Genomic DNA, 72,089 nt, shown 5'->3' on the forward strand with positions numbered 1-72,089 from the left:
GAGCGCCCAGCTCCTCCCTGCAGATCCTGGCACTGCACAGCGAAAGGCAGCCAGCTGCGGGAGGCGTCACCCAGCTGTGGGCAGGCCACGCTGACTGGTCCCACCAGGCTCCCTCTCGCAGGAGACCAGTGTGAGGCATCACGAGCGGGGACGAGACACACGGCCAGGGGTGCAGGTCACAGGGGTCCAAGCTGGAGCAACACAGGAAGGTAGAAGATGGAAACAAAAAACGGTATTTTCTCTCCTGATGCTGTGTGCCTGTGGGGGCGCCCGCTGTCACATCACCCATGGTGACACCAGCCAGCCATGGGCAGTGACCTCAAAACCCTCACATCCTCACTTATCTTCGGGCACCGGCAGAGCCTGGGCCAGTCTGGCTCGTGCCTGGCCTCCTGCCGAGCGTGCCTGCGAGGTCTGAAGGAGGAGTGAGGCTTCTCCTGGTGCTGGGTGGTGCTTCGGGGGTTGCCGCCGGCAGCTCTCGGTGTCCATCCCAGAGCCATCGCCTGTGTTTCCCCGGCCCTGCCTGGATCAGGCAGCCGGGCACCGCGGGCTGTGCTTGCAGCAGCGCAGGTGAGCCGTGCGGGGAACCGTCCCGCGGGGTGGCCGTGGGGCAGGTGACAGGACTTGGGGACTTGGGGAGCCGGGAGGGTGTCCTCCTTGAGGGGCCTGGCCATTTCCTTCACACCTCCCTTCCCTGAGGCAGCAGCTGAGCGTGGACTCTCTCCATTCTGCAGCTGTGACACCAGTGAGGGGGAGCAGCTCCTCACCCCCGGCTCTCCCCAGCCTGCTGCAACAAGCAGACATGGCCAAGGAGACAGAGTGGAGCTGCCCCATCTGCCAGGAGGCTGAAAAGGAGGTCGCTTATGCGATGCCCTGTAACCACCGGTTCTGCCTGGGCTGCATCGTGCGCTGGGGAAAGCGGAACACGTCGTGCCCCCTTTGCAGAAGGCTGATTAAGATTGTCAAGTTTTCTGTGCGGGCAGAAGACGACTACATACAGTCTGTCATCCAAGCCCGCCACGAGTCACAAGATGCCGGCAGCCAGGCAGGTGGACTTCCTGAACGCCTGGCCGAAAACAGCCCCCCTCGCCCCGTGGCGTCCCCTCCACCCTCTCCGCAGGGGATGCCGTCCCCAGCTGAGCAGGGAGCTGCGGGGACAGAGGCTGTGGGTGGCCTCCTGCCCCAGGTCTGGGCAGAACTTTTCCAAAGGCAAGAGCACCTCCTGGATCCCGTGCTGCCCTGGCTGCGCCACGAGCTGGCAGCAATATTTGGAGCCCAGTGGTGGCTGGCAAAGAGAGCAGAGGGAAACATCCTGCACTGCCTCTGCATCTGCGGTCTGGATCGGGAGCTCGTGGTCCACAGACTGCAGGACTGCCTTCAGGGACATACAGCACAGCTGGTCCACGGCATCATCCATAGCATTGTGGAGCGGTGCAGCGAGCAGGCCCAGAGGCTGCTGCACTCCCATGCTGTGGCGGATGAGGATGGCGGCACTGTGCCAATCTCCGGCTCCACCAGCTCCAGCCGCATCGCCTCCCACGAGGGGACTCCCAGCTCCAGCCTGGCCTCCTCCAGCAGCCCTGCACGCTCCCCCAGCCAGGAGGAAGCCGGCACGTCAGAGGCCGCCCTCCACAGGGGTCTCGGCCACCGCTCACCTGCGCCCGTCCCTGCAGAGCAGGAGCAGCCCCAGGAGGAGCCGGGGCAGGCACAGGTGGTGGCTGGTCCCTCTGCCCAGGGCAGCCGCCGCAGCCCCTCGGATCCTGTCCGGGACAGGGAGGACCACTTGCCCAGGGGACCCCGGCGCCCCCCAAAGAGGAGGGCCACTGACGCCCTGGACTCTCCCCAGCCCTGCAAGAAGTGACCCCGCCGGTGGCGCTAGAAGCACCCCAGCACCTCCATGTTCAAGGGCAAGGATATAAATTCCTGTTTCCCTGACACAGGCCCTCTGTGCTTCTTCCTCTCTCTTCTGGTGCCTGTTCCTGATTCCTGTGCCCCACCGTGGGTGGCACCTGCCTGGGGGGGGGGCTACCAGGAGGGTGGCAAACGTGGGAAGCAGAGAGGGACCCGGCACTGTGGGCGAGTGCCAGCGGGAGTGGATGGGGCTGGAGCAAAGTGCCCCTTTAGGCTTCTCCCTGTGGGTCGGGGCACAACCCAGCAGGCTGGGAGACTTTGGCCCAGGGCTGCCCACCGAGCGCCCAGCTCCTCCCTGCAGATCCTGGCACTGCACAGCGAAAGGCAGCCAGCTGCGGGAGGCGTCACCCAGCTGTGGGCAGGCCACGCTGACTGGTCCCACCAGGCTCCCTCTCGCAGGAGACCAGTGTGAGGCATCACGAGTGGGGACGAGACACACGGCCAGGGGTGCAGGTCACAGGGGTCCAAGCTGGAGCAACACAGGAAGGTAGAAGATGGAAACAAAAAACGGTATTTTCTCTCCTGATGCTGTGTGCCTGTGGGGGCGGAAGGCCCGCTGTCACATCACAGTGTACTGGAAGCTGACGTCACCCAGTGTCACCCATTGTGACATCAGCCAGCCATGGGCAGTGACCTCAAAACCCTCACCGCTTATCTTCGGGCACCGGCAGAGCCTGGGCCAGTCTGGCTCGTGCCTGGCCTCCTGCCGAGCGTGCCTGCGAGGTCTGAAGGAGGAGTGAGGCTTCTCCTGGTGCTGGGTGGTGCTTCGGGGGTTGCCGCCAGCAGCTCTCGGTGTCCATCCCAGAGCCATCGCCTGTGTTTCCCCGGCCCTGCCTGGATCAGGCAGCCGGGCACCGCGGGCTGTGCTTGCAGCAGCACAGGTGAGCCCTGTGGGGAACCGTCCCCCGGGGTGGCCGTGGGGCAGGTGACAGGACTTGGGGACTTGGGGAGCCGGGAGGGTGTCCTCCTTGAGGAGCCTGGCCATTTCCTTCACACCTCCCTTCCCTGAGGCAGCAGCTGAGCGTGGACTCTCTCCATTCTGCAGCTGTGACACCAGTGAGGGGGAGCAGCTCCTCACCCCCGGCTCTCCCCAGCCTGCTGCAACAAGCAGACATGGCCAAGGAGACAGAGTGGAGCTGCCCCATCTGCCAGGAGGCTGAAAAGGAGGTCGCTTATGCGATGCCCTGTAACCACCGGTTCTGCCTGGGCTGCATCGTGCGCTGGGGAAAGCGGAACACGTCGTGCCCCCTTTGCAGAAGGCTGATTAAGATTGTCAAGTTTTCTGTGCGGGCAGAAGACGACTACATACAGTCTGTCATCCAAGCCCGCCACGAGTCACAAGATGCCGGCAGCCAGGCAGGTGGACTTCCTGAACGCCTGGCCGAAAACAGCCCCCCTCGCCCCGTGGCGTCCCCTCCACCCTCTCCGCAGGGGATGCCGTCCCCAGCTGAGCAGGGAGCTGCGGGGACAGAGGCTGTGGGTGGCCTCCTGCCCCAGGTCTGGGCAGAACTTTTCCAAAGGCAAGAGCACCTCCTGGATCCCGTGCTGCCCTGGCTGCGCCACGAGCTGGCAGCAATATTTGGAGCCCAGTGGTGGCTGGCAAAGAGAGCAGAGGGAAACATCCTGCACTGCCTCTGCATCTGCGGTCTGGATCGGGAGCTCGTGGTCCACAGACTGCAGGACTGCCTTCAGGGACATACAGCACAGCTGGTCCACGGCATCATCCATAGCATTGTGGAGCGGTGCAGCGAGCAGGCCCAGAGGCTGCTGCACTCCCATGCTGTGGCGGATGAGGATGGCGGCACTGTGCCAATCTCTGGCTCCACCAGCTCCAGCCGCATCGCCTCCCACGAGGGGACTCCCAGCTCCAGCCTGGCCTCCTCCAGCAGCCCTGCACGCTCCCCCAGCCAGGAGGAAGCCGGCACGTCAGAGGCCGCCCTCCACAGGGGTCTCGGCCACCGCTCACCTGCGCCCGTCCCTGCAGAGCAGGAGCAGCCCCAGGAGGAGCCGGGGCAGGCACAGGTGGTGGCTGGTCCCTCTGCCCAGGGCAGCCGCCGCAGCCCCTCGGATCCTGTCCGGGACAGGGAGGACCACTTGCCCAGGGGACCCCGGCGCCCCCCAAAGAGGAGGGCCACTGACGCCCTGGACTCTCCCCAGCCCTGCAAGAAGTGACCCCGCCGGTGGCGCTAGAAGCACCCCAGCACCTCCATGTTCAAGGGCAAGGATATAAATTCCTGTTTCCCTGACACAGGCCCTCTGTGCTTCTTTCTCTCTCTTCTGGTGCCTGTCCCTGATTCCTGTGCCCCACCGTGGGTGGCACCTGCCTGGGGGGGGGGCTACCAGGAGGGTGGCAAACGTGGGAAGCAGAGAGGGACCCGGCACTGTGGGCGAGTGCCAGCGGGAGTGGATGGGGCTGGAGCAAAGTGCCCCTTTAGGCTTCTCCCTGTGGGTCGGGGCACAACCCAGCAGGCTGGGAGACTTTGGCCCAGGGCTGCCCACCGAGCGCCCAGCTCCTCCCTGCAGATCCTGGCACTGCACAGCGAAAGGCAGCCAGCTGCGGGAGGCGTCACCCAGCTGTGGGCAGGCCACGCTGACTGGTCCCACCAGGCTCCCTCTCGCAGGAGACCAGTGTGAGGCATCACGAGCGGGGACGAGACACACGGCCAGGGGTGCAGGTCACAGGGGTCCAAGCTGGAGCAACACAGGAAGGTAGAAGATGGAAACAAAAAACGGTATTTTCTCTCCTGATGCTGTGTGCCTGTGGGGGCGGAAGGCCCGCTGTCACATCACCGTGTACTGGAAGCTGACGTCACCCAGTGTCACCCATTGTGACATCAGCCAGCCATGGGCTGTGACTTCACATCCCTCACCGCTTATCTTCGGGCACCGGCAGAGCCTGGGCCAGTCTGGCTCGTGCCTGGCCTCCTGCCGAGCGTGCCTGCGAGGTCTGAAGGAGGAGTGAGGCTTCTCCTGGTGCTGGGTGGTGCTTCGGGGGTTGCCGCCGGCAGCTCTCGGTGTCCATCCCAGAGCCATCGCCTGTGTTTCCCCGGCCCTGCCTGGATCAGGCAGCCGGGCACCGCGGGCTGTGCTTGCAGCAGCGCAGGTGAGCCGTGCGGGGAACCGTCCCCCGGGGTGGCCGTGGGGCAGGTGACAGGACTTGGGGACTTGGGGAGCCGGGAGGGTGTCCTCCTTGAGGGGCCTGGCCATTTCCTTCACACCTCCCTTCCCTGAGGCAGCAGCTGAGCGTGGACTCTCTCCATTCTGCAGCTGTGACACCAGTGAGGGGGAGCAGCTCCTCACCCCCGGCACTCCCCAGCCTGCTGCAACAAGCAGACATGGCCAAGGAGACAGAGTGGAGCTGCCCCATCTGCCAGGAGGCTGAAAAGGAGGTCGCTTATGCGATGCCCTGTAACCACCGGTTCTGCCTGGGCTGCATCGTGCGCTGGGGAAAGCGGAACACGTCGTGCCCCCTTTGCAGAAGGCTGATTAAGATTGTCAAGTTTTCTGTGCGGGCAGAAGACGACTACATACAGTCTGTCATCCAAGCCCGCCACGAGTCACAAGATGCCGGCAGCCAGGCAGGTGGACTTCCTGAACGCCTGGCCGAAAACAGCCCCCCTCGCCCCGTGGCGTCCCCTCCACCCTCTCCGCAGGGGATGCCGTCCCCAGCTGAGCAGGGAGCTGCGGGGACAGAGGCTGTGGGTGGCCTCCTGCCCCAGGTCTGGGCAGAACTTTTCCAAAGGCAAGAGCACCTCCTGGATCCCGTGCTGCCCTGGCTGCGCCACGAGCTGGCAGCAATATTTGGAGCCCAGTGGTGGCTGGCAAAGAGAGCAGAGGGAAACATCCTGCACTGCCTCTGCATCTGCGGTCTGGATCGGGAGCTCGTGGTCCACAGACTGCAGGACTGCCTTCAGGGACATACAGCACAGCTGGTCCACGGCATCATCCATAGCATTGTGGAGCGGTGCAGCGAGCAGGCCCAGAGGCTGCTGCACTCCCATGCTGTGGCGGATGAGGATGGCGGCACTGTGCCAATCTCCGGCTCCACCAGCTCCAGCCGCATCGCCTCCCACGAGGGGACTCCCAGCTCCAGCCTGGCCTCCTCCAGCAGCCCTGCACGCTCCCCCAGCCAGGAGGAAGCCGGCACGTCAGAGGCCGCCCTCCACAGGGGTCTCGGCCACCGCTCACCTGCGCCCGTCCCTGCAGAGCAGGAGCAGCCCCAGGAGGAGCCGCGGCAGGCACAGGTGGTGGCTGGTCCCTCTGCCCAGGGCAGCCGCCGCAGCCCCTCGGATCCTGTCCGGGACAGGGAGGACCACTTGCCCAGGGGACCCCGGCGCCCCCCAAAGAGGAGGGCCACTGACGCCCTGGACTCTCCCCAGCCCTGCAAGAAGTGACCCCGCCGGTGGCGCTAGAAGCACCCCAGCACCTCCATGTTCAAGGGCAAGGATATAAATTCCTGTTTCCCTGACACAGGCCCTCTGTGCTTCTTCCTCTCTCTTCTGGTGCCTGTCCCTGATTCCTGTGCCCCACCGTGGGTGGCACCTGCCTGGGGGGGGGGCTACCAGGAGGGTGGCAAACGTGGGAAGCAGAGAGGGACCCGGCACTGTGGGGCGAGTGCCAGCGGGAGTGGATGGGGCTGGAGCAAAGTGCCCCTTTAGGCTTCTCCCTGTGGGTCGGGGCACAACCCAGCAGGCTGGGAGACTTTGGCCCAGGGCTGCCCACCGAGCGCCCAGCTCCTGCCTGCAGATCCTGGCACTGCACAGCGAAAGGCAGCCAGCTGCGGGAGGCGTCACCCAGCTGTGGGCAGGCCACGCTGACTGGTCCCACCAGGCTCCCTCTCGCAGGAGACCAGTGTGAGGCATCACGAGTGGGGACGAGACACACGGCCAGGGGTGCAGGTCACAGGGGTCCAAGCTGGAGCAACACAGGAAGGTAGAAGATGGAAACAAAAAACGGTATTTTCTCTCCTGATGCTGTGTGCCTGTGGGGGCGGAAGGCCCGCTGTCACATCACAGTGTACTGGAAGCTGACGTCACCCAGTGTCACCCATTGTGACATCAGCCAGCCATGGGCAGTGACCTCAAAACCCTCACCGCTTATCTTCGGGCACCGGCAGAGCCTGGGCCAGTCTGGCTCGTGCCTGGCCTCCTGCCGAGCGTGCCTGCGAGGTCTGAAGGAGGAGTGAGGCTTCTCCTGGTGCTGGGTGGTGCTTCGGGGGTTGCCGCCAGCAGCTCTCGGTGTCCATCCCAGAGCCATCGCCTGTGTTTCCCCGGCCCTGCCTGGATCAGGCAGCCGGGCACCGCGGGCTGTGCTTGCAGCAGCACAGGTGAGCCCTGTGGGGAACCGTCCCCCGGGGTGGCCGTGGGGCAGGTGACAGGACTTGGGGACTTGGGGAGCCGGGAGGGTGTCCTCCTTGAGGAGCCTGGCCATTTCCTTCACACCTCCCTTCCCTGAGGCAGCAGCTGAGCGTGGACTCTCTCCATTCTGCAGCTGTGACACCAGTGAGGGGGAGCAGCTCCTCACCCCCGGCTCTCCCCAGCCTGCTGCAACAAGCAGACATGGCCAAGGAGACAGAGTGGAGCTGCCCCATCTGCCAGGAGGCTGAAAAGGAGGTCGCTTATGCGATGCCCTGTAACCACCGGTTCTGCCTGGGCTGCATCGTGCGCTGGGGAAAGCGGAACACGTCGTGCCCCCTTTGCAGAAGGCTGATTAAGATTGTCAAGTTTTCTGTGCGGGCAGAAGACGACTACATACAGTCTGTCATCCAAGCCCGCCACGAGTCACAAGATGCCGGCAGCCAGGCAGGTGGACTTCCTGAACGCCTGGCCGAAAACAGCCCCCCTCGCCCCGTGGCGTCCCCTCCACCCTCTCCGCAGGGGATGCCGTCCCCAGCTGAGCAGGGAGCTGCGGGGACAGAGGCTGTGGGTGGCCTCCTGCCCCAGGTCTGGGCAGAACTTTTCCAAAGGCAAGAGCACCTCCTGGATCCCGTGCTGCCCTGGCTGCGCCACGAGCTGGCAGCAATATTTGGAGCCCAGTGGTGGCTGGCAAAGAGAGCAGAGGGAAACATCCTGCACTGCCTCTGCATCTGCGGTCTGGATCGGGAGCTCGTGGTCCACAGACTGCAGGACTGCCTTCAGGGACATACAGCACAGCTGGTCCACGGCATCATCCATAGCATTGTGGAGCGGTGCAGCGAGCAGGCCCAGAGGCTGCTGCACTCCCATGCTGTGGCAGATGAGGATGGCGGCACTGTGCCAATCTCTGGCTCCACCAGCTCCAGCCGCATCGCCTCCCACGAGGGGACTCCCAGCTCCAGCCTGGCCTCCTCCAGCAGCCCTGCACGCTCCCCCAGCCAGGAGGAAGCCGGCACGTCAGAGGCCGCCCTCCACAGGGGTCTCGGCCACCGCTCACCTGCGCCCGTCCCTGCAGAGCAGGAGCAGCCCAAGGAGGAGCCGGGGCAGGCACAGGTGGTGGCTGGTCCCTCTGCCCAGGGCAGCCGCCGCAGCCCCTCGGATCCTGTCCGGGACAGGGAGGACCACTTGCCCAGGGGACCCCGGCGCCCCCCAAAGAGGAGGGCCACTGACGCCCTGGACTCTCCCCAGCCCTGCAAGAGGCGGCCCCGCCGGTGGCGCTAGAAGCACCCCAGCACCTCCATGTTCAAGGGCAAGGATATAAATTCCTGTTTCCCTGACACAGGCCCTCTGTGCTTCTTTCTCCCTCTTCTCCTGGTGTCTGTTCCCACTGTCCGTGCCCCACAGTTGATGGCACCCGCCTGGGGGGAGCTCCACCATGTGTCCCCAGAGCCCTATCTGTGCCCGTCCCTGCAGAGCAGGAGCAGCCCCAGGAGGAGCCGGGGCAGGCCGCGGTGGTGGCTGCTCCTTCTCCCCGGGGCAGGCCGCGGTGGTGGCTGCTCCTTCTCCCCGGGGCAGCCGCCGCAGGCCTTCCTATGCTCCCGACCGCGATAGGGGTCACTCGCCTGGGGTGCCCCAGCACCCCTCATAGAGCAGGGTCGCCAGCCCCCAGGACCCTCCCCAGCCCTGCAAGAGACCATGGCCACAGCGGCACTAACGGGGCTCCAGCCCCTCCTGATTCAAGGAAACGGAAATGTATGTGTTTCCCTGGCACAGCCTCGGTGTGCTCATTTCTCCCCTTTCTGCTGGTGCCTTTTCCCTTTCACCTCACACCCCACACCCCACCGTGGGCGTACCCGGGGGTCTCAGCTGCCAGCCCCGGGCGACCCCACACAGGCCCAGTGCTGCGGGGCCATCCCGAACGCTGCCTCGCCACAAGGAGCACCCTGGAGCCCTGGACCCTGCTGTGGAGTGTTGCCGCGGGGACAGACGGAGGGGGCCCCGCAGCCCAGGGGTGCATGACCGGCCTGTCAGGGGCCTCCTCCCCGAGCGGGGCACCGCCGGCTGCATGCCTACGGCCGCAGCACTCCCAGCGCTTGAAGGGGGGTGCGGGAGCCAACGGAGGCCGCAGGGGGGGCGGCGGCGGCGGCAGGGGGGCGCAGCCCCCGGCTCCGCGTCCCGGGCGAGCGGGGAGCCGGCCCCGCGGGGCGGCAGGGACCTGCCGGGCCGCCCGCCCTCCGCGCCGGCGCTCCTCGACATGCCTGGCGCCGGGCCCACCCCGCTCGGCCGCCGCTCCTTCACCCGGCGGGAGGAGGCCGGCGCCGGGCGGAGGAACGGGGCGCTGCCGCCGCAGAGCCGGCCCGGCCCGAGAGCAGCCCGCGCTCCGCTGCGCGCCCGGCCCCGCTCGCCGCTCGGCCGCCCTCGGCACGGGCACCTGCGCCGCCCCGCCCAGGCGGCCTCACCCGCGGCTGCCGAGCGGCTTTCGCCCGCGGCGGCGGGACCTTCCGGCCGGCGAGCCCCGGCGGGGCGGGCGGGCCTGCCCGAGCCGGGCGCGGCGAGCCGGCGGGCGGGGCCGGCCGCTGTCCCGGCCGCTGCTGCGGGGCGGCGGCGGAGCGGCGCCGGGGAGCGCAGTGCCTCGTGGCCGCGGGCGGCGTGGAGCCGTCCCGGGCACGGCGAGACCCCGCGGGGCGGAGCGGGCGGCTCAGGCGAGCCCACCCGCCGCCCTCGTGCGGTCCGTGCCGCCGGGGCGAGTCTGCGGCCCCCAGCGCAGGCGGTGCGAGGGGAGAGCGGCACCGGCGTGGCTGCCGCAGGGCGGGGCGGGGGGCGTCTGCCCGACGCTGCCCTTCCCGACACGGGAGGGGGGCGGTGGCAAAAAAAGGAGCCCGCACAAGCCTCTTGTGCAGCCTGTGTCCCCCTGGCACATCTTGTTAGTGTCTTCTCGGCTGTAAGAAGATAGCTTATTTTTTGTGTGTTTTAGGTTCACATCAGCTGGCCGTGGCAGAGGACGCGCAGCGTTCACGCGGGAGGAGTTTTACTCGCATCGTTTGCGTGGGATGTCAGTTTCTTTACTCGCTGCTCCCAGAAGGTTCACACTTCCAAACAGCCATTTTTGGGAAAGTATGGCTTCGCCTAACACCACCTAATGCTGACAGCTTAGCAAACGTGGACTCTGGACATGTGCTGTGCAAATGCAAAGGAAATAAAAAGGTCTTCAAAAGAAAGAGTGGCATTACCTATCTACAGTCTCTTTCTAACTCTGTTAGCCTTCATTTCTTGTTGCCTCCTTTCCTAAACATGGCTAGCTTTTACGGCTCAGAACAGGCAGGGAATGGCTTGTGACCTAGTACTCAGCTCAGGTCTGATCAGGCAAAGTTAAGGGGAAGCTGAGGAAACTTGATGCTGACTTGGCCTGCTAGCCCACCGCTCCCTTGACCAAAAGTCATTCTCCAATGAGCAGTCTATCAAGAAAAGCAACAAGCCAATTAGGACAAAGAACTTTTTTTTTTCTTTTGACATTCTCTATTTATTGCATTGCTACTGATTATGTTCTAAATTGAAACAAACAAAAAAAAAATAAGAACTCTAATGAACAGAAATGATTCTACAAACAGGGACACTAAGAGAAAATTTGTTTATTAGGAAGGCAACCCAGTCACCTAAACTAGCATGCTACATTCCACTTTTGCACCTTAAGCCAAAGCTAGGGTGCTGACTCTTCTTTCAATAGTAAATAGTTGTTCCAAAAGAGAAGCTGGCATTCTTGCTTACTCGTTCTAGCTCTGCTCTGTGTACCACTTGCCCTGCTTATAAATGTCTTCTTGATAAATAAAGCACAAGTGCAAATATATAGAAATCATATTTCAGTTACATTGTGTTCAATTATGAATTTTGCATCTCTTTGCATGACCGGTATAATGTCCTCACTGAAGTAAGTATAAGGGGGCAAAGAAAACCTTTCATTTAGGTGGTTGTTCCCGCAACCTACTATTTCCACGATGATCTGAGCTACAGGGCTGTCGCGTGCCGGTCCGAGACCGGAGCGTGGTTCGGTTTGTATTCTCGGGAACAGAACGAAGACTCAAAACGGAGTCAAGAGCCAAGGAACTTCATTTGCCCAACAAGAAATGTGCGGATGCAAAGGGAGGGAGAGCGAGAGATAAAGAGAGAAAGGAAAGAAGGAAAGAGTTCACAGCAATAGCTGCCACCCTGGAGCTGCGGTGTCCCGACGGCCGGATTCGTTTCCGGATTCGGTGAGGGAACGTTCTATCTGATGTTGGTTGGTTCTCTTCTTTTAGAAGATTGTTACAAGCTGTTCTGCTTAACCACACCTTCCACCCGACAATGGTGTACGTGCCTAACACCATCAGGTGGTCCTCAGAGGCCCCCAGGCACCTTGTTCCCCCTGACCCCAGGGCTGTGCACATGCACAGGGGTTTGGTTGAGTTTTGCAGGATCAGCCTCCCCCATTGCTCCATGGCGTCAGTCGGTTTGCTCCTTTAACAATGTAGACATAAATCTCTGCTGTGGCAGTGGTGTTACCTTCCTGCCTTAACAACGTATAGATAAATAAATCATTTGCTGTGGTGATGGCGTGAGTTTCCTGCCATAGCAATGCTGATGTGGCGATGGTGGGTCTCACGGACCCAGTCTCTTACATTATTATTTTTCAAGGGCTCTTCTCTTCTGAGCTCTGATAACCGTGATATCAGCAGGGGTTACCAGCAGCTTGTTATTACCTTCTCCAACTGTTCTATTCTTCAGTGGCTTTGAAGTATTTCACTTCTTTCACAATGAAATTATGTCAGGCAAAGACTGCTGCCACTATGAATATTCTCTCGTGTACAATGTAAATAAACACCTTTCTTCCTGGCATAAGCTCTTTTCATGAAGGTGCACAGTACCATGTGATGAGTGCTGTACTAGCGTTGGGACAATGGGAAAACAGATGGCCATTAGAAGAATTTCTTCAGTTTGAGAAAAAGTGCACAAAACGACTTTAAAAATGGATGATTGTTGATGCCAGTGATTTTATACTTCCTGACTATAAAGTACACTCAAGAAAAGAATCTGCAGGTGTAAGGTATAGGTAGAATTGATGAGGAAACTCCATCGTTTAGTCAGGCCCTTGACAAAGCCCACTGTAGTCTTTGGAAATGCTCTCATTTACACTGTAGTGAATCAAATAGGCCAGGAATGCTATTGCTATCGCTATGTCTTTTACAGGCACCCGTTGCTCTGGATGGCTCAAGAGGACCAGTGTCTTAAGAAGTGTGAAGGGTGAGGCCTAGCAAGCTGCATGTAACCCTGTTCAAATGTTTTTCTGTTAAGCAGGATTTTAACAGAAAAAACCTTTTTTATTAGAGTCTTTGTTTTCTTTTTAGTAAGTAAAGAGGCCAAAAGCCAGCCAGCACCGGTTTAAAGTCCTGCATGGTCCTTCCAACCTGAATTATTCTATAATTCCACACCCAGAGGCTGTGTCATGAGAAAACTCACACCAAACCCAGAGAGAAAATACGGCAAAACAGATGTGAGGGTACTTGGGGAACGTGATTAGATACCCTAATTCACCACTGTCTTAGTACATCTAGAGCGAAAACAATTGGTTACAAATCCAACACTGCCCACGAAAGATAGATTATTCTTCACTTTCTTCCTTCATCCAACCTTGCTGTTTAAATGGAGGGAGACGTCCTTATAACTGAGAATTTTTGCCCTTCGGTACCTCCCTTTTCCACTCTAAATTAAAGATTATGCACCACTACCTTTTACCGTAAATGAAAACAAAACTGCCTTTGTGAACTCACTGTCGGCAAAGTCTTCCCTCCTCCTGTCTCCCACATCCCATAAGCTGTCTGAACCATTCCCTTTCTGTCCAAAGGCGGTCTGAGATGAATAAGGGTTTCAGGAATACAGGAGAGGGTGCAAACTGAGCATACCACCATAGAAGATAGTGTTTCCTAAGGGCTGTTAAACTCTGGTTTTGCCAGCCTTCCTCTGGGATTATCCACATTCCATTCTTGCAGGTCTATCTTTGGATCTCTTTCAAAGGACCTATTTCCCCCCAGATGATTCCAGGGTATGTTAACAGGAAGGAGTATTCCCAGTACCGGGACCCCCTTATCTGAGTGTTCTGGGAAGTGTGTACATACCCAACAACTGGTCCTATTGGCTATCTGTATGGTTTTCTGGATCATCATCAAGTGTCTGCTTTGAGTCCGTGGGTTCTCCCAGTTCTACTGAATTTAAGAATTTATCATACCACATAACAGGCAAAATCCTATACAACTGTAACAAACACATGGCTAGAGAAGTATCTACAAAGAACTCATGCTGGTATGAAAGAGACAGTTCACAAACTCAACATGCCCTCACCGCCCCATCCGCCCCCCCCCCCCCCCCCCCCCCCCAATCCATTTCTATATAGGGTATTATTTCAGTCCAACAGCAGTTCATTAAAATCTGTGGACTTCTAGTTTCAGAGGAGCCACTTCTTCTGATCCCCACTTCACGTCAGAACTCCTCTTAGTCCTATTGGAATGGATCCAAGAACAAATTCCTTCAATACTTTTATCGCCATATTAGTTATCAGTAATACCAAACATGGCCCTTTCCACTGCTCCTTCAAAGGCTCGTCCTTCCAAGTTTGAAGTTATACTTGATCTCTGGGTCGGAAAAGAGGCACCAGCACGTCCAATGGTACAGGTGTTCTCTGTTGAATGTACCTGTACAATGAGGAAAGAGTCTTTCCCAAAGACAAGATATATTCAGTTAACACTTGATCACCAGAAACAGGTATTTGATCTTCCTTTCCTGTTAAATTTGCAGCATAAGGTCTTCCATATGATACGTCAACTGGGCTCACTTTTTCCCTAACTTTTTGTGTGATTCTGATTCTCATTAAAGTGACAGGTAAAACATCTATCCATTTTAACTTAGTTCCTTGACATAGTTTAGCCAATTGTTTCTTTAAATATCTGCTCATCCTTTCTACCTTCTCAGCGGACTGGCGTCTCCAAGGTGTACGTAAACCCCATTCTACTCCTAAAAGGGCAGGAATTGTCTGTATTACTTCTGCTGTGCAGTGTGGGCCTCTGCCTGATGAGATCCAGCAGCCCTGCATGCTCCCCCAGCCAGGAGGAAGCCGGCACGTCAGAGGCCGCCCTCCACAGGGGTCTCGGCCACCGCTCACCTGCGCCCGTCCCTGCAGAGCAGGAGCAGCCCCAGGAGGAGCCGGGGCAGGCACAGGTGGTGGCTGGTCCCTCTGCCCAGGGCAGCTGCCGCAGCCCCTCGGCTCCCATCCAGGGCAGTAACTGCTCACCCAGGGGACCCTGGCGCCCCCCAAGAGGAGGGTCGTTGACCCCCAGGACTCTCCCCAGCCCTGCAAGAAGTGGCCCCACTGGCGGCGCTAGCCAGTCTCCAGCAAGCCTTGTATTGTGAAAAAGAAAATAAATAACTATTTCTGTGACACAGGCTCTGAGCACTGCTTTCTCCTTCTTTTCATGCCTTTCCCAGACCCCATGTCCCACCATCGGTCAAGGCCCCCTGCAGCCCCTGGGCCATGCTGGCAGCACCTCCTCCCACAGGAAACCCTGCTGCAGCAATGACAGTGGAAGAGGTGCTGAAAAAGCACCAGGGTGATGCTTGTAGAAGAGGAACAACAGAAACCAGTTTTTTTTTCCAGTGAGAAGAGGAAAAATTTATGTGGAAATATCCTGGAATTTCTGAAAATAAAATTTGCTTTCAAATTATGCTGTGTTTGTTTTCAAGATTCAATTTTGAAATGCTGATACCCTTAATATGGATTTATTATTGGATTGTCCCAATATAATTTTCAAATTATTCTGGGTCTGACAGTGCTGCTATAGTGTTATGCCTTGTGGAATGTTCGTGAGGGAGAACTAACACTCTACAAACGCTGTAATCAGTCTGACAGGTGTAGTCACTCATGTCATCCCCTGGTTAAGTATTTAAGCAGTTTCCAAACAAATTCAATTAGAAATTTTAATTTTGAGAGGAACATGCAGTATTGATGCTGATCAGATGTTAAAATCCTATAGAAATGATGTATAAACCATTCCAAATTTCTTCCTATTGTGGAAGTTCAACATAATCTATCCCTTGCACTGGTTTTTTTTTTGGTTTTTTGTCTTACGCCCCATTAATCAGTTTGTGATGTAAAACAGTTTTCTTTGTCTCAGAAATATTTTTTAAAAATCCCAAAACAAGAAAAATAAATAATTTAACTGATTCACTGTTCTACATCTGTGATCCAAAATTAAGCAGGAAATACACTCGGCTTAAAAGTTTGATCAAGATAATTGAAATGTGCTGTTGTTTTGCTCACATGCACAGGTTACTCTGTTGACAAGGAAGGTTTTAGTGCCCTCATTCACAAGCAGGGGAAAAAACTAACGTAAATATTTCTGCTAATTCAGATGCTTTAGATGAATATTGCAGTGCAAAGGTAAATTGTGCTAATAGTATAACTGTTGCAATAAGTGGTAATGTCAGCTTAATGGAAGTGGTGTAGGAAGGCATTAAGGACTAATTCATGTGCAGCACATCTCTTCCTGCCCATGGGACTAGAGCAGAGGTAGCTTTGGACTAAAGCGAACAAGGAACTGTGCTCAAAAAGAAAGCCTTAGGGCGAGGTTTAGCTCACTTTGCTGGGATTCCTCTGGGACAGGAATTCAGGGACTCATCTGCTCAGTGCTGGAATGTTAGCACATACACTTTATTTTCCATGATTTAGCCTCACTCTGCCCACACCAAGAGGGAAATCCATCCTGTGGCCCACTTCAAACATTCTACAAACAAAGGCAACAGTTGCTGAAACCTGTATTACTCATCAGCACAAGAGATGCTGAGCTTTCCCAGTAGGGATTAATCTTGAGAAAATCTAACTGTAAGGAAAGATACTTAGTTTGTGAATTTATTCATGCTCTATCTATTCTTCTGTGACTAGCTCGTTTTTACTTATGACACTCAGATGTTCATCTGAATCAGATATTCTGTTTTTAACTAAGGACGTTCCATATTACTCAGAGAGAGAATTTATTGTGACATTTCCAGGTTTATCCAGTCAGTCTTCTGCACCCTCACACTGAGGCAGAATTCCTCATTCGAGACTCTGTGAAAACTTTTTTAAAAGATTCTCTCAGAACATTTCAAATAACAGAAGCTGTCTCTTCATTTTATCTGATGTAGGTAAATCAGTCAAGTTGAGATGATTTGGAAAACACTAAAGAGCGAAAAACATTACTATTTATTTATTTGATGCATAATTAATTAATTAATTTGTCTTTCAGTAAAAGAATAGATGAGTTTGGGTTTGTCCTGGTTTTGACTGAGACAGAGTTAATTTTCTTCCTAGTAGCTGGTGCTGTGTTCTGGTTTTGATTTAATATGAGAATAACGTTGATAACACACTGATGTTTTAGTTGCTGCTAAGTAGTGGTTATCCTGTGTCAAGGACTTTTCAGTTTCTCATGCTTTGCCACTGAGCAGGTGTGCAAGAAGTTGGGAAGGGACACAGCCAGGACAGCTGACCCAAACTAGCCAAAGGCATATTCCATACCACAGAATGTCACGCTTTGTATATAAACTGGGAGTTTGCTGGGGGCCACCAATTGCTGCTGGGGGACTGGCTGGGCATCGGGCAGTGGGTGGTGAGCAGCTGTGCTGTGCAACACTTGGGTTTCTTCCCTTAGCTTTTACTCCCCTCTCGCCATCTCTGCTCCGTTACAAATATTGTTGTTGTTGTTCTTATTACTATAATCATCATAATGATCATCATCATAACAAATTACTATTATAATTCTTATTCTTGTATTATTATTATTATTATTATTATTATTATTATTATTATTATTATTATTATTATTATTATTATTATTATTATTTTATTATTAAACTGTTTTTATCTCAGCCCACCAGTTTTACATTATTCCAGGTCACCTTTCCATCCCGCCAGGAGTGGGGAAGGGGTGGAGTGAGCAAGCAGCTGCACGGTGCTTAGCTTCTGGCAGGGGTTAAACCACCACAGGGTTAAAACAATAGACTAGGGCTTCAGAGAACGAGATTTTAGTACTGTCTTTGGTGTAGAAGTCGAGTTCTGACCTTGGGTTTTCAGTCTTTTCATCCGTGCATTTCAGTTCCCATCTGTTTACCTTTGGAAAAGCAAAGAATGAGGTCATGACTGCATGAGACGTTCTGTTACTATGGTAATGGATGCCATAAAAGAACCTATTAATAAATATTTGAAAAATCTGCAGCCATCTCCTTACCATTGCCTCAATAAATCCTACCCCTCCCACTCCATATTATTTTGCATTAGTATTTTAAGGAAATGTATACACATTTCAAATGTTGGGCTTTATATAAGGCAACCGCATTGTCCATATACCCTAGCTCATGGGAGGAAAATGAAGGTTTTGTGGATTTTATTGAATATTATAGGCATGCCTTACTTGGACAGCAATATACAAACATAGCAATTACATATACTTGCCTTGTTTTTGTTTTGTTTTGTTTTTTAAGGAAGAAAAGGAAACCCTTATTTCCAAAATCTAACCCAATTTTTTGCTAACTCTATTGCATTCAAAAGGATTATTCAAGCTAAGCAACATTTGCAGAAGCTGTATAACGAAGAAAAAGAGCATTGAAGCATGTGAGATACAAATTTCCTGATTTTCTTGGATTATTTCACACGGCTTTGTGCACTGAGGTTTGCATTGGATAGACAGTGATGAAACATCCGCAAGTCACTTTCAATGTCTATCTGGTAACAGTGCCCAGTGGTTGCAGTAAGCTGTGTCTGAAATAGTGGCATTTATTTGGTATTACCAAGCAACTATCCCCACTGCTAAGTTTGTTCAATAAATCTGTAGAACTCTGGCCATGTCACACTAACTTATATGGGCAGTTCAATGAAACCTGTCCTTTAGAGATTAATACAAAACAAATACTGCTGTGTGCTTCAGTGAAGATACTGGCTAAATGATGTGTGTTGCTATTGGTATAAATCTGGCCATTCAGGCAATGAGAAATTATGTTAAAGCCACCTCAGGTAACATTGCAACTAGCACAGTGGGTGTTCACAGCACCTCAGCTTGGCTTTTCAAAGTGTAACAGCTGCAAAATATTCAATTTATCTCAAAATAGCCTGGTATTAAAATTATATCTTGATGTCAGAGCTATAGAATGGGATCTAGTTGAGTATCATTATTGTTTAAGGACATTCAGTGTTCCCAGTACTATGCAACCAAACATACATTTACATAAGCATAAGACAATAAATCAGTTGATCAATGACAACTCCTTTAGGGTTGCTTGGAGAAGAATTGCTAGCGTTCTAAAATACCTTCACTAAAAACTTCATAACTGTGAACAATAACATGGGCTGGTTTGATTATAGAAAAAAGCTAACAAATACTTTAATTTCCCACTAGAACCTGTAATCTTCAAAAGCAATTAAAAATAATGAAGAATTTATTATTATTATTTTCAATTATGGACATTGCTTTATCATGTCTTTTCTGTTACATCCAGATTTGGCAAAAGCTGGGGAAAAAATTGAAAGTGTACCTACAACTTTGCAGGTTTTAGGTCTGTGCATCTCATTTGGAGATCTGCGCTTCTCATTTGGAGATCTGCAGTCCTCTTAACAGATTTGCATAAAAAAAAACTGGACATGTTTAGATCACTAGTCAACATATGTTTTATTTGATAATGAAAAAATAAGAAACAAATATTTTCAGTTCTGAATTTCCACATTAGGAAGGAAAAGTCACCAAACCGGTTTTTTTCCCTATAAGATTTCTGGTCAAACAACATCAAATACTTCAGATAGAGATCAAGTTCCTTCTCATTTCAGTGAAGTTTGATACTGTCTCATGTTAGGTCTGAAATCTCTGGAGGCGAACCTCTTCACTGACATCAGTTGTGTTTCTTTTCTAAGACACAGAAGTGCTGTGGTCAGTGGGTAATCTCTTGGATGACAGAGTTAAAAAGCATAGCCAACCTGAAAACCCAGAGTCCACTTCCACTACTAGTTGATGACGAGTAGCAGACAGAAACCCAGGACTTTCCCAATAAAAATGGAAAATATTTAAATATACTTTGCAATTTGGTCATCATCTTACTTTTCAGAAGTTTATTTATCCACCACCTAGAGGTAAAAGTGTCATAGATCTAGATTCAACAGCTCCTCTTCTCAAAGGAGAACAAACTCCCATGTTAACACCAAGAATTTCTGTGCCAGGCAGATACAGAAATGCCTGTTCCTACAGCTTTGGCTGTTTTACCCGTTCATTTTACATTTTGTTAGCACAGTAATGACTCCTAATGGTTGTAATAAGCTGAAGCAAAGGAGAGTCTTCATGTTGGTGGCTAGACCCACATATCTTCATGGACAATATAAAAGTCTCCTTTAAGTATGAGGAGTCTGTTAAGTATTAAAAAAAAAAAAAAAGTGAAAAAAAAAAAAGCACTGCACAATTCACTGACAACTACACAATCAAAACTATGAAAACTTAATGGGTTGAGGTAGAAGTCTTTCAATGGTTGGGTTTTTTTTCAAGCCTTTTGGTGATGGGGGAGAATCTCATCAGTATCTTTACCTTCTCACATAATTTTTTTCCCACAGGCATGCTTCCTCCAGAACTTCAAGCCAGAAATAACTGTGGCCATGTAAGAGGGCTGAACTGTTCAAATACTCTTTGTAAGACAAAGCAGAAATGAAATTGAGTCTGGATCAGCAAATCCATCAGCATAAAATCCACTAAATATAAGTAATATGAATTCATATAAAATAATCACATGGATTTCTACAGAAGCAAAGGCAAAAAAAAAGATACAGGAACATAACTTGTGTCTTCCAGGGATATTTCAGAACTAACTAGTTTTTAGAATATCCCTGAAACTGGCTACTCAATATTACATCTACATAGGAAAAATATCTTTGCCTGAATATTTCTCAAATGCTGGAGATATGCCAGTGGATGCAAGGCTGGAATACATTAGAAATTTGATAAGGCTGAGCTAAAAATCTTCCATATGACTGCCAGGAAAAAGCAGTAAGAAGAGTGTGAGGCTTTTGTGCAATGTCACTATTACAAGAACAGAGTGTAATTCAGCCAGATATAATCCTAGTAACAGACATCTCAGGATATTGCAAGAAAACAAGTATCTGGAAAAACACAAATAATAATGATGTGCACACGTTTCTTACCATAACTTGCAAGGTTATAGTGATAACATGAGTTCATGGTGAGGGAATGAAATGAACAAACAAATCTCCCCATAAAAGATAAGAGAAGAGAATGCTGTTGACTACAAAGACTGCAAGTTGCTTTGCAAAGGGAAAATGACAGTGGAAGATGCTGATAAGATATTTTTCCTAATTTGGTTAGGAAATAACAGCAAAATCCCTGAAAAATGCCACAATCTAAAAAAACATCATATACGTTCAGGCATTGTTCACAACAGATTTTAAAATAATGGCTGAAAGAGATGCATAAAAAATGACTTATAAACAAACAATTGCCTTGGTGATGGTAACATTCTGCTGAGGCCTCGTAGGTGTCATAGTTTGGACTAGTTAGCAGTCCAAATTACTGCTACAAATTACTGCATATTACTGACCATAGCACATCTGTGTCTTAGAAAAGAAACACAACTGATGTCAGTGAAGAGGTTCGCCTCCAGAGATTTCAGACCTAACATGAGACAGTATCAAACTTCACTGAAATGAGAAGGAACTTGATCTCTATCTGAAGTATTTGATGTTGTTTGACCAGAAATCTTATAGGGAAAAAAAACCGGTTTGGTGACTTTTCCTTCCTAATGTGGAAATTCAGAACTGAAAATATTTGTTTCTTATTTTTTCATTATCAAATAAAGTGTTACAAAGGAAAAAAATTAAAGCTGTCGGTTGTAATGTTTGCAAAGCAGAAAACGGGAAAGCGGTAAACTGAGAGAAGCCATTCTCTTGATGAATTTCATTCATGTAATGTAGGACAAGGCCTCAAGGACAAGAGTCCAAGTACTGATAGCCTGATGAATACAGACTTGTTAGAACTCGTAGGGCACAAGCCCTGGGAACAAAGGAACAAGCTAACTGCAGACCCCTGAGCCGTCACAGTTGAGGAGGCAACCAGACGGACAGAGAAACGAGTAGCCAGATAAGGGAACGGATGGCGCCGATATGTAATCCAGAAAGCCGCGTAGAAAGAAACTCCCTAACCTTGGAATAGAAATTATTGCTATGTCAAGATAAACTAGTAAGTTCCTATTATTCTAATGGTGTGCCTTAAATATCAACCAATCAGTGTTTTTTACACTTAAGATTTAACCAATCAGTGTGTAATACGTAGAAGGTAGAAACGTATATAATTGTAAGAAAATCACTAATAAATGGACAACTTGCTTGCATCAAGCTGCGTCCCGTCTCTTCATTCGCCGCAAATTGGTGACCCCGACGTGATCCGGTGAAGGATCTGACGTGGAGGGACTCTCGAATCGCCTAACTGAGCGACATGCAGCGAATCCCACAGAACTTTGAATGATCCTCTGAAAGGAAGCGGGAGCCGGCCTGAAACCCCTCCGGAGCTGAGGTGAGCTGTGGGAAATCCGTAACGGGGAATCAGGCTTCGTCCCCAGAAGAGACGTATATGAGCTTATGAAAGGTCTCCTTAACAAACATAAGAATAGCATTTCTGGGCATGACCTTAAAGCAATGCTTCAGTGGGTGCAAGTAAATATGCCTGCAGTGACTGCAACTACACTTTTCACGCAGGAACGTTGGGACGATACAGGGGTGAAATTGTGGGATTCTGCGACAAAAGGCAATACTGAGTCCCACCGTCTGCTCTCTTCATGGAGAGTTATTTTTGAGATCTGAAAGCAGAAAAAGAAAAGGCAGAGGAAGGAGAGGAGGAGGAGTCGCAAGCTCCGATAGCCCTGTCCTTATCAGCCTCTAAATCACAGTGCTCTAAACGCCTGGGTGTTAATGCAGTGGAGTATCCGCCAGAAGACGACCCCTTTGACCCGGGACCAGTAGACCCTGAACAAGGACCTGATTTATACCCTCCTAATCTATGTGATGTGTGGGCAAAAATAAAGAAACAAGCCTTAAAGGAGGGGGATTTAGAAATGGCTAAAACTATAGTTGCTCCGGTCTTGTATTCTCAGGGTCGGGCAGGGGGAGCACGATGGGAGGCTCTTTCTTTTTCGGTTGTTAAAGAACTGCGCTGCACGGTTACGGAACATGGTATTTCTTCTCCCTATTTTATAAGTCTGTTACCTTCTGTGTTTGGTACTTATGTCATGACTCCTCATGATCTGAAATCTTTAGCACGATTGCTACTAACCCCGACTCAGTACACGTTATGGGAGTCGCATTGGAGAGGGGGACCGCAAGCACTCCTGCTCACGTATGTTAATCATAATGATGCTGCATTAGCTGCACTGACAATAGAACATCTTAGGGGCACCGGTGCACATGCTGGTCCTGTAGCGCAGGCTCAAAACTGCCCCCGTGCGGCTCTCGAGGCAATTAGAGAAGAGGCGAAAAAGGCTTTTTTCCAGGTTCCTGACGTACAAAAGCCGCAAAAAGCTTTTACTAACATCACTCAGGAGTCTCGAGAACCTTATATGCAGTTTATTGATAGACTAAAACAGGCTTTGGAACGTCAAGTAGATAATGCGGAAGCTCGGGATATATTGTTAACAAAACTAGCTGTTGAAAATGCTAATGTTGATTGTAAAAGGCTACTGAAGTCTCTTCCCAACCCGAACCCCACTTTGGTGGAAATGGTGGAAGCATGTAACCGAATCGGTACGGTTGACCATAAGTTTGAAGCTATGGCTGCTGCTTTTGCAGCGATGCGTGGTGTGGGGAATTGCTATGCTTGTGGTAAGCCTGGTCATTTAAAGAGAAATTGTCTTGCTCGGGCTGCCGGGAATAGACAACAACCTCCTGGTCCTGGAGTTTGTCCGACATGTCGGAAAGGGCGTCATTATGCTAATCAATGTCAATCTAAGTATGACTTCCAGGGACAACCGATACAGGGAAACCGACCGTGGAGCGCGGGGCAGCGACGCGTGCAGACACAAGTGCCACAGCTGACATTTCAACAGCCTCAGAGAGAAGCACCGACACCGCAAGCCCCTGTCCAGCAACCTCAGGCAGCACCTGATTGGACCTGGCAACCTCACACACAGTAACACTGCTCGATTCCTCGGTTCATTTATTATCAACAAACGTCAAAGGACCATTACCCCCCGATACACAAGCTCTGTTAATTGGTAGATCTTCCACAACATTGTCTGGTCTCTTTGTTTTACCAGGTGTTATTGACTCTGACAGGGTGGACGAAATCAAAATCATGGCATGGACTCCATTTCCACCCTGTACGATACCTCAGGGTAGTCGAATAGTGCAATTGATTCTGATTCCGGCAAGGGTAAGCTCTCTTATCACTGATCATCCTCCGCAGAGGAGAGGAGGTTTTGGATCCACAGGGTTACCTCGTATTTTGTGGGTACAATCTATTTCTCCACAGCGACCTATGTATCGGTGTACCCTTATTTACAATGACCACCAAATAGCACTAAATGGAATCATTGACACTGGAGCTGATGTCACAGTAATTTCTCAAGCCAAATGGCCTCCGCAATGGCCACTGACTAATGTCTCTCAGACACTGGCTGGGATAGGGGGGACCGGTAACAGTCATCAGAGTCTGGAACTAATTCGAATTCAAGGACCAGAGGCACATGTGGCTTCTGTTAAACCTTTTGTGCTGCCTGTCCCTATGGTTTTGTGGGGACGTGATGTATTGTCACAATGGGGAATGTCTATCCGTACACATTTTTAGATAGGGCCATTGAAGTGCGCGACACCCTAAAAATAACCTGGAAATCTGATGTTCCTATTTGGGTGGATCAATGGCCCCTTCCTTTGGAAAAACTTTGCGCACTTCAAAACTTAGTCTCAGAACAACTGTCCAAGGGACACATTGTACCTTCTACTAGCCCATGGAATTCACCAGTTTTTGTTATTAAAAAACAAACTGGCAAGTGGCACTTGCTCCATGATCTCAGAAAAATTAATGATGCTATGGAAGATATGGGAGCCCTCCAACCCCGACTACGATCCCTCGACACTGGCATCTAGCTGTCATAGATCTTAAAGATTGTTTTTTCAGTATCCCGTTACATCCAGATGATGCCCCGAAATTGGCCTTTTCAATTCCAAGCATCAACACGCAAGCTCCGTTGCAGAGATATCAGTGGGTTGTACTGCCACAAGGTATGAAAAATAGCCCTACAATGTGTCAATGGTATGTTGCGAAAATACTCAGTCCTGTCCGAAATGCTATGCCTACTGTGTTATTGTATCATTATATGGATGACCTTTTAGTGGCAGCACAACATCACGAAGTCATGGAGAAAGCTGTAGCCCTTGTCACAGATGCCGTGAATTCGGCAGGTCTCTGTATAGCAACAGAAAAGGTCCAGAAGTTTCCCCCTTGGAAAAATCTGGGCTGGCGAATAAGAGCACAAACTATTGTTCCTCAACCATTGCAGATCAATACCAATGTAAGAAACCTGCATGATGCACAAAAATTACTGGGAACAATAAATTGGGTTCGACCACTATTGGGAATTTCTAATACAGACTTGGGTCCTCTGTTTGAACTACTAAAAGGGGACACTAATCTTTGTTCTCCACGTAATCTTAACTCTGAAGCAGATACATCTTTACAAAACGTTGCCTCAGCTATTGCTTCTCGACAGGCCCACCGATGGGCTCCTGAACTACCTTTTTACTTGATTTTTTTAAACCCTGCTCGACAGCCTCATGCCCTGATATTTCAATGGGACCTTCAGAACTCAGACCCCTTGTTAATTATTGAATGGATCTTTTTACCTGACCAGTCTACAAAAACTATTTTGACACAACCTGAAATGTTTGCCTCTCTGATTGTTAAAGCTAGATCACGCCTGTTAACCTTATCAGGGAAGGATTTTGTCTGTATTTGTCTACCAATAACAACGGTATACTTACAATGGCTTTATCAGCAATCAGACACCTTTGTTATGGCACTTGCTGACTATACAGGTCAAATAACTTCTCATCCACCTTCACACAAACTGTTTAACATTGACTTTCGTCTGATGTTAAAACCCAAAAGAAGCGAACAACCCTTACAGGCACTTACTGTGTTTACAGATGGATCAGGCAAATCACATAAATCTGTTCTCCTATGGTGGGATGATCAACGGAGACGATGGGACTCGGACATAGAGACAGTCTCCGGTTCACCTCAAATAGTAGAACTGAATGCAGTTGTTCGCGTTTTCCGAAAACGGAACGTACCACTCAACCTTGTTACTGATTCAGCTTATGTTGCAGGTATTGTTTCACGAGCCGAAGCTTCTGTGCTGCGGAATGTTTCACATTCACAACTCTTTACCCTGTTACAGGAACTTGTTTTCCTTTTGGACTCTCGATCTGCGCCTTATTTTGTTATGCATATTGGATCTCACACCTCACTACCTGGTTTTCTTGCAGAAGGCAATCGACGAGCTGATCTATTGACGCTACCAGTTCAAGTACTGCCAGACCGTATTGCACAAGCTAAACTAAGTCACTCTTTTTTCCATCAAAATGCTGGAGCTCTTAAACGACAGTTTGACCTTACTTCTCAACAAGCGTCAAATATTATTGCTTCAAATATTGCTGTCTGTCCTGATTGTCAAAAACATTCTTTCCCATCAATTGCTGCAGGAGTTAACCCTAGAGGATTACAAAGCCTACAATTATGGCAAACAGTTGTCACACATTATTCTGAATTTGGTAACCTTAAATATATCCACTCCTCCATTGATACATTTTCAGGTGCCTTGTTTGCCTCTTGTCACACAGGAGAAAAGGCACGAGATGTTCGTAGACATTTAATGCGTGCTTTTGCTGCTTTGGGTATTCCCTCAAAGATAAAGACAGATAATGGTCCAGCTTATGTTTCAACAACTATAAAAACCTTTTTTGCCCTATGGGGTATAACTCATATTACTGGCATTCCTCACTGCCCCACTGGTCAATCTCTCATTGAACGGTCTCATCAGTCTCTAAAACGTCTATTACAACAACAAAAAGGGGGAATGGGAAGGCTATTCCAGAGGAACGGTTACAGAAAGCATTGTATGTTTTTAATTTTTTAAATTGTTCTTTAATAGATAACAACCCATCGATAGTTCGACATTTTACTGCAAATACCTCTTTCGAGGCACGGGTTAAAGCCCCAGTATTGGTTCGAGATCCAGAAACAGGTAAAATTATGGGACCATATCCTCTTGTTACATGGGGAATAGGTTCTGCTTGTGTCTCCACAGAAAAAGGACCCAGATGGATCCCAGCAAAGAATGTACAACCTTTCTGTGAACCTTTACCGCAGACAACTGATACCGACACCAACCCTACAGAATGAAATAAAAACTGCGTGATGATTTCTGTTTTGCATTAATGTCAGGTAACCAAATTCAGGATATAGCATCTAGATTTTGCTTTTTACAGCGCTTGGAACGGACAATATCGCCCTGGATTAAACCACTTAACAAAGGTAATACGTGTGGACCAGACCAGATCCCCAACGCACTGACGGCACCACTAGCAGATATTATCTTCCATTACATCGACTTTCAACGACACTGTCATGAACCAGATTGGACAGCGTCTCGATTTCTACAGTTATGTTGCTATGAACACGGACCATCTTGTCGACCGTGGATCAAGATTCATTGTGAACTCTGTGATCACGATCGCTGGCGAGTTGTAAGACTAAGGGACAGATGGGGTCATTGGATGTGTTCTGAGTGTAATAATCAAATATTAAGGTTTAATCATATGCAGTGGGCTGAATGTTTTATGGGGAAACCTCTTTTGGAATTAGAGGGAGTTATAGGGTTAGGTTCTGAGATTTTGCCAAACTTAGTTTTTGCAAATTTTTTATCATTGATTGAAAGCCTAGAAGTACGGGCTATTGCACGGTTGCCGTTTCAATATATTGTATTAGCAAGCAGAATTTATATTATTAACAAGAGCATTATTGTAGGATTAGAGTGTGGACAATCAATTGCAGTGCCTTGGTCGTGGACAGTACGACCAGAGGAATGGCTGGTTGTAAAACGACAATGGAAAAAGAAAAAGAGAAACAAGCATTGTCAGTAATATGGATAATGATGTTCATACCTGGACCTTGGCCTATTGAAGGTAGCTCTTATCCCCCTTTTCTACCAAAGGTAAATGTTTGGGTCACGTTGGCGAACTTGACTGGACAGGATACTCTGTGTCTTGCTATGGCCACTCCGGATCAGCCTTTTTCCACATGTCTTGTGGGCTTACCATTAGACGAATGGCCTATACCTAGGGACCTTCAAAGTCTTTTTCCACCCAAAAACGTATCAAAAAATGTGACAGACAATTGGGATGTATGGATACCCCATCTCCCACTGGCTACTCTGAAACCGCAGGAGATTGAACTCCTTGGTTCAGTAAAAATGGATTTTTGCATAAAATTTAACTACACGGGAAAGAATCGATCTAGGGCATGGGACGTTTCCCCTATTCATCCTGGTTTTAGAAATGCAAGTATCTGGTGTAATTACACTGCTAATAACTTGTCTAAATCTAGCAATGCTCCGCTCTCACTACCTGCTGGAGTATTTTTTATTTGTGGTGATCGAGCATGGCCTGTCATTCCTTCTCATATAAAAGGAGGTCCGTGTAGCTTAGGGCGACTTTCCGTCCTGACTCCTAACACATCCATGATTTTACAACATCGCTACTCTCAAAGGACAAAGCGTGGCGGTCATGCATTTGCCTCCGATTGTGATGATAACATGCAATTTTGGTCCTTTGGCCAACGCTTTATTGCATCTCTTCTGTTGCCTGGAGCTGCTACAGGAAAGGCTCTAGCAACATTAGATAAGCTTGGCTGTTGGCTTGCCAAACAAACTAATGCCACAAGCAGTGCCCTGTCTGGTCTTTTATTAGATGTTGATAGTGTTCGCCAAAATAGAGCTGCAATAGATTTTTTGCTTCTGGCACAAGGTCATGGTTGTGAAGAGTCTGAAGGGATGTGTTGCATGAACCTTTCAGATCATTCGGAATCAATTCATGCTAGCATCCAAAGATTGAAGGATGGAGTTTCTCATCTTCAACAAAGTGATACTTGGGATTGGTTAGATAAACTGTTTAGTGGTTGGGGCATTTCAGGATGGTTAAGAAGTTTAGTGAAGATGATTATATATGCTTTAGTTGCTTTTTTGTTTGTTTTACTACTTATACCTTGTCTTTTACAATGCTTACAAAAATTAGTAACTCGTTTGATTTCAGGGGTTCTTTTTGTGCAACAGGAAGGGGGAGATGTAGGACAAAGCCTCAAGGACAAGAGTCCAAGTACTGATAGCCTGATGAATACAGACTTGTTAGAACTCGTAGGGCACAAGCCCTGGGAACAAAGGAACAAGCTAACTGCAGACCCCTGAGCCGTCACAGTTGAGGAGGCAACCAGACGGACAGAGAAATGAGTAGCCAGATAAGGGAACGGATGGCGCCGATATGTAATCAAGAAAGCCGCGTAGAAAGAAACTCCCTAACCTTGGAACAGAAATTATTGCTATGTCAAGATAAACTAGTAAGTTCCTATTGTTCTAACGGTGTGCCTTAAATATCAACCAATCAGTGTTTTTTACGCTTAAGATTTAACCAATCAGTGTGTAATATGTAGAAGGTAGAAACGTATATAATTGTAAGAAAATCACTAATAAAGGGACAACTTGCTTGCATCAAGCTGCGTCACGTCTCTTCATTCGCCGCATTTCTTCCAGTAATTCTTCCAGTAATTAAGTATTTTTTAAGTAGATGGAGCTTCCTTCAAGAATCCACACCTGAATTTTGGTACATCTGAGGGTATTTCTTATCAATGCCACCATGCCCAGAAAACCTAGAAATGGCATAGACAGCCGTGTGCTGACTGCTGGCATTCCTTGCTCCCTCGCGGTTACCTTTTGCTCCCTACTTAAGTTGTAAGGACTTAGGACTAACGTCATTTTTTGATCAGTTAAAGTAAATCTTGTGTGATAGAAATGATTCGTGACTGTCAGTCCCTAATAAGTTTCTTGCAGGTCACAGGTGAAAATGTAGGAATCATTTCTAATTCCACTTCTCATGTTGATTCTCACAGTTCTTTCACATTTTGATCGTGATGCTGCACCCTGTAGATGTGGGCTTATGTGAAGTGTTAACAAAGACCCACAAACAAATGAAAAAGTCTTGCATGTTTTTTCTTTAGATATGTGTGAAAATAAGATTCCCATCTAATTGTCTAGGCATTGGTTTAATGAAATGCACTTCAACAAAGTGATTTGTCTTCTGTTTGCAAATATTTCTGTTGTTCATGCTAGCGGATGGGCATAGCAAAACAGCTTAGTGAAAGTGATGAAGTACTGCTTCTTGTTAGGGAAAACGTAAACAGTTTTAGGCCCGGGACATTCTTCAGGCCATAGTGGAAAATCCTGCTTTTGCTAGCAAGAACAAACAAATAATTCTTTTCTGGGGTGAAAAAGTATAAAAAAATAAAAATAGATTGAAAAATGGATAAAAACCAGGTAAAATAGGTTAAAAAAGAAATTACAAGAACTTTTTTTTTCACTTGTGAACTTGCCAAAAAAACCCTTCTTGGACATTTAACAAGAAAAATAATAATAAAAAAAATAATTACAATGCGTCCAGTTTATTTGAAACGTTGTAAAGACATACAGACTTTAGTTATAAACCAGAAGTAACTTTTGACACCTTACTTTTTTCTATCAGATGTTAAGACCTGCTCTTTCACTTTTTTTTTTTTTTTTTTAAATCAGCAGTTGGTAATATTTGATATAGTGATGTTCAGTCTGTTCAAACCAATCACAAATCCTTTGGTTTATTTCAGTGGGTGTGCTTTTTGATACACACCAATAGGTATAGCTTGGTAAGCAAATGGGGGCTCCAGATAATTTCCCTGTCATTTGTTCTTTTCTTAACTGGGTTAGTGGGGCGATGATACTCCTGATGTGATGTTTCTGAAATGTGTCTGACACCATTTGAGCGATAAAGGAAGAGATCAGAAACCTATGATACACTTACTGTAGGTATACATTCAGCCACTCAGCTGAAAATTCCATCCTCTTTTGAGGCAATTTAGCAGATATTTGGGACTCCAGAGGGAAAAATGGGCTGGTCAGCTTTGACACTGGTGGTGGGACTATATGTCAGGGAGTGGCAGGAGCAAGCTGCTGCTGTGCGTCAGAAGGGGAGCCAGGAGTTGCAGTGCCTTAGGCAGTGCATTATCTGGAACCTAGACAGTGATCTTCTAACATAAACAGTGTTGTTATATGAATAAGACTAATATGGCATATTAATTTTAATGTGATCTATATAGCAGATACATGATGATATGCCGTAACACAGATAAAAACCTTTTAATCGTAATAATACCTTGTTAATCACAAATGTGAAAATATTTAATATTTAATAATAATAATAACTAACAAATAATAGAAATGGATATGCAAAATAAGTACAGGAATAAATATGATACTGTATGGGTAATACATATGCATTGACTTCAATCGTCATGCCAATGCCAACAATGGTATGTAGTCAAAGAAGAGAATGAACTGTATACTGTGTCATGAGGAGTATTTCCTGTTTCCTGTGCTTGCTCTGTGGATACACTAGACTTGCAGAACTACAGTAAACCAGTCATTTCTATGACCTTGATAGCTTTCATGCATGATACCATGCAAGTATGTTCTTATTGCCGTTGTTCACAGCCTCAAGTAATGCATCCTGGTAGACATAAATTTTCTAAATACTGTTACAAACCGTTAAATTGGAATTGACATTTTTTAAGTGTAATTACTGTGGAACATATTTTAATTGCCCTGCTATTTTGGGGAAGCTGTGTGTAATGTTGACAACTTACAAGGTGTTTGTAGTCTTAAGTTTTTGTAAAGTAGACAATTCCTTAACGGTACGTTGACTGCCTGTCTAGTGACTGCACTCAACACTGAGTTAGATGACTACACCTAACATAGTTTAAAAAGTGCGACTGAAGCTTTTCAGAGTGGCCCAGCTCTGGAAAAATTATTGTTGTATTGTTTACATTTGTTTTTCTCAACCATAGATGCAGACCTGAAAGTATAATTTCAGGGAGCTGAAAATTTGCAAGCAGGTCGATACGAAGAAGTTAGTATTACCCCTGGTAACAGCATATTCATTCAAATGCAGTAGTGGAACAATTTGCCTGAGGATTTACGTATTTTTCAGTTATTACCAAGTAATTGATTTCCTGACCTGGAGGTAATATTCAGTGGAAGCTCTACTGTCTTCAACGATAAGCGGTGGACAAATTTATTGTGTTTCTCAGCTTTTACTCTCAATGCATCAAAAAAACTTGTATTTTTTACTGTAACCCTCCAACTGGGCAAGATTCTATTGATGCCAAAACAGCACAGAGTGACTGCCCAGAGACCGGGTTTGTCTTTAAGCAGCAAAGGTATTTATTTCCTGCAACGTTGGGGACCTAGCCGATTCGCACCGGACAAACTAGCTCCAAAGTTTTCAGAGAAAAGTTAGATATTTTATACAGTTCTCTGTGAGAGGTTACACAACATCCTTATGTACATAGTCATTTGATTTTGACACCTAATCATTCCATTCACAATAGATGGGATCTAGGTGGAGTAGACCTTTCAGTTTTCTTTATTCAATGATTTCCTGACTTGATGGTCTCCTTATCTCCTCCAGGTGCCCACCTTATCTTTTCTAACTATTCTAACTATTCTAACTATTCTAACTATTCTTTTCTAACTATAAGTAATGAGTACATTCCTTTCTCAACACAAACAGAGCATCACCCAGAGCATTGTACCAAACTCATCCTGACCAATTTTGGAGACCTTGCTCTGTTTCATTCCCCCCTTTTCTTCAGAATTACGAATTCTTTTGTCAAGTTTCAAAGACAAAGGCCTTTGGTAGACATGTATCATTGTCCATATTATTTGCCTTCTTTTAACTATGGCATTTAGTTTATACCACAGACAGACCTTCAAGAGGGATAACAGAATCATTCCTCCCAAGGTGATTAGTATGGGATGTATTAAATAGTGGAATACTTGTGTTGCTTTAGGGGAATGTCCTGCGAAGGTGCCCCAACAATAATATTCTCCCACTTGTTCTGTATTGGCTAAGATAGATTTTATATTTTCAGAGTCATGTTTTACCTGCCAAAGCATGCGTTGGGCCGTTCTGTTTACTTCTTGGACCAGTTTTTCTATGTCGGGGTGTCTGAGCATTGCTTTAAGGAGACTAATGTCTATCTGTAATTTAGGTACATCGTGATACAGGGTATAATCAGCTTCAATTAACTGTCTAGGAGTTACAGGAACAACATAATCAAAGTCACAGCCTACAATTCTAGTAAAATTACATACACAAAAATTAGTACCATTCGCTTTTTCATGACAATTATCAATAGTAATGTTAACACAAGAAGTTCTAACACATGCACATCCATTTCCTATGTAAAACACTTGTGATTGGGCTTCAATATGTGGAAACATTTCAAAAGTACACGTACCTTTTTTAATATCTAGACATAAACCTTCATTCCCTATTACTGCATTTTCACAGATGTGTCCCAGTTGTTCTCTGGGGATACAAGCCTCAATGCTAATCGATTGCCATTTGCCTTTGGTCTGATCATAACTTGCCCAAACATTATGGTCCTGTGGATCTTATGATGTTCTTCCTTCCTGGATGACCCTCCTATAACAGCAGGGGTCATTCCTCAAATCAAGGTCTGGTATGGCACATGTTCCCACCGCTCAACGCCTACTGGGTTGCAGCCAACAGCGGAGCTCAAGATTCTTCTTGGTGGCAAACACAGAGGCCAACCCAGTCTTGCCCTTGACTATGGTAGGAGGCACCTGACCAACCTTACTCCTTGTACTTTGTTGTCAATGCAGAGTTTCATCTGCACATCCCATAACAAGTCACTGTCATGGCAAAACACACAGATTCACATTAGCAGTAGAACTACTACAGAGTGTATTTTATTTCAGGTTTTGTGCCAATATCCCCCACAGCCCTGCTGACTAAGGGATATTATTTTATCCGAACTAGGCAGGCCTCCCCTTTTCATTTTTACTGTAACAGGCAAACATTTTTTGCCTTACCTGGAATTTATTCCCACATATACCTAGTTAAAGATTTCTTTTATTTCAGGAGGTCCTCTTTTCCACTTTTCTCTTGAATGAAAGGTAAGCTCAATATTTCAATTGATTGATCATCTTCAACTTTTAGTTTAATTTCTCCTTCTTTAAATGTCTAGATGTTCTAATAAATCTCACCCCAACAAAGATTTTGGTGAACTCGGCATTCCTATTTGTTTTCTTAATTTGTACTTTACAGGTTTCAGGATGTTTTTTTCCTGGTGGCCAGCAGCTCCCACAACTGTAACAAATTCTAACGAATTCTTTTCTCACTGAAGTTTAACACCAAATAAGTTGCTTCTTTATCCACTAAAAATTCCACCTCATTTTTCTCTAGTCCCTAACTCACCAGAACCCCTTGATGATTCTCTAGCTTAGGGCAATCTCACTTCCAGTGTCCACTTTCTCTAAGATGTACACACTGATCCAACCCCATAGGAGAGGGATTCACACTTTCACTTCTGCCTGACATTCCTCCTCTGCCAGTTTAGCACCACCCAGCTCTTCTCTATCGAGGTTCCCTGCTCCTTCCATCAACTTTTCTACATCACCATTACCTAGTAACAATCAACTCGAACCTTTATCTAGTCCTGTTAGATCATCCTGATAGTTTTTCACAACTCACTCCCAAGCATCTAAATTTCCCCATCAAAGATTCACCTTTATTCTCCTCAGACCCATAGCCTGCCCTAAAGGGGCCCATACCTTACCAGTCCTGTTGTGCTGCAAATGCTGCAGCAATTGGGGTAACATTTTCAGGTCCTTCTGTTCCATTCTCAGCAACAGCAACCCCCTCCTCCTCACCATCAGAAGGGTTCTGGGCAGGAGGTGCTCTTCCTGCTCTGCAGGTTACACAAGCCTGCCTCTGCAACAGCACTTCTGCTTTAACTCTTTCTTACCCTGAATGCAAATCTGCTACTTGTTGCTTCAAGTCTGTGTTCTTATTTATCGTGCCTTCGCAGGCAAACAGCAAGCGGCCTGCCATGGGTCCAGCAGGACTCAGTCGCACCTTCGAGCGGGTCACCCCAATACTTTAACGCTTTCACAGGGTCTTTGACTCCCAGCCCTCTGCTTCAGGTCCTATATTTGTCCAAGTTTTTATCTTACAACGTGCTTCAATCTGGTTGCTCCACAGGAGGAACCGCAACCTGAGCACTTTTTTTTTTTTTTTTTTTTTTTTTAACAAGACATAGCAATCATATATTACACAAAAATTTCAACAAGAACATCTTTCTAGTTTAGGTCTCAGTTTTCCCCTATCCTTTTCTACAGCCATACTCAAAGGATCAGGTGGTGTTAATCCCCCACTTCTTCTGCCACACAAACATATCTGCATACATTTCTTCATCCCACTTTTGTTCTCTAAGAAGAAAGCATAAGCTGTAAAATTTTGTTGCAATTAAGACTTCCTTCGGGTGGCCAACTAACTGTTGAAAACAAAATGATGAATTGCTATCTCTACTCGGCTTTCTCTTGCAGTAGAGAATATTCATATTTAGTATATTTCCTTCCTATAGCCAGCACTAGGAAATTGATATGGGAAAATACTAACTTCTAATGAATTTGTTTTGTTTGTTTTGTTTTGTTTTATTTGTGGTCTGGTTTCGCAGCAGACAATACACTCAGATCCAAACAGCAGTAGACTGAATATGGTAAGATTTTATGAAAAACCTGAGGAAGCTTGTGTTGTTTTTAGAAATTGGCACGTTGCTTGGACACATGCCAAAATGTATAATCTAAATATTTACTATCGGGGTTCTAACTAAGGATGTGCTTAACTGTTTTGAATGAGGACCTTAACTGGTGAATTAGTACCTATGAAATCGTGAGAGATTAACAAAGCCGTCTCTGTTATTCCGGGGTTTGCCGTTCTACCAGAACTTTACACCCTCCGACACATCCAAAACAAAGCCTAAATGTAGTGAGATTTTCGGAAAAAGAAACAAGGCTGCTGAGTGTGTTGGAGGCTGCTGATAGCTTAGTTTGAAAGTGGTGAAAGGTATAGCTAAATTATTCCATAGGAATTTGCCTGGCTCGATTTGCATCTGAATGATCATTGAAAGCTTCTGGGAAAGCTCCTTTAGCCCTAAAACACTAACACACTCAAGTTTTCCAGGCAGGTATTAACTGGCTGAATAAATGCAGCAGCAGCACAGAACAAAAATAAAGCAAGCGAGCAAACAAACAAAACAAATGCAACCCCCAAAATGAACAATTTGACCACTTTTATTATTAAGTCCCCTCAAAAAAGACTTGTCTCATTAAATACTACATCACATCCAATTTTATATCAAGAGTTATAGAACAGAGTGACAGTCTAGCGTAAAAGAAAATAGCAAATGATTCAGTGTGTTTTGAAAAGTTATCATTCATTATCTGCTTTACAAAAAAAATATCATTTCAGGAATATTGAAATATATGCTTTTAAGTAATTACTTAAATGCAGATGCAGTCACCATTTGAGCAAAAAGGAAGGACCCACCAAGAAAACACCTTATCTTTTTTTTCTCTCTTTTTTTTCTTCTAATTATGCAAATGCATGTGACGAAACAAGCAGGGACAGCTGGAGGAGAAATACTTTGTAGTTCACCTTGGAAGATCTTTACCTCAATTCACCTTATGTTCTGAAAATCCTACACAAAACTGCAGCTTGATGGACAACACACTTAGTTGCTGAGGCCTGTGGGTAGAAAGGGCAGTAGAAGATTTTAAAACATCCAGCTAGTTAGGTGAAAGGTACCAACGGACTAATTTCCAACAGTGCTGTAGAACCACAACAGCATATCATTAATCAGAATTTACAGTGAGAAATCATAAGCTGCTGCCAGCATTTAACTAGTTTTCAGCCGTGAAAGCAAGGTTTGAACTAGCAATTTGTCTTTTTTGCCTTTTCACATTTCACAAAAAAATGTCTCTTGCTGTTTAACATTAAATAATGCAGCAGGCAAGTGGAATCATTTATCATGTTCATTCCACTTAGAGCGATTTATAACCTGAGGTGAAAATTAAATATAAATGTTCTATATTTAACTTGTACTGATACCGCTTTTACTCTTTGCACAAACTAATTCTTGCTCCCAACAGGTTGAATTCACTTCTATTTTCCACCTTATTGACTTCTTGAAATACTCATCTTGATTGCTAACCAGTGGAGATTCTTTTTTGTTTGGATGAGGCCGAAAGTGTGCCCATACAAATTTACTATGATTCAGGAGGAACAGCCTGTTAATTCATTTCCCAAATGCATATTTCAGTGTTCCCTTCACAACAAAACTGAACTTGCCAGATATGTCTTGCCAGAATACTTAAGTAATTCAACTCTTTTATCATTAAACTGCATTTGTATTCTGTTATCAGATGTCACTGTTCTTACAATACCATGAAGGATGGAGATGGGTTGTTGCGACGGAAGGAAGACACAGTCACTCAATATGAGTGATCAGCAGACTTCGTTTATTGTCCCTTACAGTCACCTTTTATGCCTTCTTATAATTAGCTCATACATATTACAAAAGTTAAGCTCCTTATTGGGTAGTTGCCTAAATACCAAGCCCGCCCCTAGTTTCTCTTTTGTAGTTATCTGTTCCCACCTGTAACATTCTTTTCCCACCGCGATCTTCCTGTTCTTAGTAACAAGGACAGCCAAAGACAGTGTATTTTGCTTTACTTCAGATAAGCTGAGAGCGATGTGCATTTTTGTCCAGCCAGCTGGACTATGTCTATGTGACCCTTTTCAGCTAGCCAGTTATCCACAATGGGTGTTTTGCTGTACACATGTGAGCAGCACCAGAAATTGCAACGACACTAGTCACAGGCTTAGAAGCTGTCCATGTGCTAAAGTCTGGTTATATGATGGGCTGCAGCTGAATGGATTCTCTTGGACTCTTACACTACTACCATGTTAAGTACATACGGAAATCATGCAGATGGACATCTTTGACCTCTTTTCATCATAGCTGAATGCCATACTGCAACATTTAAACTGAAAGGGTTTTCTTTCTTTGGATAGTAACCATCTCAGAAAGGCTTGTCCTATATTCGTTACTTCATGTCCCATTTCAGTTTTCACCCATCAGTCAATCCAGGCTTCAATACTTCAGCCAGCCTTTGTCAGAAATGAGGCTGAGACCTAATATGGGATAGATTACCCCACAAGTTTTTCCTATTTATTTATTTATTTTTTAATTTCTAAAGCATGGGATCCTGTATACCAAGACCAAGATTCAGTTGATGCACTTTCAGTGTAGGTCAGCATGTTTAAGCCCAAGAAAGGATTGTGTGTTCCCGTGTGTCCTTTCCCTTCTGACATGTTTAAAAGTGACAGACGCACATTCTTTTCCTGCTTTTCTTTTTCCCTCCTACCAATCTATGTACTTGCAATTAGTTTTCCTGATTCTTCCTAGTAAACAAGGAATTACTGCAAGTCTGAGTCCAGAAAAAGCAAAACAAACAGTTCACTGTAGTTGGGATACCATTAAAATAGGAATATATATCAAAACATAAATAAATATATGTGTGTGTATATATATATATATATATATAGGAGATGGAATAGCCTGAGCATTGTGGCAACTTCTTGAAATTCATGTTTCCAGATGGCTTGCTTGTTTGTTTTTCCTAAGATTTATAAAGGCTTCAGCTAACAAACAACAGCTAATATCCATCATTTTGATCAACGCTGTGAGAGTTAAGCCATCTCACCATCTCAGGAGCCAGCTAATGGTCTGATTACTTCTTATTTTATAACAGGATTATATAGTTACTGAAATAATTCAGTGTAAGACTTCCTCTCTCATTTAACAGAAATAGATTGTAAATAGAGGAAAGAGTGTAAAGGTCACAATGAACAGCTAGATTTTCTTTTTCAGGATGACATTTCCACCTACCCGTGACGTAGAACAGTAACAGTAATGTCAAATTAATAGCTAAGATTCTTGTCTGAAGGTGTTCAGTTGTTTGAGGGTGAAATTGCTAATCCCTAGAGGTTGCTCCAGAGGTTTCTAAATTCAGTATAGTTTAGAAGCCTTCTGTATACAAGCTTCATGTGCTGTAGAGCCAGAGTAGAAAAAGCATTGCAGCTTTTGTTGTTTGCGTTTTTCTGACTTTAGAACTGCAAACGTATTTACCCGTGGACTACTGATCTTGTTTCTTCACATCATTTTCCTTCAATACTGCCATCAGCTGTGGATTGACAGGCGCTTGTGGATCATCCCTGCTTCAGGCAGCTGCATATTTCAGCAGGCTCTAATCTTGTCCAAACAACCCTGAAAACAGGCAACAACCACGCTTACAACCTAGAAGTGGCTATTAGACAAGTCTGTCACCACCATCTGAAAGAAATCACCTACCGGGTTTGCTCAAGCATTCTATGAGTGATGAGTATTGGCCCAGAACAAACACTTCCTCAGCCTATGATGAGATCCATTGAAGAGATTTTTTTATTAATCTACATAACAGGCCTTTCTTCTGTTGTTGTAGGATTCGTAACACCTCACAAAGTCCTCTTCCCCTCTTAAGAAAACTGCTTCAGTTTTCTACCGTATGTTCCCTATTATTCAGTGAATTAACTAGGTTTTTGTGTTAACAGGGATTTGAATGTCCACTGTTCACAGCATGCTGTGGCTTCTCTCAAGACACTTAAGTATCATTTAACATGTACTTATTCTTCTAAATAAACAAAAAATATGTTATCCTATCAAACAACAGGCTCATATTCCTTTTAATTTCTTTTTCTTGATATTTAAATAAAAGGCAATCTAAAACAAATTTTCATCTAACAAAGTTAAGGAAAATCAGTCTGCAGTAGAATTATATGTTTTGAAAAACAGGAGGACAAAAATGTGCAAAACCAAGAAGCCCTAGGGGAAAAATCGGTCTTGAAGTCAAACAAAAAAATGAAAGGAGGTGAGGGGCAGACTGTTAAGGAAAAGAGAAAAAGGAAATATTTCATGTGATCAGTTCCAAAACCTATGTAATATATTGTATGTAATGTGGGGGTTTTTAGCTCTAGCTTGAATTTTAAAAAGACACTTTACCTTAACATTGGAAAAAGCAAAACCAATTTCAGTTTTCCTAAATGAACCGGTTTTCCCTGTTCTGTTTTATTTGTTGGGGTTTTTTTGTAGAACAAGACACCAACTTTGACTCACGCTCATGCATTCCTTTAGATACCAGAAATTATATTTTATCAAAAAAGGTTCATTCATCTTATGGTTTATTGAACATTGTTCTTAGAAAATCCTTTTTACTCCATTTATTTATTGTATTGTGTAAGTATAGGAAGGTTTGAAATATAGAATGCTACTTTGTACAACCAAAAGGGCTTACTGAAGCTGAGCAAACAATGGTCTGCAAGCTTAATAACTTACAAAGGCATACTTCTATGCTAGATTGTGGCTAGAGCTTTTAAATGGCAGAGCAATCATAACTTGTCTTAACAAAGGTTAATATAAATATAAACATAAATAGATACAGCTCTAGTCTCATTTGAGAAGTGATCAATTAATGCAGCAAAAAACTTTGAAATTCGGTCAGCTTATGACATCAGCCACTGCCTCCTGTTTCTGAAATGATGCCCTAAATGTCTTACTCAAAGTATTCAAAGGCATGTATGTAGACTGGAGACTGAAAAGATCGAACAATCACATGACTTGGATCTGTGAGCAAGGCACATTAAAAATTCAAATTCCAGTGATATATTTCAGAGATCATTTCAGGTGCAAATGTAGTAATATCTAAGGAACTCACCTGATATTTTTAATAAAATGTATTTTTATTATTAAAAAAATAAAATATATAATATCTTATTATATATAATAAAATATAAAATAAAAATATAATTTTATTATTAAAAAAATAAAATATAGCATGTCTGTATTAAAAAATGTGAAGAGGTCATGCAACTATGGCACCAGCACCCCACAGACCTCATTGGCACATCTTTCCCTCTGTGCGCTTTCTCTCCACGACATGGGTTTCATTCCTCATGTGCTGAGAGTGCTCAACCACTTCAACAAGCAGGTGCAAATCCATTCAGCCACCAGGTTTATGTTCCCGGGAAAAGAGATATGTTATTTTCAGAAAGTCATCAACATCACAGAAATTTAAAAACAGAGAAAAAAAGGGGGTGGGGTGGGGGAGAGAAGAAGGAAGCCGTGCATGTCTATCTTGTACCTGCAGTACTTGCAATTTTTTTGTTTATCTGAGCATTAGTGAGCGTATTCAAGTATTTGAGGAACTTCAAAAAGTTCCACCTAGCTCTTTCACATGCGGGTCTACCAGATTTCCAGACAGCCAACAAATCTGCTTCTGCAAGCAATAAAATTCTTCATTAACAGACTGCTTCCTGATTGCTTCTTCTGAAGTTTATTGCTGAAAAATACGTTTGGATGATAGCCACCCATTTTCTAAATGCACTTGCCTCAGAATAGCTGACTGCGGAGATTAATGAATGGCTACTGCTTACCATCTTGGACTATCCATCCATAGTGGAACCTCAAAGCTACGTCCAGTACTTACTTGGGACCAGCAGGCTGGTGAAGAAGCTCACCGTTCATTCTCTGAGATCTGGGTGAGATCTACATTTTGCAAAGACAAAATTGCTTTCGGTGGATTTATGGCAAAACCTCCTGCAGATTACATTTGCACAAACCCAAGAACACCTAACGTGCATGTTCAGTACGTACCACCCAACACGGAGACATTTTCAGTCCTTACAATGTGTGTACAGATCCTCTAAGGAGTTAAGCAGACAACAGAGGAATTAATGGTACAAAGTATCTTCCACATCACATGGCTCTTGTACTTCTTCAGGCAATCCCTGTGTACCTTGGAAAGCACTTTAGGAGGCTCTTGAAAGTGCTCCTGAATTGAGGCGGTGGAAAGCCATTCCCGAACAGGAGCTTAATGAGTCAATATTGGTTTCAAATTAATGCACTGCATTCTCAATTGTAAAGGCCATCAACAGTCACTATTCAAATTAAAAGATCATTATCCAAACAAGGGCACCATGTCTGAGGGAAAAATAACAAGAAACAAAGAGTAGACAAGAAAGGAGCTGCGAATTACAGCAGTAAAAGGAAGCTGCTGTAAAGGGCTACTAAACTTCCTAAATTAACCTTTCTGAACAACATATTATGTCATTGAAGCAATATAAAGGAGAAGAGCTCCCTTTGGCATTAACTAAAACTCTGTATTTGAAGAAGTACAGGTACACATATATGAATATAACCTTTCCCCAGACCCACTGAAACCTATCACTTAAACCTAAAGCCTTTACTTCATCCTTGAACCTTACTTCTCCTCACCCCCACTTTAAGTTGGCTTTAGCACCTTCGGCAGAAAAAGACTGTTTTGTTCTTTTGTTATACCGACCTCACAACCATCATTGTCAAGTAATGGTATGGCAAAGAGTTGTCAGCTCTTTAAACTTTCAGTGAGCCAAAATACTGATTTTGGGAAATATTTTGTCAATAATTCCCTTGCACCATTTTAAAAGAGGATACAGATCGATTCCATACCGTTTTCAAGATCCCTCACGTTGGTTACGCTTGTAAGGACAGTGCTTAGGCATTTGCTGCATTCTCGAAACCTTGGGTTTGCATCATTGAAAATGTGTTGGGTTTAGACACCAGTTAATTCATCCTGATCAGGGGAGGCTCTTTCTCAGAAAACTGACTTCAACATTTTAGAAGTATATTCTTACCCTGAGAAATAAGGTGAGCCATTGTCCTGTCTTGTATAGCTCCGGGGGTGGTGGGGGTCGGGGGTGGCGGGAAATAGAAATCACTTCTTTAGCTAAGGCATTCAATGACTTTTTCATGTACTTAGAGATCAGTATCTGTCTGCACCCAGTCCTCAAGAAGTGCAGACGTTCATTTTTGATTCTGTGATAATAGTGAATACAGCCATAAGCCCCGTATCTCTTTGGCAGTTTGACAGATCATCAGATTTGTATTTGTCAAATGAAATTTGTATCTTATAGGCATGGTTAGATGGCATTCTTCAACTCAAACAAGAAAATCAGCTGACTTTTTGCTTTGATTCGAAAAGTAGGAATTTGCATAAATACCGTTTGGCTATAGCCGAGAGATGTGCATATTTGCCAGGAGTCCAGACCAACAATTTATAAGCAAAAAGAGTTTGATACTTTCTGTGTCTCTCTTCCATTCAGAAGCAGCACAGGTGACCATCGCACAGCTCGGCCTCACCTTGGTGAGGCAGCTCCACGTGGGACCTGACCTACTGCTTGGCGCTCCTGTGCTTGACCACGCTCCTGCTTGGGCTTGCTCCTGTCTATTGAGAGCAACCTCCGTCTTGCCAGGCTGTGTGAGGGCTGGGGGATCCTGGGAGGTGCGGCAGGACTGTTGGCACTGTCTGCATTGTCACAGCCACCCGAATCAGTATTAACCTATGTGGAAATCAGATCTAGGATTTAATCTGTAGCTCTAGGCAGTTCATTCCATACAGGTAAAAAATTACTCTTGTGGTCAGACAACATTTTAATCTAAAACCATTTTAGACCTCCGGTTTGCCACAGAGGCACACCCTTGAGAAACACCTGTTTCCCAGAAAAGCATCTGATCGGTCAATTTTTTTTTCATGATCCTTATTTGAAGGACTGAACTTTTTCACAGAATAACAGCAGACAGAAAGCAATGGAAAGGAAATAATGAACATTACTTTTCCAGGATGATTTCATTAGCCTTTATAATGCACACAAGATTTAATTGGCCGAGTGCCATATTAGTGACCAGAGCAGCTTTTAATTCCCTACTGCGAAAACTTTTCTTGTCAGGCATAGATGAAGTACAGCAGAGCAATTTTAAATTTGGCCACATTCAGTGAGGCATTTGCAACCAGGCATCTAAACAAGTGGCTGTGTTTTAAAATGTGCTGAGCATCTGTGACTATTACTGACAAGCACAGGGACTGCAATACTCGGCAGCCCTTGCAATCAAACCCCTTATTTAGCTACCTAGAAGCAGACCTAAGTGGCAATTTTCTCTGCACCTTCTTTTATTAATTTCTCCTATATGATGCTGTCTACAGAGAAAAGAAGTAAAAGATTTTATAGGTTGCAGTTGGGCAAGACTTCATTTAATCTGTACTACATGACAGTAGCTACCCACCAACACCATGTTCAGCAGCTGATTCTAATTTAAGCATGTCAACTGAAAGTCTTACCAAACTTTATAGAAGTGATGACCTTGATGAGAAAAGAGATATCCTGGGGTCTGGTTTTGTGTTCTTATTTAATCCTTTATTTCTCATTTTAGTAAAATGGATTATCTCATTATTTCCAATAAACCTCGTAAACCAATACAGAACAGCAGTGTAGAAAACCCCCCCACAATTGATCAAATATGGTAACAAATATTTTTTTCCCCACATTTGACACATAAGCCAGGGTTTTGCTGAAGCATCTATCTTCTTTACTCCAACCTGTAATGCTTGGTGCTTCTTGTCTGAAATGAATTTATGCTTTGATTTTTGGTAAAATGATACAAGTTAAAGGTGACTCTCATTTTACCTTACCATGCTGACAGAATTAAGACTCTTAAAATTCTGGTTCAATTTAAATGAAATTCTGTGCAGACTGTTGTTTTGGACATCAAAAGTTTAATGGCTCTTGCTCAATGAAAGTAAGGGTTTCAGAGGAGAGCTTCTTATCCTTGAGAGGGACTATTGCTCTGGTTAATGTTTTCACCTTATGTTCTTGTCTGTACAGCAGCTCTGTCTCAGCAACATAGAGAACAAGTAGCAGCAGAGCAGCAATGCTTTGTTTGCAACATGAAGCAAACTTTTACACTAGTAATTGCTCTTACCTAAACTGATTTTTTTTTTATAACAGGGGCTATTTATTAGCTTTCAGAAGTATTTTGTGAAGGATTGAAGGCCAGACAGCTGAGCAATTACATAAAATTTGATTGCTCATAAACAGCGTGTTTCATTTCCACCTGATCATTTCAGTTTACATCAAGTACAACGCTTGCTTTCACATTTGTAGAAGTTATTTGCTACAGAGCCATTAGAAATCGGGTAGTCAGGAGGACAGTTACCTAAGGTTAGAGTGTAGAGTGCTCTCTGTGATTATTCAGCAACAGCTAATTCCAGTGACTAAAGTTCTTGTTACAGCAAAAATGATGAAAATGGAACATACATCAGTTCAAATGCAGAGCCAGAATAACCTGGAGGATCAATGTTCAGTTTGTAAATGTGCCTTACACCATAACACAAGCCAAGGAAAAACTGCCTGGTGGGATGAGGTCCTGGCTGTCCCTTCCCACTGTTTGCAGTGTCAGTTCAGTTTAAGAACACAAATTATTACCCTTCAAGGGATGGTTTTAGGGTGCTGTAGCTTACAGCTCTGCTCAGGCAACAGCTTACCTCTGTACTTTCCAGGTCATGCTGAAAGCATCACTCCTGGAGCATCTTTTCTGCGCTCCAGCTGCAAAAGCACGAGGTTTAGATGTTGCATGTTTTCCTTTTGTTTTCACCCTTTCTACCATGAAAAAAAAAGATTAGTTCTGAACATATTGTCATACTGTTCTCATTCCATCAAGAGCAAACAACTCTCTTCCTCCTCTGTGTTTAAAACCTAGGGAAAGCTGAGTCAATTTCTCCATTGTTTTGTGCTTGTGATACCAATTCATTCTTCACATACTACATAAAAACAGCCAAATGCTACGTACAAAACAGCATCTTGTTCTTACCAATTAGCGTTAAAGAAGAGAGTAAAGGAAGTTAATGGCAGCAGTTGAATAAAACCAAGATCCACTGATACAAAGACAAAAACTTTCCATTGTATTCAACAGAACTGTTACTCCAGCCCACTATTTTAACCAAAAAATATTTTTCCCAGTGTTTTCTTTTCTGTTGCGTGTGTATTTTACTTACAGTTCTGCCAGGTCACATCACATAAGTCATATGAGTACAAGACATCAGTTCCTTACTTCAAATAAATAGTTGTCTTACTGTAGATCATCTCAGTTCTCTGCAAAGGTTACTTATTTTGATAAAATACAATGCTAGGGGAAAACAGAAAAAAAACTACAAATGAAACTAAACAAACAAACAAACACAAACAAAACAAAACAACAACAACAAAAAAAGAAACCAACACCGAAACAAAACCTCAAACATACAAAATGCTGAGGTTTGATCACTGGTATACTTGTGAAAAATCTTGTCTACAGAAACCAGCTGTCCCAGATACCCTGTAAAAGACTATTGCAAAGATCATCTAGGAGTTCTGGGATTTTGTCTATTTCCTAGCTGATCAGTGACTGTCCTCTCCGAAAGGATTTATCTTGCACACCTTCAGAATCTTTTGAACATATGCAATCCTTAATTTTCATATGTCTTTAGAAGACTGAAGAAACCTCATTATCTATCATGAGAGAAAATGTGTTGCTCGTAGCTAAAATGATCACTTTGAAGAAATTCAGAGATGAGAAATTTAAAAGCTTTGCTAAATGGAAAGAATTCAAGCCCTTAAAGTAATTTCTAAATATTAAGTGCTGGATATAAAAAAGGAGAGCAGGTGTGTTGCAGCATGGGCTGCATCAAAAGAAGCATTGCCAGCAGGTCGAGAGAGGTGATTCTCCCCCTCTGCTCCACTTTCATGAGACCCTACCTGGCATACTGTATCCAGCTCTGGAGCCCCCAGCATAAGAAGCATATGGATCTGTTGGAGCAGGTCCAGAGGAGGGCCATGAAGATGATCAGAGGGCTGGGGAGCCTCTCATATGAAGGCAGGCTGAAAGAGTTGGGCTTGTTCAGCCTGGATAGGAGAAGACATGAGGGAGACCTTCTTGCAGCCTTCCAGGGCAATACTGAATTTCTGAGGGTTGTGTTTGTCTTTGTTTGCTTGTTTGTTGTTTTGTTTCTTTCTGAGGGGCGGGTTTTTGTTAAATATGAATTGATGTTTTTCTTTTGCATAGAAATGAGAAGACAATTTTACACACAGAGAAAAGTCAAGTGAAATTTTGCAACACTGGAAAACTAATTAGCCTATTCCTTTTTTTATTGTTGTTGTCTACATTGAAATTGTTACAAAACTTGGTGAAAAGGAAGTAAAAGTACTCAAAATAAAGTAATGCCTTTTTTTTTAAGTACAGTAGAAATATTTGTATGAGCCATGTGTCATAGTTAGGAGCACAGAATCATCAGGAGATGTCCGTTTTCACTGTTATGTGTCTTCTACTTGAACCTGAGGATGGTTTCAACTTAGGAATCATGCTAAATCATTTTAGAACACTATAGGATTAAATTATAATTTGTTTAGCAGTTATTACTGAAATTCAACAGGAACACCAATATTTCAAAGCAAAAAAAGAAAATTGTGTTAGCATAAACACAATAAAGGATTAAAAGAAATATATTTTATTAATTCTTTTCTAATTTAGCTTCTCAGTCTTTTTAGAGAAATCTTATAAAATATACCTTCTGTAAACTACAAAAATATTGTTGATTATTAGGTAATTATATTCTCATTTACTTTTCCAAGGCAGCATACCTGCTTTTCAAAATAAAATACCCAAAGCCAACACACACAGGCATCACTGCATCTATTTCCACTGGAGAACAAGAGGTTTCTAAATGTTCTTTGTAAGTTATTTCTTTTCAGCTGTTATTATAGTAGCCCAGCCAGAAAGCAATCTTATTTCTACAGCTTGACTCAAAACCCCACAAGTACATGTAGTTATGCTTGTCGTAACTCTCCATGGTAATTTTATATAAAGTAAATGTGAACTCATATTAACCTTATCTAAAGTAATATGCAGTGCATTGCTAAAAAGTAGAACATATATTTGTAACATTCTTGCAAAGGTTAACATTTGTTCTGAGGTGTGATGCATCACAGGCCCTGCAGATATAACCCAGCTAATGAAGCTATATGGGTTCTTTTATTTATAGAATCAGTTATCTCTTTGTGAAATATATTTTTCTTATGTCTATGTAGGCACGTTGTAATTTCAGTACTGTTACGTAAGATTGCATTTTCCTCCTTTTATCCGAACGGTGAGTTTACTGTGTTTTTAAATCTGTGGCACGGAGAAAACAAAGTGTACTGGATGCAATAGCTGCAAGAACTGCTCTATTGAATCAGAAAGACAGGATAAATTTTAGTTTGATTAATTATTTAATTTTTTTTTACATTTTAAATATTATTACCTCTGTTCATAATTCAAAAACTGTTTTGGGTTAGATGAAATGAAGAAATAATGTGGGGGGACGGACGGACTGATGTCTTAGCAGATGGTTGAAACTGAGCCTTTTTCCTTTTTTCTTTTCTGATTTCAAATACTGCAGCTGATCCTTTTACTAAAACAAAAAAGCGGCATGTAAAAAATCCTCACTTTCCCATGAAATAAACGTTCTGAGTGTTTGGTCCTCAAGAGTCTTTTCCTGCCATAACCCCAGCTCCCTTATATCTGTTTTACAAAGCACGTTTTCACTTACTCCAAACTATGTGCCGTTTCAACAGCTAGGGCAGTGGACTGGCTGACTGAAATTCCTCCTCTTAAAGATGATCTCTTTCTCATTACTTTCCAAGAAAAACAATGTTGCTGTGTGGATAAAGGAAGTTCACACCTCCCATCACAGATACCTGGGTCATCCCAAGTCTCCTGCAGTCTACCTAAATGTAATTCCTAACAGAACTGAGAATTAAGCACTTGAATTTTAAATCCCATTCCTCAGCATGTTTGATATTCTGGCTGCCAAATGGCATTTTAAATAATAGTGTGTGTGCATTTAATTCAGCTGAATGTCATTCCCTGCCGCCATATTTGATAAATGTCTTGCTAGCTCTTGACTATTTTCTTTTTAAGATCCAGCATCATTTCATTTTAAAAAAGCTACACTATATTAAGCACCACTGTGGCAGAGCTGGATGAGGGAATGGGTGGAAGAAAGCTGTTCATTCCCACCTAGGGAAAGTGGAAGGAAAATGCCTGAGGAGAACACAGCCATGTTTGCAGCTCAGGACAGGAGTTCCCTGAAAAGTACCATGCAGATTCAGCTTGAATCATCAGCTGCACAGACACCATTTTCACCACTCTGCAGAAAGTGGTGGTCCATGGGTAGCCTGTGGAATCGCTGCCAAGGCAGGGGCTGGAGGAATAAGGGACCTCTCCTCACCATTGCCGTTCAACAAGAACATAAGTTTAGGTTTGCTGGACCTGCTACAGTGTTCCACACCAGCACTCCCAAATTCTGTCCCTCCAATTTTTCTCTGCCCTGTCCAGGTCCATCCCAAAGCTGAATCAAGAGTAAATGCAAATTAAAGACTGTTTAGAGACTTCTCTACCTGACTTGCCAGCTCTATATCATACACGCATATAGGAGAAACTCTCCTTATTTACATAAATTCATCAAACGTTAGCTGCACAGGAAGAAATATTGTAAGTCACAGAGGAAAATACTGTACCATATAATTTGGCAGAATGACTCAAATACCTGAGGGCACATTTGGATTTTTGGCTGTATAATTGCTTCAAGAATAGCTCTGAGCAGCCACACAGTTCTGGAAAGAGATGTGTGTGGGGGTAACGTGTGGGAGCAGGGCTTGGACCTAATCCTGCTCTGAGTTCAGCCACCTTCAGCCACGCGAGCACATAAATGTGAAAGCAAAGGAATTTCAAGCTCCATTAGTAGCATAGGTAAAAATCAATGATCTATAGACATGGAGGACAAAAGAATCAAAGAAATTATACTTTTGAGGTTATAACATACAATGAACAATAAAAATACACAGTTTTTTGAAAAAGTACTTGACAATGGGGCTTAAAATATGGTGGATTGAGAGCTGAGTTTTGGGAAAATGACTAGATGCTTAAACCAGAATTTCCTCCCTTTTCTCTTAAATAACTGTAAACTCCTTCCCAGTTTATCCCCTAGGCACCTAAAAGCTACAATTAGCTTAGGCTTTTAAAAAAGGTAATGAGAATTAATCAGCTTTACTATGCAAGTTTAAGTATGTTTTCTTGAATTAGGGTAATTCAGAGCAGTTGTTCAATAGCAAATATCGCAATCTCTTCTCACTGGTAACAAAAAACCCCAATCCTCAAGACATGTTTTGTAAGTATTGCTACCTCTGTCTCCCATATATGCTTGTTAGCTTGATGTCCTAATGGGCTGTACACCATCAACTGACAATTTGAGCTATTATTTGCCGGTTCATAGGGCTGTCGTCTCAGCCGTGAGCCTTCCGTACTGAAGATTTATTTTGATTCCTTCATTGTGATTAAGTGATCAGTTGTTTTCAGTTACAGTTCTGTTCCTGCTGGCTTCTTCAGGGGTGATCCTACCCAGCAGGCTTTGGCAGGTATATTTCGGGCCTGGTTTGGGTAAGTAGCAAAGACATTTAGCCAATGAAATAACCATCATTCTTATACTTAAACATGAGTTAAAACCCCCAGTCTGTATGCACATAAATGTTCTCAGTTCCTGATCTTAAATGAAGTGAAGTCAGAAGCTAGTAGTTTGTTCTCAGAAACCCTTCCTCGGTTCTGTGTTCCACTATTTTATAATATTTTTCCTTGTGCTTGCGAGCAGTATTTCTTTACCAATAATTACCAATGTTCCTCCAGGGGAAAATAAAATGAAATAAAGCCATCTACTAACCTTACAGAGAGAGAGAGAGAGAGAGGGAGGGGGAGAGAGAGAAAGAAGTATACACTCAAAAGCTAACAGACCATCTCTAACTTACAAAAGAACTTTTAAAACTAAAATTTTGGCCATTTCACAGACCTGCTTAGAAGAATCCCATGGGATACAGCCCAGAAGAAAAAAGGGTGGGAGAGGTGGGATACTCAAAAGGTCCTCTCCTGCAAGCTCAGAAATGATCCATGCCAACATGCAGGACATTGAGCAAAGACAGCAAGAGGCCTGTGTAGAAGAAGAAGGATCAGCTCACTAAAATCCCATATAAAAAGGAGGCGCAGGCTTCCACGGTTGCAGCAGGGACAGGTTGTCCAGGAGGACTACCAACACACTATGAGAGCACGCAGGTATGGGGTTAGAAAAGCTGAAGTCCATGTGGAGTTGGACCTGGTGATGGTCCTGAAAAGCAACAAGAGAGACCTCTACAGATATGTGAGCAACAAAATGAAGATGTTCACATCTTCTGAATTTTGCTGACTGGGGAGCAGCACCCAGTAACAAATGTTATGGAAAAGGCCAGGATACTAATTTTTTTTTTTTTTTTGCTGAGAAAAAGAAATTTACTAATAAATTTACTAGTAAAAATTTTTACTAGTAAGACCAGCTTACAGGAATTCCAGGTCATTGTGGCCAATAAGAAAGTCTGAAGCAAGGCAGGTAACTTCAGTGGAGGAAGATCAGGTTAGGGATCATCAAAACAAACTGGATACAAGTTCAGTTTGTACTCACAAGTGCTGAGGAAGCTGATGGACGTCACTGTGCGGCGAATGAAGAGACGGGACGCAGCTCGATGCAAGCAGGTTGTCCCTTTATTAGTGATTTTCTTACAATTATATACGTTTCTACCTTCTACATATTACACACTGATTGGTTAAATCTTAAGCATAAAAAACACTGATTGGTTAATATTTAAGGCACACCGTTAGAACAATAGGAACTTACTAGTTTATCTTGACCTAGCAATAATTTCTATTCCAAGGTTAGGGAGTTTCTTTCTACGCGGCTTTCTTGATTACATATTGGCGCCATCTGTTCCCTTATCTGGCTACTTGTTTCTCTGTCTGTCTGGTTGCCTCCTCAACTGTGACGGCTCAGGGGTCTGCAGTTAGCTTGTTCCTTTGTTCCCAGGGCTTGTGCCCTACCAGTTCTAACAAGTCTGTATTCATCAGGCTATCAGTACTTGGACTCTTGTCCTTGAGGCCTTGTCCTACATCTCCCCCTTCCTGTTGCACAAAAAGAATCCCTGAAATCGAGGAAAAACAAGGCACAAGTAATAGAACAAATAAAAAACCAACTAAGACATATTATCAATGTCAAAATAACCCACTGTCTTTGTTCCGTACAATTTTACAATTTCCCCTTTTTCTTTTTGAACAGCTAGTACCAGGTTTGCCATGTTCTGCAGGGCCCTTGCAAACATGACAGCAACCAAGGCAATAGCAAACAAACAATACTGCCAATTGAGTGAATGGATGCCAAAAAAGGCTGAAATTTTCTCAGATTTTGATAACATGTTGCTGCAATGGGGCGCCTATAATCCACGCAGCACTTACCATCAGAATCCTCACAGCCGTGTCCCTGAACCAACAACAAAAAGCAGTGGCAATTTTGACTCACATTCTTAACTGCCTACCAAACAAGGTGATTTAACTCTTTAATGCTTTCCCTGCTGTTACTCTGGATAAGAGAAGAACCGCTGCTAATTATCGACAAAGTGTAAACAATATCAGCTTCTTTTGGATTAACATTATACATAGATGGAAGGGCACACCAAACAAGAACTGGTTCAGTCAAAAAGTTCGAAACATCACATGCCTTCTCTGAACATACCTCTGGGGTCATTCCCCTCATTCCCTCTCTTTTTTATGCAAAGAGAAACACTTTTACCATAACAGAGAAGCCCCTATTTACATCTCTGAGCCAGGACACAAACCGCAGCTGTATGCTCCACCAGGCTCAGGGCAGAAATCATTCATGTAGTTACATAGCTATATATCTCGACAAGCATGCAGACACCTATTAAACACTAGATAACCATGTTTATCTTTCCTAGTCTCCTTCACAATACCCAGCTGTTCTCTCATCTCTTGTTAGGTCAAATAATTCTCCAGTTTCCTCTCCTATCTCTCTTCAGACATTCTCTATCCTCCCTTTTTTTGCTTGTTAATTGTGACAAGGCAATGGTTGTGTGTAGCTGGGTGACCATGACCTGATTTATGTTACAATCAACTAAACACTGAATACAGAAAAAAAAAAAAAAGCATGGGAGACATAAGGCAAACATCAATAAGGTGGTTAAAGATAATTATAATAAATCCTGTAATACTTTTGAGTCATGGCCCAAAGTTTCCCAGCCGTGAGAAGAGACCAAAGGCATCCCGCCCCTGGCTCTGTTGCAGACCTTTGTTTTAAGGCTTTTGAGTTTTGTATACTTTTGTAAATTAATTCACAGTGGTCACTCAGATTCACGTAACACATCCTATCAAAGTCTTCACACTTGTGTCCCTGTGCTAATAATAAAAATCAATAGCAACTCGGTTCTGTAGCAACATATGATGGACAGAATCAACATCTGTTAATAAGCCAGAAAAAGAAAGAACAGTATTTGTAGTATTACTTTGTTTAGCAAGCTAGTAGCCTAATTTACTAAGCAAGTTAAGAGCGTGTACTATTCTTACAGAAGAGATTAGAGAAGCAAAAATGTGTTATGCTGCATTCCAGAACTCAGCCTGAGAATGCTGTGAGTTCTGTGTTACAATCATTTGACACATGTTGGGGTTGCGATTGTGAAAGTTGCCCGTTTACAATTTTCATTGACTTTATCACAGCTAGTTGTTTTAAAAGCAACCCTTGAGCTTCCTGATGTTCGACTTGTTGCAAAATATTCTGAAGCCAATCAATCAAGTTAGTATTAAAGTTAGTGACTCTCTAGGACCCTGCAAGACTGTGGCAAGACTCCCGCATAAAAACACTGATTGATTAATATTTAAGGCACACCGTTAGAACAATAGGAACTTACTAGTTTATCTTGGCATAGCAATAATTTCTATTCCAAGGTTAGGGAGTTTCTTTCTACGCGGCTTTCTTGATTACATATCGGCGCCATCCGTTCCCTTATCTGGCTACTCGTTTCTCTGTCCGTCTGGTTGCCTCCTCAACTGTGACGGCTCAGGGGTCTGCAGTTAGCTTGTTCCTTTGTTCCCAGGGCTTGTGCCCTACAAGTTCTAACAAGTCTCTATTCATCAGGCTATCAGTACTTGGACTCTTGTCCTTGAGGCCTTGTCCTACATCACTGTGACACCACTCTCAATTGTTTTTAAAAGGTCACAGCAGCTAGCGGGGGCCGGGGTGTGGGGTTGTCCTGAAGACTGGATAAAAGCATATGCCACTCCTGTCCTCAAGAATGTAAAATAAGGAGGATCCTGTAAACTACAGATTGATTAGTCTCCCCTGAGTTTCTGGGCAGGTGATGGAACAAATAACCCTGGAAGCCATTTGAAACATCTGAGGGACAAGGACATGGCTGAAAATAGTCAGCATGGATTTGCACGAGGAATATCATGTATGACCAACCTGATAGCCTTCTGTGATGAGATGACTGACTCAGTGGATGAAGGGAGAGCAGTTTACCTTGTCTTTAGTAAGACTTCCAACACTGTCTCCAACAGTATCGTCATCAACAAATGGATGAGGCACATACTATACAAGGGGATGGTAAGGTGGGTTGAAAACTGGCTGAACTGTAGCACAAAGTCCAGCTGGGACACAATCACCCGAGAGATCAATGCTGGGGCTACTACACTGTTTAATGCCCTCAGTGACATGGGTGCTGGGACAGAGTGCACCCTCAGCAAGATTGCAGGTGATTAAAAACTGGAAGGAATATTCTATAGATCAGATGTTTGTTCTGCTACCCAGAGAGACCCCACCAGGCCGGGAAAATGGGCTGGGGGGAACCTCATAAAGTTCAACAGGGAGAAACACAGTCCTGCACCTGGGAAAGAATAACTCCATGTGCTAGGACAGGCTGGGGACCAACTTGCTGGAGAACAGCTTTGCAGAGAAGGTCCTGGAAGTCCTGATCTACACCAGGCTGTCTGTGAGCCAGCAATGCACTCTTGCAGCAAGGAAGGCCAACAGCCTCCTGGGCTAGACTAGGCAAAGCATTGCCAGTAGCTTGAGAGAGGTGATCCTTGCTCTCTCCTCAGAGCTGATGAGACACATCTGGAGTGCTTGGGTCCCCCATACTACAGAGACACAAATATACCAAAGTGAGTCTAGGTAAGGGCAATGAAGATGACTGAGGGCTTGAATCATCCCTAGGAAGACAAGCTAGACTAGGTGCTCTCAAGAGGTCCCTCAAACCTTTTGTGGTCTTGTGATTCTATGGTTCTGTACCACCTATTTCAGTGTTCCTTATACACACTGCAAAGGCAGAGAGACATCTTCAGAGGAAAAGAACATGAAGGCAATAAAACCACCATATTCAAAAGCTAAATTGGAAACTATTCCCAAATTAGCATTATAAAATCATTTAGTTCTGTTAGCTTTTAAAAATTGTGTTCTGGTAATTCTTAATAATCAACACGAGCTAACTTATAAATGGAAACAGGAGGAAAAAATAATTTTGTGAAAGCACAAAATATTGCGCACTGAATACTGAGCACTGAATATGCAGCTCTGAACATGTCGCAAATCAAACACAGCATTTCACATGAAATGGAAGAACTGGGAAGTTGCCCAATCTTGTATTTCTGTAGCTCTAAATTATTGAACCTCTCCGGAAATGTGGAATACTAGTTGAACATTTAGGGCCATGTTCCACTCGTTCCTGGACTCTTGTCCTAGACCCTTCATACACTACTGTGACAAAAACCTTGATGAATATTGTAATAGAGCTTGAGACATTCAAATTATGCATCAAACTCAATAATATTTTTTGAGCTGTTGTTAGGACATTTATTTGGAAACGACATAATGACTTTTCCATGCAATATACAGCCTCTTGCATCATCATGCTTTTTCATAAATGTTTAAAGTTCAAAACAGTTAAAGTATATTAAGAAAGATGATAGGTAGATGGTTTGACAGATAGGTAAATAGATCACCATTGTGCCATTCAGTCACTGTTTAAACTGTAAAAATCTGTTCATGATTCTTGTTAATAAAATCCTCCTTTACTATGGCAGAGTGCAACTATATGCATGTATGGTTTGTATTAAAGATTTTTCTAACGTATATACAGTTATTGAAATTCAAGGCTTCTGCTGTTGATCTTATGTTTAAAAAAACATCTAACTTTAAAACATATGCAAATTCCTTTTTGCCCCCCCCCCCCCCTTTTTTTTTTTTTAAAGCACTATGCAAACACAAACCTGTATCCTCAAGCATGCTCAGGACAACTGAAAAAAATGGAAACATTATGGAATTATATATCTTGCATGCTACATTTCTGAAGTTCTATAAAGTTATTGCAGCTTGAAAGGTGCTCTTCTGAGAAATTCTTTTAGGGATCAGAGTTGTTACACTGAGAATTCAGATTTTCAGAAACCCTTCAAGCCCCACTCCACTCCTACCCCGCTTTGAATTATGGGTTTCTTTTAAACTGTTCTCTCACACCATCTTGTACCTATTGTGCACAATACTAGATGTTAAGGGGTTTGTGCAAGACCTGTGCAAGATTTTCTCTTGATAGATTATTGCACTTTCCAGTAATCAATCCCAGCACAAACATGATGCACACACATACAGCACATATTACGTATAGATCAGCAGTCCAAATAGTTGCAGGAAAATCACATTTCCATGTGATTTTAGCTTTCTCTCAACAATCTGGACAGAGTGGCACTAATAAACAATTATTTGTAATCTACCCAAAGCTGCTGGTTTTAGTCCAGCAGAGGTAAAATCTCTGCATCAAAACTCCACCCACAGATTTATTTAGAACTTCACTGAATATGTTTGTGCCACATGGTGTAACTCTTGAAGCTGGACCTAACTTTTAAGGCAGCGCTGCTTTGGGTGACAGTGCTGGACAACATTTAGCGATTTCTTTCAGCCTAGCTTATCCTTTATAGAACTTCATTTTCCCAAGGACTTAAGTGGCACTAAGGCCAGCTGAGCACCTGCAGGGTTTAGTCATCAGAACATCCTTTGTTACGCACTTTCTAAATATTCAGTTATGTTCTGGTCTTTCTCTAGCAGAATCAGAAATAACAGGTACTTCTGCTTGTCTTTGTGGTGACATGACTCCTGTTCATGGAGAACGCATGGATGGCATTTGGTCATTTCACAGAAGTTGACAAATAAATATCAAAGGGTGATGACTGGTGTCCTAACCACCAGTTTGAGACACAGTACAGAAAAAAAGAAGAAAAAGAAAAAAGAAGTTTCTGGATATAAATACTTCCTCAACAATGACACTTTAAGGAGTTTAAGTAGAACCTTTTTCCTCTCTTTTTGGAGTAGTCTGATAAAAAAAACAGGATTAGCCACATTTTTCAATTCACAGCAAGGACATGCAAACTAGCAATGTCAGCTGTTCAGTAAGCATCATTTAGGTTATTCTTATACACATGTAACAAAAGTAACAGCTAAAAAAGTGATCCGGGGGACTGGTGTCTATTAATACCTAAAGATCCACAGGATGCTGGGTTTCTGTTTTTAACTTGTGCGTGTTAATCTCAATAACCCATTTCTCCAAAGCAGAAAACATGTCTGCAAAGAACTTGGATGGCCTTATTATGTCTGAGTACCCTGAAGTGATGTATGCCCCTGAACGCCAGTCCCACTTGAAATATTTCATTACACAGTCCTTCCCAGCTTCAGCGTTGGATTTCAACCACAGAATTGTTTTGCCTGTTTCTGGAGTGATCAAATACCTTATTTCTCATAACTCTTAAAGATACCTGACACATTTACTTGGGCAGTAAAATATGATATCACTGTGTAACAAATGACTGAATTTCACTTGCACAAGAAACACCTCACCATAACTGACTCTATATACATCCTGTGAAAAACAAGTACTTTTTTTCGTTTCCATCTTTTTTTTTCTTTTCCTTCTTTTTTTTTCTTTCTACTTTTTTCTTTTTTCTTTTTTTTTTTCTTTTTCTCTCCTCGCCCCCCCCCCCCCCCCCCCCCCTTCTCTTTAAAAGATCAGACTATTAGAACAGCTAAGTAGCACAGGTTGTATCTCATTACTGATCTAGTTCCTAGTGAATCAGTGCAAGTCTCACTCCGGATCTAATATGCAGATAACTTTAACTATGCCTAAAGAGAACATCTTATATGTTTTTTCCAGCTGCAGCGAAGGAATGTAAAATGAAAACTGAGGTTTTATCCTCCTGGTTTAGCATATGCCATCATCCGAGACTGAATCATCTGAGCTTGATTTAGTCCTGGAATGGCGGAAATATAAATACCTGCAAGCAAATTCTATGGCAAGAAACAACATTTTTCAAATTTTTTGTCTCATTTATATTTTTTAGAATATCACAGCTGTAACTACATTATTATTATGCCTTCAGGAAGAGTTCTGCTAGTATATGTGCTCAGTCTTGGGAGGCAGTAAGAGCTAGTTGTGGTAATAACCCATGTGTGATTTTCCTAAGACAAATTCCTTTAAATTTCATTATGTTCAATGCTCGAGAAAAAAAGTCTTCATCAGGGTTTTCAGATGTACTGCAACGGTGCATTGCTAGGATGTAACGAATGGGTTCATGTTCCTAGGCTATCCTGATGCAGCTTTGACTCTTCTTAGAAGCTTGACATGACCAGAAATGGACAAAGATCATTGTGTAATTTGTCACAAATCACATATAAGAAAAAATGAAAACTATATTAGTTAAGTGATCAAAGCCAAAACCAAGACATGATATAAATCATTGACTAATGTGAAATATTGATCAGACTGAGGCAATTAATTTAAGCCATTAGTAAAAAACATGCTGAATTTTATTTCTGTCATCAGATTTTCCGTAACAAATCACTGAATCTTTGTCCACTTTAATAACAGGGGTTTTTTTATAATATCTTTATTCAAGTGTGTTAGATTGTTGTCTGGTGAAACTAAACTAAAGGTGAAACTTTAAACTACAGTCATTAAAGTCCATCCCATCCTCCTACGTAATTTCTGCTGTATATGAAAAGGGAAGTAATTTACACTTGAATTCTTTAACCTTTACTGACATTCCTGCTGATGCTGAGGCAGACCAAGTCTAATAACAAGCAAGAAAAGAAAAAGAAAGAAAATGTTATGATTTTTATCAAAAACATTAGAAGGATTTTAGCAGAAGCAACATGAGAGTTACAAATGCAGGACCACCAAGTGTAAGGACAAAGAATTTATCTTCAGATTTTAAATCTGAGTTTCTGAACTATAATATGATATAACTCTGCCTTGCAATCCAGTGCCTATGTCATAGTCTGTCAGCATTTGATAATTTGATGCTTTAAGTAGTTTTGGAAATGTCCTATCAGTTTGATACACAGAACGTGTGTTTCTCATAATTCTTTATGAAGGTTTCATAGTTAGATTGTTGATTTTTAACAATCCAGAAATTGCCCAGAAACTCTATCAAGCACAAAATAACGAGCAACTTCATGTGAGAGGAAAAGTGTGGGGTGGTTGAAAGGTATGGTACAGAGGAATATACCTTTTAATCATTGCCTAAGCTTGGCTTGATATAAAAATACTTGGCTCACTATGGTCAATGATAAAAGCTAAAATCTTAGTATCTGTACAAAATAGTAAAGGAACTTCTAAATGTCGTTCCTAACATGCTGTTAGTAACAGTTATGCCTGTGGTTTGAAGATTTGTTTTAATGAAATAATTGAAGAAAATTTGAGAAGTGTTTGCCTGTGGTAAAATAGAAAAAAAAGTCAAAGGAAACTTGCACATAAACCACCAATAATTTATTAAAACTTTAAAAGATGAAATTATTTTGACTTCCTATGTTACCATTAAAAAAAAAAAATTAATGTGGATTTCAGCTATTACCTTGAAGATTTCCTTCCTGTTTTGAAAAGCAAATGGAAAGGAGTTGATATTTTATGAAAAACTAACACTACTTTGGTATGTTTAATGTAGTCTAAAATGAAAAAATACACAGAAAAGGTATATTCCCTCTGCTTGGGCTGCTGATATTTGAAATGGTATCAAGAATCTCAGAACAATGAATTAAGTAAGAAATACTCTCTTTGAGAGCGTTGCGCATTTTATGTTAATAACCTCTTTTTTGGAAGCATTTTCAGGCACTGTAGAATTATATTTAGTTAGAGAATGTAATATAGACCTTGCCTACTCCTTCCAATTCTTTTTACCATTTCCTATTCACTTGAAAGGCAAATCCCATGAACTCTCTGAAACCCAAAGAGAGTGTAATACATCCTTTTATTGATCCTCCCTGACCTGAATGTGAAGTGATTTTACATTGCTAATGCCCCACATTGCTGTTAACTGCTGGTGGATAACCCTTTTCTGGAAATACACATTATCCTTGTACTATTCCTATATCTAATTCTAGCAATGATGGTTAGATTACAACTTTCAGTTGATACAATCCCAAGGACTTTTTATAAAACCCTGCTAAGGTCCTTTCCCCTCCAAAGAGATTTATGACGTCACATGACAAAAATGCAACTGTCTGCCTTCACGATAACTTGCACATAGGGCCACATAACTGGCCACACAGGTAGCTTTCCTTTGCACTCCCTAGGCTGTCCCTGTCCTTCCATCATCCATGCAGGAGCGCCTTCCTCTCAGAGGTGGTGGCTGCCTTTCGGCCAAGTGACAGAGGGCGTCTGAGAAGGATCAGGTCTTAGAACAGCAGTGAGAGGGGGAGTGTGGCACCAAAGTTCATCACACCCACAATCTGCTCTTGTCTAAGAGCCTCTTAGCAAAGATCAAGCAGCAAACTACAAAGGGCAAAATTCCTTCAGCTTGCTCATTACTCAGTATTCCCTCTTGCATTGCAGGACTTGTTGCATTACCTATCTGCAGCTTAACTCAGCCTGCAGATCAGCGTTTGTGTTTTGGAGGACAAAGCCTCCATGAGTAAATCTGTTCAGTCTCTAACTCCTTAAAGGAATGAGGAGACTGGGAGACCATGGGGTGTGATACAACACTCAATGACACATCATCAGTCCCTGAGTAGCAAGCATTACATCCAGTGTAGTTTACATACATCTAGTTTACATCCAACACTTGGAAAGCTGTTAATTTGTTGGGCTAGAATCCTGGCAGCGAGCATGTGCATTTTCTTCTGATTTAAACAGGCCCTTGCCCTCAAAACGTACATAAAAATGCTGATCTTCATACAAACAGGAGCATCGTGCCCGTGGTCCAATTATTTATTTTTATACTGTCAAGAACAGTTCTCCCTGAGAAGAATCATGCCCAAACAAATTTACAAAAAATGCACAAGCATAGCTTAAATAAATAAATAAGCAAATAAATGAATAACCGGCTACCCAGCTTTACAGCAGAAATGCTCTGCCTTGCTAGGGACACAAGTAGCAAATGTATAGAGCAGCACTCACTAAAGAGAAGAAGAAAAGAACAGGCTTCACAGTGTGTGTGGTGACCCTAGAAGGCAATAATAAATTCACTTTTTAGTGTTACTTTGCATATTTAATAGTTACCAGTCACAACAATGACACGGTCTCTGCTCACATTTTACAGGCGCCAGACTATAACTGTATGTGCATTCTGACCAGCATTTTCTCCATAATCTTTCAGATTTAGGCCCTCTGATGTATGCCACAGATTCTGGTAAATGATAGGTAGTTTTGAGTTCAGTGCCAGACTCTTCCCTCTTGGTGTTTCTTGACTTCAGAGTTTATGTATAACTGGCATTCTTTAACATATTTGAGACAATTCTGTGTACTGGTTCACAAAAGCACAGACTTTGCAAAACACGATGTGTTCATGAATGAGCATCAAGCACTCATCTGATATTAAACATTGTTCAATATTCAGCATTATCTAGTTGCCTCCAGCTGAGCATACGGAACTTCAGCTGAGTCAGAGCACATCTGTTGTCTAACACAAATTTCACTTCTTAATATTCTGGACTGGATACCAGGAAAACCCTGGGAGCAAGCAGCAGCTTGTATGAAGGAATAATGATATATATGAAGATAATAAATTATATAAATGATATAATGAAGTCAAAATGCTGTTTCAGGATACAACTATGTCTTTTGTTTGCTTTAGATTTTAATATGAGGCGATTCTAGTTCATAAGGTATTCTATTGTAAGACTGCTGATTTATTAGCCTGACATTCAGTAACATGATTGAGTGTTCTTTTATACAGTTGATTAACTACAAGTGCATCAGGATGCCTGAAAAACCAAATGCCTACCTATTTCGGCATGCTGCTGGAGTCTCTGGGTGAAACTTTTTCAATGGGCTATGCAGGAAACTTGAACTGCAGGGTCACGCTTTCCTATGGTACAATACCTCACAACAATATTCTGGTTTTGTTTCTTTTTTCCATAGTGGATTTCTTTTTACTTTCTCCTAATTCAGTTTTTAAATCTAACGAAAGTGACCAGAAAGTGTCTGTTTGCTACACAATGAGTAAGAAGAAAAACCAAATCCCCAAATACAACAGTCATTCAAAGCTTCATACTTCATTAGAAATCAATTTACACTGTGAGCAAAGCTGTCAGTATTTGCCTTCAGAAAATGGAAAGACAGATTTGATTTTTTTTTCCTTCCCCGTCTGTTACAGCTAGCTCAGCTTCAGGGCTTCTCAGAAAAAAATGTTATGCCTCATGTACCCAGAAGAAACCTCACAAACACACTCCCAACCCTCAGTATTCTTCCTTTCTGAACAGAGACTTAAATATGGCGCTTTCCCTACTATTGGTGAAGGTAGTTTCTCATAGCTAGAGTATAGGAAGTGCGTTGCCCCAGCAGGCACCCTAGGGTCCAGCAGAAATGGGCTTCAAACCATCTCAAATTCCTTGGGCCTTTCACCTCACACTCACTACTTCAGTGACCACAGTCTAGTCAAGAATGAATCTCTGCAATTACATCCAAACTCCAAGCTAGCCAAGATCTGCAGAGGAAAAATATACATTGAGTATATATCACTGGTAGGAGAAGACACCCACACCAGAGTAAGGAATGCGTGATGCTAGTTCAATATTGATACTGTACTCCTCCCTTTCCCTCCTACTTAGCTAACTTTTGAGCTTTTCCCAAATGTACTCTGGATGGATCCTTCACTTGGCTGTGCAACCCTTCTGTGTAATCTCTCTCCAAGATAATTTAGCTACCATCCTAATCATGCTATGAAAATTCTCACATCTCTGAAAGTACCTGCTGAACTTTTCTGAAATACCATAGTTCAGTTGGGGGAATCACCACCTTTTCTTCTTTAGGGAGAAGAGGTAGGCCATGCTGAAATCCACATTCAACAAGGTATTGTTAATGGAAATTGGAAAGAAAATACAGATGTGAAAATCACTACCATCACTTGGTGGGAACAGAGTGAAAAAGAAACTCTATTTAACATGCTAGATTAAAAATTAGAGTAAAATCACTCCCAATCTTCCACCCACCAGTGGCAGGAAACTGTTGTTGCATTTATTGTGCTGCCCAATATTGATCTTCTGGTGATGGGCTAAACTCTAGGCCCACATTATTATGACCAAGCAGCTGTCTCTGACAGCGTAACTCTTTATTCTTTTAATCAAAATTCAGTAACAGGCCTGATCCCTCTGGAAGAATATTTTTGTCCAACTTGCTGTCACAGGAGTAAAAGTGAGTTACTTATATATAGCCACAAGGACGTTTTCTGTAAGGTAAATTGCCACTGTGGGGGTTCGTGAGGATTATTTACAGGATAAGATGAACTGTGAGCTTGGTTTAGCAAGTATCCCTTGCTCACTCTAGAAGATGCATAAGCATGAGTGAGGTGGGTGATACCCTGCTGAAGAAAGGTAATGTGGAACAGGATGATTTGGTGGACATTATATTGTAAAGAAATCCACTGCAGGTGAGAGAGGAGATTTAACAATCCCTTTACATTTTTTGTAGGGTTAAGGTTAGGGTAATTCATGCCTTTGCCTTGACTATAGCAAATGGACAAGAACAGCAGGGCCATCATAAATCCTACCTTGCTATTTCAACCTCTCTGCCCACTAGTTATTTTTGCAGATGCCAAATTCAACTGCCTCCTTTCTCCTTAGATATCCAATGAAGTCCAGGGAGCAGCAGGGCCACAGACAAGAATCTGACCCTTTAGTTTCCCTGAGAAGCAAAGGTTTCTCAAGACTGAGAAGAGTCTTGATTTCATTCTATTCAGAAATAAGTGCAGTAGAATTATTTTAATCTGAGGCAGTTTTGTCCCAAAACCTTTGTGCTGCTTCTTTCTTTGTTAAGAGAAGGTGTAAAACACTACCTACGCTGGCCAGCCATTCTTACCAGCAATAGACAGAAATATCACCAACAATCTGGAAGAGCTCACAGCTCATCCCTCTAAATCATCCTTTGTCCTAGAGGAAAGACTATGCTGGGGAAAAGGACTGTTTTGCAGTCATGTTTAACTCTCATTCTCCCTGCAGGGAAACTTTTGGATCACCTCATGATTTTCTTGTTACTCAGCTCCTGGGAAATTGACAGTGAAGCAAAAAGATGAACCCTGCAAAGCTTACTGCAGATGGCTCCTCTATATAACAAAATTCAACAAAAAGAGGCCAGTATTTTGTATGATTTAGAGCACCCGGAAAATAATCCTAACTGACTGATTAAATTCGAATTTGATTAGACTGGAACATCAGCCAGGCAGTGCAGATCTCTTCAAAATTCAGCACTTTTCTGGAAGTGGCAAGATGTTGGTGACACTAAGATAAATGCAGAATATTCAGAAACAGGGGAAATTTCATCATGGAACAAGCTAAATGCAAAGTTTCAGAACTGGCTTGCTGTCACCCAGCCTAGGCAGGTGCAGTTCACTGGTGCATGCACTTTCTGCAGGCGTAAATGATTTGTAAAAGCTGTCCCTGGAACAGCAATTCACTGAAATCAAAAACATACAGCAATGGCTCTGAAAGAGAAAAACATCTTTAAAAGCTGGTCAGAAAGCTACAATATTAGGAGTCCTTTCAGATAGAAGCAGTACTGCTGGTGAGGACTGACTGTGCTTTAAAGACTGAGCTTGTGCTCTGAGCAAGATAGGCACTGATGAAGTATGTGGTTGTAAGCACAAAAGATTTCCTGATCGTCATCTGAGTGAGGGGGAAAAGGATACAAAAACTGTAAAGGGTAGGAATGAAACAACTATAAAGACAAATATAATTAGCTCAGTGGAGCTTTGGTTTTGCCAAATATACATGAAACAAAACAAAACAAAACAGATCTCACAGATTTGTTTAGCAAGTTTAATGGAATTGAATTAATTTAATGTCAGTTTTTGTCACCAGGGAATCTGGCACCCACATCAACCTTGACAGTATTTACTACAGCAATACCTGTGTGCAAGGGGAAACCTAAACCATGAAGAGATCTGGAAATCTCTGACTTCTCCCTTGTATTTCTGTTGTTCATTCTTTGTGAATATTCAATAGCATTAGGTTAAAGGCCATAATTTTTCTATTTCTGTGGAGTAATATTCATTGAATTCACACTGTTCCGTTGCTTAAGCTGAACTAAAGTTCTAGCTTTACACAGAAAATAAATATTACATGAGAGAGAGTGAAATAATTATGTCATTGTCCTATCAGACCAGTAGATACAACTAGGCTGATAAGTTGGGCCTACCTGTATGTTTTGAATTGGTTTATTCTTATATTAATAAACACCTGTGGTTTTAAGACTTCCACTGCTATGGATTAGGAATGAGGCAGTTTGGTTTAAACAAGGAGCTCAAAATTTCTCCTAATTTCTCCTGTCTCTAAACTGGAGAGGGAAGGAACATATTTTCTTTCTCATGAACACTTTCTCAGACTTAAAAAAATTGTAGTGTAGAGAAAAAATCAGGGCGAAGATATGGGAGAGATAATGAAGTAAATATATATGAACCTAATAAATTATTTTCTTTTCCTTTGCAAATAGTCTTTGTCTTATGGCACAAGGAACTTTTTTATACCCCACTGCCCTGGTTTCAGCCGGGATAGAGTTAATTTTCTTCCCGGTAGCTGGAGCAGTGCTGTGTTTTGGATTTGGTGGGAGAACAATGTTGATATCACACGGATGTTTTTGGCTGTTGCTGGGTGATATTTACACTAAGTCAAGGACTTTTCAGTTCCTTGGGCCCTGCCAGCACGAGGGCTGGAGGGGCATGGGAAACTGGGACGGGACACAGCCAAGACAGGTGACCCGAACTAGCCAGAGAGATGTTCCATACCATATGTCATGCTGAGTATATATATGAGCTGGGGGGAAGAAGAAGGAAGGTGGGGACATTTGGCATTATGGCACTTGTCTTCCCAAGTAACCGTTACACGTGATGGAGCCCTGCTTCCCTGGGGATGGTGGAACATCTGCCTGTTGATGGTAAATAGTGAATTAATTCCTTGTTTTGCTTTGCTTGTGTGTGCAGCTTTTGCTGTACCTCTTAAACTGTCTTTATCTCAAACTATGAGTTTTCTCCCTTCTACTCTTCCAGTTCTCTCCCCCATCCCACTGTGGGGGGAATGAGTAAGTGGCTGTGTGGTACACTGTTTAATTATCTTTCATCTGATAGGTGTACTGCAGTAATACTGAGAGTGCAATTCAGGGGTTTAAGCATGAGTTATCTAGGGCAATTTAAGATGCCCTTGCACAACCTGTCTGGTCTCCTGCTGACACTGCAGAAGGATGTTGATATCTGCCAATTCTGTGTGATCTTCTGGCCATTACACTTGACTGTGTGAGGAGAAATTAAACCACTAGAATAGACAGTTCTGCCATTATAATTTAGCTGAGTGGTAATCTCCATTCCCACATTGGGCTATGCTACTTAGTTGTCCCTGCCAAGAGTGACAGAACTTTAGGCTGAATGCACATCAGCTCAAGTTTATTATTTAGTGTTTTATTTTCCAAAGCAATTTTGCTAGCTGCAATGTATTGGTGATTTTTTTTCATTCTATGGTTCCTTTACACCATCTTTCCAGTGTAAAGCCTGGGATTCAAGGCTTGCACTATTAAAATAGCAGGTCCTTTACCCGAGGACACACACACTAATCAAATAAATGACTGTGTTCAAGAAAGCCTGGGGCAGAGAATTTTTCCTAGTCTGTCAGTGTTTCCAAAGCACATATCTACCGACTGTTGATCTATGGCACTATTGAATTCAATCACAATAAAAAGCCTTGTGCTGAATGCTGCAGGGAAGCAATAAATATCTAACTCTTTTTTTTTTTTTTTCCCATTTCTTCTTCATATATGCAAAGTGGAAATAAATGTCTTTTCCTTGTGACACCTCAATTATACAGTTCTATAGATACCATACTTAAAACCGCATATGAGGACTACTCTAGTCCTCACCTATTAGTGCAAGTTTAGCTGTCATTCTACTTATGTTGAAACCATCCTGTTAATGATATTAAGCTCTTTTCTGGCTTAGAAAGTCCTTCAGCTTGAGCTGATCCAACAGTCTTCCTCTTGGGTCTCGATTGTGAAAATTCTGGTAGTGGCACTGTCCCTCAGAGGGATTCTGTTCCATTTTATAACTTCATTCGTCCCACTGTCATCTATCAAAGGCTTTTTTTCACACTGCCTCCAGAGAAATTTCATCAGGAGCATTCAGACATCCCATTGACAGGACAGCCCCAACATGCTCTGTGCTGTGGATCAGCAGAACGCAAGGAAGAAGACTTGAACAGAGTACTGACGATACTGCCAGCATTTCTCATGCTACTGTCATGAGCTTACTAGGGCGATGAGGAAGAAAGGAACGGGAGATGAAAAAAATGGTCCTTTAAGTATTTTATGAATAGGTGTCTGGCACAAGCAGGGTGTCAGACATGTTTCACATAAACTGGAAGAAAGACCTGTATTTTCTAGAAAATAATCCAAATACTGGCATGCTTTCTAAACGTTGAGCCATCAGTCAACAAGCCAGCTCCACATGTGAATAGGTAAAACTGTGAGAAAACTAGTTTGGGCATGAAACTTAGTATTTTTAAACTACCCTAAGGTAGGATCCCCAGAACTGGCTACCTCTGAACACCCTGTAGACTGGAAAAATGCAACTTGGTATACTAAAAGTAGTAAAGAGTATTTTCACTCTACAACTGTAGGAATGCCTACTTCAGGAGTCTCCTGTAAGCAAAGAGGGAGAGATAAGTGTCTTTTCAGGATTGTTCCAGCTAGACCTAACGCTGTTACTTGTACCCTGCTTGATCCTTACCCTCTTAACTTCCTATGCAGACATCCTAAATTGTTTCCTTCATGTAGACAGTAACCTAAGCTATGTGCCTCCAGTCTGGATCTTCCCAATACCTTCCCAAATAATTAGGCAGGCTATTGTGTCTTGACAAAATCATGTATCTCCAGTGATCAGATCTTATTTGCACTACTTTAATAACTTCAGAAGAAAATTACTACTTTATTTAAATTGGCCAAACAACAATTTACTGGTAACAAAGGAAAAGTGGTGCACTGAACTGCAGTGAATTCACAGAATATCAAATACATGCCTCACACATTGTCCAAGAAGGAAAACTATTTACTCCTCCTGCTAATAAATTGTCTCCTAGTCACATGCTGTTGTCCTAAACAAGATAGTCAACTAAGTGGGCCTTTAGACCAGCCCAGGGCAAACATCCTGAGATCTGTAATTATATTAGAGGACAGAAATGATAAGAAAATGAAAATCTGAAAGGAAGAGTATGTAAATGTGAAGAGTGATGTTTAACCGTGGTAGATAATGCTATTATTGGAAAAATATTTAGTGGATTTGATCTCTCAGTCTGCATCTGTGTATTTCATCATTATAACATGTAGCTACAGTGCACAAGGAGTTTCATTCTTTCCATAATAGTGTTGTGATTACGTTGGAGAAGAAATCTTTAATTAAAGGTGAAGCAAATTATCTTCCTAATTTCACTGAGTTTATAAAAATAGCCTTCTTAAAAGATGCTTACTGGCAGTGGAACTCAATGAAGCTTTGACTGGTTTTAAAGACTACCTAAAAGCTATGAATGAAAACTGTGACATAAATGTTAATGATTGTACAGCGTCATTTATGTGCTCAACAATGCCACAACCCTCTTCACCCTTCAAAAGACTGTGAAAACACTGAGTCTCTTATTGCACTCTGTGACAATTCAAATACGTACACAAACAGGTAAACAAAAAGGTATTTTGCAGCGCTGTATAAATCTGTTGATTGCTGGACTGGTAAGATTTGATTTCTGCTCTAACATGTTTAATTACTTGGTTCCGATCCTCTGAAATGAAAAATGGTAAGGTCTAGGCTGACTGCTCTCAGGATTCACCGATGGTTTTTCTGTTGGTTACTTCACACAAGTTCTGAGGGAGATTCTACAGTGGGGAAGCTAAATAAAGCAACATCTTCATTATTAAACATCTACTGCTCAGCTGAACAATCATGCTTAACAACATCTAGCTTATTCCTATAATCAGTGACTCCCTAAATTAAAGATTTCCTGTTGCAGTGTTTCCCTAGTGTCCTGGTTTCAGCTGGGATGGAGTTATTTTTCTTCTCAGTACTAGTACAGTGCTGTATTTTGGCTATGATGTGAGAACAATGTTGATAGGACACTGATGATTTTTAGTTGTTGCTGGGTGATGTTTATAATGAATCAAGGACTTTTCAGTTCCTTGGGCCCTGCCAGCAAGAAGGCTGGGGGTGGGGGTGGGGTGGGCACTGGAAATTGGGAGGGGACACAGCCAGGGCAGGTGACCCAAGCTAGCCAAAGGGATATTCCATACCATATGATGTCATGCTGAGTGTATAAACTGGGGGAAGAAGAAGGAAGGGGGGACATCTGGTACTATGGCGTTTGGCTTCCCGAGTAACCGTGACATGTGACGGAGCCCTGCTTCCCTGGGGATGGCCGAACACCTGCCTGCCCATGGGCAGTGGTGAATGGATTCCTTGTTCTGCTTTGCTTGTGTGTGCGGCTTTTGCTTTACCTGTTAAATTGTTCTTATCTCAGCCCTTGAGTTTTACATTCCTTTCTGATCCTCTTTCCCATTCCTCTTGGGGGGTGGGGGTGGGGGGGGGTGGAGGGAGCAAGAAGCAGCTGCATGGTGCTTGGACTTAAACCACGACAACTAGGTAAAGAGGTTTAGTTAAGGAAAAAAGCAAAGCAAAATTAAAAGTAAAAACTATGCTGCCAATATCCTTGGGAGATAGAATTCAAGACTTCTAACTGCTACATGTTAATATTCTATGCTGTCCTACCAGCATCCTACGTAATCTCAGGTAAAGATAAATTCTGTTACTAGATTCATTTTCCTCATGTATTTGAATGGGCATTCCACAATCATTAAACTGCGTTAAAAACAGAGGATGGATGTAAAAATAAATCCTGATACACCAAAGGGATCTGTCCTACCGCAAAGATCTATAATAGTACACCCTTTCTGTCAAGCTGTTATTGCTAATCAGCCCAAAAACTCCCTGTCAAATTAATTAGCAGTGTCAGTAGAGGCACTGCACTAATGCCATCCTTAAACAGGCTTTTTTTTTTTTTTTTTTAAACGCAAGAAAGAATGAAAGAACCAGTGTACTAGCAGATATTTTCCTGCATAAGTTATGCATATTAATTGCATACACAACCACAAGTAGGGGTGCGTAAGATATCTGGTTGACTGAAACAGCAACAAATATGATTATCTTGCCACTTGCTGATTTATTTTACTTCAGTCATGGTTGCTATCATCTCCTTTTCTTATTTTGTTTTTGTAAAGAGTGATATTTTTGAAGTATAAGAAATTCATTTGCTTCTTCCAATAAATATATATTTCAATGTAATCGATTGTTACATGCACTGACTCAAGTTATTGATCAGAATATATTATTATAATTATCATTACTATTAATAATTAATTTAGTATTAGCATTAGTATTAGTAATTGTATTATTTTGTGGATGCAATTTAAATCAAAGGGTTAACAAAAAGTTCCTACATGTAAGTTTTAGAAGTTGCAAAGATTCAAACAATGCTTCTACGTTTGAACTCCTAAAGTCCAAACAACTCCATGCAGGCTCATTATTAAGGTTAGATTGAAGGATGCAGACACAAGACTTGTATAAAGGCTTTAGGAAAGAGCTTATATTTCTAGTAAACTAGTAGAGAGCATCGCGAGAAAGGCTGTGATCTTGACTGGTCTTCAGCTGCAAGTTTTATTTTTCCTTGTTTATTAGAAAAGTTCACTTTATATGCCCATGTGAAATCCAGCTAATATTCGTTAACCTTTTCAATAATTCATGTTTACACTACTTCTTCATCATCGTTCACATTCCTATTGAAAGGTCACCTATGCCGTGCAAATTTCTTGTCAAATTAAGCTGACCTTGGTTTTCCTAGAGAGGATGAGTAACAACTGATTGATTTGTAGTTCCCTTCAACACCTTAAACTCTGCTTGGCCTTGGCAAAATTCCTGTGATGTGAATATCATCATTAATTTATCCAGCATATTTATGGATTCTAGATGGGGCAGTGTTGTGGTTTAACACTGGCAGGCAACCAAGCACCACACAGCCGCTTGCTCACTCCCCGCCACCCCGAGGAATGGGAAGGAGGATCAGAAAGGAATATAAAACTCAAGGGTTGAGATAAGAACAATTTAACAGGTAAAGCAAAAGCCACGCACACAAGCAAAGCAAAGCAAGGAATCCATTCACCACTGCCCATGGGCAGGCAGGTGTTCGGCCATCCCCAGGGAAGCAGGGCTCCGTCATGTAACGGTTACTTGGGAAGCCAAATGCCGTAATGTCAGATGTCCCCCCCTTCCTTCTTCTTCCCCCAGTTTATACACTCAGCATGACATCATATGGTATGGAATATCCCTTTGGCTAGCTTGGGTCACCTGCCCTGGCTGTGTCCCCTCCCAATTTCCAGTGCCCACCCCACCCCCACCCCCAGCCTTCTTGCTGGCAGGGCCCAAGGAACTGAAAAGTCCTTGATTCATTATAAACATCACCCAGCAACAACTAAAAACATCTGAGAGGTTATCAATATTGTTCTCACATCAGAGCCAAAACACAGCACTGCACCAGCTACTAAGAAGAAAATTAACTCTATCCCAGCTGAAACCAGGACAGGGAGGAGTTCAGGTTTCCTGACATGACTTGGCACCCTCAGGTGTAAGACCATGCTGAAGTGTTCTTCAAGCAGAAGCAAAAGAACTGATTAGAAATAGGAAACTTAAGAAGCTGTTGTTTAAGCCTGTTTCAAAAGATACACAAAATCTATATGCTTATCAGATTAACAGCTTTTACATCACTGCAGTTTCAGGAACATCATTTTTATTTGACTTTAATGTGAACCTGAAATTCCTTAGTCATCAAACAGAGGTGTTATGGAGAAGATAAGCTTGGCTCTGCCCAACAGGTCTGCATATCTGTGTGTCACTCACCCTGGTGACCTGCTAAATCATACATAGATTTCAGCTTCTTCTTATCTCTGAGGAGTGAGATGGATTCCAGAGATTTTTCCACCAGAAACAGTAAAACAATTTCTTACCTTTCACAGATATGAGATGGACAGGGAGCAGAATAGAGAGTAAATCCTTCTCACAGGTAAAGAGGCAGAAAGCCCCAGCGGCTAATTAGACAACGCTGTGAAGGCATAACCTACAGTCTTACCTCAGATCCTTAACCCAGCAATGAACTCTAGCATTCATAACTGAATATATG

This window comes from Falco biarmicus, chromosome Z (assembly GCF_023638135.1).
Source record: "Falco biarmicus isolate bFalBia1 chromosome Z, bFalBia1.pri, whole genome shotgun sequence".
In the NCBI taxonomy this organism is placed as follows: Eukaryota; Metazoa; Chordata; class Aves; order Falconiformes; family Falconidae; genus Falco; species Falco biarmicus.